Source organism: Nuphar pumila, unplaced genomic scaffold (assembly GCF_984573655.1).
Source record: "Nuphar pumila unplaced genomic scaffold, dmNupPumi1.hap1.1 HAP1_SCAFFOLD_251, whole genome shotgun sequence".
Lineage (NCBI taxonomy): Eukaryota > Viridiplantae > Streptophyta > Magnoliopsida > Nymphaeales > Nymphaeaceae > Nuphar > Nuphar pumila.
The window spans coordinates 2735-73342 of NW_028323243.1; the positions used below are offsets into that span (position 1 = coordinate 2735).

Consider the following 70608-nt stretch of genomic DNA (forward strand, 5'->3'; position numbering starts at 1 on the left):
GTGGAAAGTGCATGTTGAGAAGAGCCAACGCAGATGAGTGATAGGCTGTGAGTGCAGCGAATCGGCGGACAGAGAGCGGGATTTCGGACCGGCTGCTGGCTACGGGGCTGCAGGATTGGCAAACCTGGGGAACACATGCTACATGAACTCCGTGCTGCAGTGCCTGGGTTGCCTCCCGGTCGTCGTCGAGATCGCCCTGAGAGGCAGGGAGCAGCTGCTTCTGTGCAAGCGCAGGAACGTGGCGCCTGCTTACTTCAAGCTGGTCTCAGAGATGGCCAGCATGCGCCAGGGCGACAAGTACAGGCCAACGAGGTTCCGAGATACGGTGCGCCAACGCCCCCGCAACATCGTCACTGGCCTTTGCAGGACAATGTCTGCCTGTCACAACGCACAGCAGTGTGGTCGCATCGATCGTCCTCGCTTGTTTCTTGCAATCCACGGGTCCATGAGCTGATGCCTTATGAGGTTGCTTCCACACGCCATCATCTTGCACGTGTATGGCTTCCGTACAAGGTAGGACGGTGTACCCTGTTGTCGCAAGGGCATCTCCCCGGTTGGAAGGTGACAGGGACGCTGTTGCTTCAGATATCGGAACGGGATAAGCGATGGTCGAAAGGAGAGCAGCAAGATGCGCATGAGTTCCTCGTGCACCTCCTGCAACAGCTCCAGGCAGAGTGTGACCGGAATGTCACACAGCCTGAGTACCGGGAACTCAGCAGCAAGGGGACTGTCGCTCAGCAAGCAGCGGAAGCCATGGAAAACCACAGTGCATGGAGCAACTCCTGGGTCGATGATACCTTTGGAGGCTTCCTCCAGAGCACCACCGCATGTGAGAAGTGCGGATCCGAGAGCCATCGCTTCGACCCATTCGTCGACCTCAGCTTGGAGATGCCCTCGCGGTCCAGCTGCTCCTTGAAGGTGCGCTCACCAACGCATCCATTGTCACCTTGCAGTGACACAGCTCCTGGCTCCGTTTTGTGTATATGATGCTGCTGCATGTGAGCCCCATACGGTGACAGCAGCCCGCCCCCTCGCGTTGTGAGGGCGACCTTTGCATGGGCTTGGCATGAAACAGTGTCTGCGGGATGTGACGTGTGTCCAGATCATGTCTGCCGAGCCCTGAGCGGGAAAACATCTTTGATGGAGCGAAGTTTCCTTGCGTTGCGTGTATTGGATGGCATGCATTTGACGAGGTTCATGATGTGCAGGACTGCCTCAGAGCGTTCAATGCCGAGGAGGCGCTGGATGGCGTCAGGAAATGCGAGCCCTGCAACAAGTGCCTTCCTGCTGCCAAGCGGTTGAAGGTGTATCGGCCGCCCGAGAACCTGATCCTCGAAATCAAGAGGTTCAGGCAGGACAGCTCGGCGGAAGCGTACACAAGAGGAGGCTCCCCACCCAGGCATGCAAGTGACCATCAAGCAAGGCAGCTGTTGGCGAAGGTCGACATCCCTCGTACGCTGGACCTGAGGGAGTTCTGCAACAAGGAGGGCTTACGCACAGCTCACGATGGAGTTTACGAGCTAGTTGCCGTGAGTGAGCATTCTGGCTGCCTGAAATGGGGGCATTACACGGCCCGTGGGAAAGCTGTATCCAATCAGCAGTGGTACCAATTCAATGATTCGTCGGTGAGTCATGACAGTTGTCCTGCTGGGGCCTGATCCTCTGCTTATTATTACAAGCGACAGGGCCGGCAAATCCAGGAAAGGCAACCAAAAGACGAACAAAAGAAAAGAAAAAGGAAGACAAAGCACACAGCGACACAAAGAATCAACGAAGCAAGTCAGACCTCAACCGGGCCCTCTGCCGGCTCATCACATCCTGGCTGGAAGTTGTGTCCAAGACGCACAGCAATGCGCGAGAGAGAGTTGTAGTACATGCGCGCATTGCCCTTGCAAAGGGCGCAGCTGAGCTCCCGACGCACGGTCCGGACAAAGCTTTAGACACCCGACCCGCCGCCGCTACCAAATTGCCAAGCTCTGATAGGAACCGCGACGCCGCGACACCCATGCGGCCGCACGACTCCACAGCAAGCGGCACAAAGCCGAACGCGGAGCCCTCGCCAACCGCTTCGAAGTCCGCCCGCTTCCGCGCCTCAGCCTTTGCAGCCGCAGACCCTCCAGCCTCCGCAGCGTCTCGCATGTACGACGCAGCCGCGGGGTGCGTGACGACGCAGTCCAGGATGCGGACGCCACCGTCAGGCCAAACCACCGAGGATGTCACCCCGACGTTGACTGGCAGCCCCCTTGCGGCCCCGGGGCTGCAAGGCGCTGTAGAGCGGCTCCGCACTCGACGCGCTACCAGCGCGGCGGATGGCATGGCGCCAGGCAGAAGCCCAGGAATCATGGCGCACAATTGCCATCATCCTCTGCTTACATTCTGTTTTACAGAATGCTGCGCTGAGGCAGACTTTTTTCCAGCAGTACTTAGGGAACTGAATAGCTTGGCTCTTCCTTATGAGACAGTCCCAGAAGGTTGGTGTATAACAGGTCCAGAAGCGTGCATTGCTCTTGCGTTCGAATGCCTGTAATCGACACAATATCTGTGTTTGCCGTGAAAAGAAAGCTGAGGTGCTGGAGTCTATCCAGTCCATTTCAATGAAGTCTTGTAACTTGTGATCTTGCTCCTTCCTTCGTTTGGGAGTCAACCTGTGCTGTATGACATTGACTGGCTTTGCTCATAGCTGCAATGCAAGATAAAACTTAATCCCTTTGTGTGAGTGTGTGCAAGAATGCTGCCACTGCAGATGCCTTGCTGGTAATGCATTGCAAGAGGATATAAAAAGCGTCAGCCACGCAGTGGTTGCTAGGGAACAATGGTGCATAACAAGCGAATGGTGTCACAACTGAAGGCGCCGGAAATGGAATGAATACGTCAGCCCAAAGTAGGTGGCACTGACAGGCACCAGACCGGAGCAAGGCTGCAGCACCATGGTCATCTTGGTCACACATGCACCCTGCGGGCCGATAAAGCATGCACGAGATACGCATCGCAGGTACTTATGCGTGTGGAAGCTTGCAGGCATCAGCATCGCGGTATGCAGCATGTGTGGGTGCACATTCTGTGTAGAGAAGCCAGAGCATTTTGTGCATGCAAAAGTGTCCATGACGGCCTGGCACTCCACATTTGCCAATGCTGCGCACAACATATTGCGCTCATCAGTTAGTGGAAGTACTAAAAAGACAAACGCCAGTGATTTTGATGACAAGGGGCCACAAGTTAAAGCGCATGCTGCTCATCTGCGGGGCAACTCATATCAACACAACACAGGATGCGCAAGAACACAGAAAGAACAATTGTAGGAAATATATACGTATGGCGGCATGGCCTTGATCCGGTTCCTCAGTGGAGAAATGCTAAGCACACCGCCGGTTGGTTGAAATAATGCATGGAAAGGCCGTAGAAGGTTGGACTCGCACAGGCGACACAGGACAGCAATGAAACAGAGGACATCCAACAATCAATGACAAGCAAAACGGTCACAAATTCGGGCGCGGAGGGCCTTCATGTTTGAATCCTCAAGGCGCTGCAGCCGCAAACAGTGGGCTGCGCCGGCTGCGTTTAGTGCATAAAACGCAATTCCAGCAAGTGAACATGCAAGCAAATGCATGCCAAGGGCTGCTGGGGGCGGCTGTGCAGCCGCGCTATGCCACTGCACGGTCCTTGATGCCTCTCACAACTTGAGACGGAGCGGAGCGAAATGAACTAGAGATCCCGCTGCTGTGCCCTGCCGACCAGTTGCCACTGCATGCCTGCTCACAGGCTTTCGACACGCCTTGGGAGGTGTTGAGATACGTGTTGAAGGTGTCAGGTGCGTCTCCACGAGATGCCACAAGCAAGCTCCTCAGCCTCAGCCTCTGCGGGAAGGTCAGTGGAGGTCTGTTTGGCCTGCTGCGGCTCAACGCTCTGCTGCTGCAGCTCCTGGCGCACTTGCTCTGATTGCTCAGCAAGCGTCTTGATCGTGAATTCGCGCCCGGCAAGCTCTTGCTAGATCCTGTCTACCTGATGCATCTCCGCCAAGTTGCACACGCGCAACGGGTCCAACGTGACCCATGATAATAACCCAGAATGTGCAGTGGCTCTGGCAAGCTGGAAAAAGTGTGCAACGGCCAGATTCACCGCTTGCACTTGCGGCTTCATGGTAAGTGAGATGCTAGCAATGTTATCCTGGGGTACCAGCTGGTGCTTCATAACACGTTTTAACTCGTCTGAATCATGTCGACACAATCTCAAATCCCAGATGCTTTCACCCGCAGTCCAACATCAACCAACCTCAACACAGCCCCCTGACCAGAAAGCACGTTGATACCCCTTCACACCCCCGCCACGACAAAAATAAGGTTCTGGCATGCAGACCTGATTCCAACCCCCCCGTACCCGACCCGAACAACTGAAAAGTGGCAGCGATGCTTTTGGGGAAATGCGGCGCATGTTGCAAGGGTTGCAAAAGAGCGGCCGTGGAGATCTCTGGGAGCAGGCACAGCTTTGCACATCCCCGAGACCAACCGGTCAACAGCCCGACCACCACCTGAGGTAAAACAAACCAATGGATTAGTTCGGGGGAAGCTGACACCTACGGGCTGCTATGCGTGCTTGTCCTTGTTGATCGTGCACCTGAGCATGAACAAATTGAAGGAGAAGGAGAAGTCCCAGAATGCACTTCCTCCTCAGCCGCACTGAACGCCCCCGAGGTTTCCAGCCCACAGTCCATGAGTATGCAGACAATTAAGGCAAAAACTCACATCATAACAAACATCTGTGATGATAAATGACACGGGTGGAGTATTCAGTTGATACTTAAAGTAAACACTAGCGAAATCGTACTTATGTACTGATGGCATCATTCGCCACAACAGTACTGCGAAATCAGATCAGATCCAACCGCTCTGCAACAACGAACACACACACATAATCCTAACTCCTGAGGCTACATCTCAACACTCCCCGGAGAACGCAAATCAGAACAAGAAATGAGAGCGTTCTCTCGCACACATGGAGCCTACTGCTCCCCGACAGACAGCATTCCCAAACCTACTTGGCAGACAACGTGAGCGGGGTGAGGCAGCGCCTTGGTCATGCAATCAGATACGTTGTCCACTGATCTACAATACTCAAAACACAGCTCCCCACTGGCCACGCGATCGCGGGCGAAGTGGTGTATGATGTCGATGTGTTTGACGCGCGCGCCCTCCTTCCTGTCCTTCAGGAGAACAAGCGCCGCAGCGTTGTCACAGAATATGGTAAATGGGCCTGTCACCGGGAAGTCCTGCGAAAGCAAGCCCAGATCGGGCTCAATCTTGCGGATCGCCAGTCCTTCTCGCAATACGCTGCCTGCAGCCTGGTATTCAGCCTCTTGGGTGGAGGCCGCTGTCGTGACCTGCTTCTTGGAGTTCCACGAGACGGCGCCGCCGTACATCGTAGCAACGTACCCACTGATGCTGCGCCTTGTGTCGATACACGATGCATAATTGGCATCACACCAGGTCTGAAGGGGCACCGTGGCGCGTCCGTAGGTGATACCTAGGTGAGCCGTGTGGCCGACGTAGCGCACGAGGTCGAGCACGGTTTCCCAGTGCGTCGCCGACGGAGCTTGCACATAGGCAGACAGCGCGCCCACTGCCAGGGCTATGTCTGGCCTCGTGCATTGCGCCAAATGCAGTAGGCTCCCTACTACGGATGCGTATTCTGCGGCGTCCGCCATCAGCTCCCCGTCACGCGCTTTCCGCAGCTGTTTGAAGACAGCCGGAGCCATGGGAAGAGTACGATGCTGGCCTGCGACGCGACAAGCCTCAGCCAGGGCGCGTGCTTTATCTTCTTGGTCGATGGTGATCGTCCGGTTGACACGGTCGCGCGTGATGCGGATGCCGAGGAAGTCCTCGACCTCCACCTCCCGGATCTCGAACAACTCCCCGATGCGCTTCACCAGCGCGTCCGCCTCTGCAACCGTGCGCGCAGCCACAGGGCCGTCGTCCACGTAAAAGAGCGCGAGCACCGAGCCGTCTGGCCCAGACAAGATCCACAGCGATGGGTCACTGTCCGACTGAACGAGGCCCTCCGCGCGCAGAGTCGCCTCGAGCTTCTTGTTCCACGCCCTGCCCGATTGCTTGAGGCCGTACAGCGCCTTGCGCAGCCGGCACACCCCTGGTCCCGTGCCCGCGCCTGGGGGGCGTCGCATGTATACCTCTTCTTCCAACTCAGCGTTGAGGTACGCCGTTCGTATGTCGGACTGACGGAGTTCAAGGTCCTCATGCGCAGCAACTGCCAGGACCATGCGCAGCGTCCGATACGTGCACACTGGCGCGTACGTTTCCTCGTAATCGAGCCCATAGCGCTGCCGGTGTCCGCCGGCCACCAGCCTCGCCTTATACCGCCCACAACGCTTGCGCTGCAGCTCAAATCTGCAGGTGAGCGCTTGTTTTCCCGGGGGAAGCTGCTCAATGGTCCAGACGTCAAATTTCTCAAGCGAATCAAGCTCTTCCTTGACAGCCTTACGCCAGCTGTCGCCATCCGGGCGTGCGTACGCTTCCTCGAGCGTGAGTGGGTCTGGGCCCCACGGCGACGCATCCACTCTCGCCCGCGACGCAGCCATCGCCATGCGCTCCATGTCCCTGCGCACTGCTCCCCGCTCGGTTTCCCCACTGTTCAGCAGGGGACGCCACAGCGCACTTGCGAGAATGTGTTCTTCCTCGGGAATCGGTGGCAGTTGCAGCGGGTCGTAGGCAGACACATGTGGGGGGTGGGAGCCTCCGCTCCCGTCCAGGCGAGCAGTGTTCACCCCCGGACGAAAGAAGTTCGGCGCAATGCGCTCACGTCTGGGCCGGTTCTCGGGGGCTGATTGTAGCGGGACTGCGGGTTCGCGTGGAGCGGCCGGGTCCACCACAGCTCCAGGAGCAGCGCCGGGCTGCGCTACTACCACCTGCACGTGGTCCGGGGGCGCAGGAACCTGCGGCGCAGCTTGCAGCAGCGCCTGAGGCTGCACTTCCGCGAGCTGCAATGCGGCTTCGTCGGCAGGAGGGTCTTGTTGTGCCGGGTCGTCCGACTCCCCTTGCAGGTCGATCTCACCCGCGTCACTTCCGTCGTGCATGGGAGCTTGATGCACCTCGTCACCCGGACCCTCATCGTCACCTCCCTCGACAGTTGGCAGCGCCGCCTCGCCGTCATCGCCGCCGCCTCCCTCTGCTGCCAGCAGCGGCACGGCGGCTGGCGGCAGCGCGGGGATGTCGACGTTGGGCTCAGCCTCGTCAAAGGCTGCCGTGCGCGAGACGACAAGCCTCCCATCGTCGAGCAATATGCGGTACACGCCTGATCCCGTGGGGGGCACCAGCCCCACGAAGCGCCCTCGCACCGCTCGATCTGCGAGTTTGTGCCGCGCCCCTGTATTCGGCACGTGCACCCACGCGATGCATCCAAAGACTTTGAATCTGGTGCAATCCGGACGTGTTCCCAGCAGATGCTCATGCGGAGATACGCGGCCCCCGCGCTTGAGGGTGCAGTTGGCCAGTTCGCACGCGTGCATCATTGCATCGCCCCAACGACACTCGCTCATGTCGGCGTCAATCAGCATAGGACGCACTTTCTCCATGAGGGTTCTATTTTTGCGCTCGGCCACACCATTGGACTCTGGTGAGTAGGGGGCAGTCGGCTCGGGCTGAATCCCCTTCCCCTCATAAAATTCCGATAGCTCTGAGTTCATGTACTCTCCGCCACGGTCGTGTCTCACGCGCTTGACCACCTCCCCAGTCTGGGTTTCAAGCCAACGCACAGCGGCCTTCACCGCGGGGGGCACTTGGCTCTTTTCGCGGAGCAGCTTCACGATGGTGTAGCCAGTGAACTCGTCCGTCACCGTCGCCGTGTAGACTGCGCCGCCGTGGCCAGCAGCAGGCGTGGGCAGCGGCCCCATGACGTCCATGTGGAGCCTGTGGAGGGGGGACATTGCTGGCGAATCGCGAGGCGGGTGCGTCGACCGGCACATCTTCCCCGCCACGCAGGGCTTACACGTTCCAGCCTTCCGCGCCTGCATGAACTCAGCAGGAGTGACACCGCACCCAGGTAAGAGTTTCTTTCGGGCCATGTCCGCAAGCGCATCGTAACCAACATGTCCCAGACGCCTGTGCCACAGCTGCGCCAGTGACTCAAAGTCTACACGTGCCGCCCCTGCGTGTGCTCCGCCTACGTGTGGCGAGTTCTCACCGCTGCCGATCCAAAACAGGTCTGCCCGGCACGCGCCTCGCATCACCACGCGCCCCCTGTCGACAACCAGGGCCTCGTCCTCTCGGCCGCTGGTGCGTGACGCCACAAAATGCACGTTGATTCCGGCTCTCATGAGCGCACGAACAGAAAGGAGGTTCCCAACTAGATCCGGTACATGCAGGACGTTGTGCAACATGAACCTGCCAGTTATCCCCTGCAGGGCGACACTGCCCTCCCCCACTGCGTACCCGAAAGCTCCTATTTTCCCAAAATTTATTTTGATAGGCCGAGGCAGCTTACGGTATTGGACGAAATGCGCGGCACCGCCACCTGGGGACATGGTAGGATGACAGCCAGAGTCTAGCAGCCACGGATCATATGGATGGCACGAACCTGCAGCGTGCGCGTGCCCGATGGGAGGGTGGGGGCAGTCCCGAACTCGATGCTCGGTCGACCCACAGCGATAGCATTCTGGTGGAGGCTTCTTGCTCTTGCCAGGGTTCTCGTGAGACGTGCCTGCTGCGAATGCACCTCCCTCAACAGCCATTTCTGGCATGCGCCTGCCGATGTCATCTAGCAATTCTTCAAGCGCGTCGAGAGTCATGTCCATGGGTCCGGTGAGCAGACCTTGCACTGTGGACGTCCATGACGCAGGCAGCGCGTCTATAATCACGAGCCGTAACTTCCGCTCGCTCAGCCCCTCATCCATGCTCTCCAGGAAATGATTCAAGCTGTATGCACGTGAGAAAAGGTCTGCAATTGACTCGCCGGCCTGGAGCCTTAGGTTTCGGAGCTCACGATCCTTGCTCGCTAGCTGCACCCTGGAGACTGCCGCAAACCTCTCTTTCAGGCCCTCCCACAGCGCTTGTCCGTCCGTGTACGACGCACATCGCATCAATAGTTTTTCCGACAGAAGCTTCATCAATTCTGCCTTGGCCTGTTTGCCTTTGATGTGCGACGTCGCATCCTGGCCACGCTCTGGCGGCTGTAGCGCTTCCCACAACTGCTTCTCTTGCATGTGACCTGTCACCATTTCCTCCCACATCTGATAATCTTTCAGATCTCGCAATTTCGGGATACCCTTGTATTCCGACATGGTTCACACGGGTTGATCTGCGTCGCCTCAACGCCACTCAGTGCCCCGCAGCTCTCGTGCTGGGCCCATAACCTGATGATAAATGACACGGGTGGAGTATTCAGTTGATACTTAAAGTAAACACTAGCAAAATCGTACTTATGTACTGATGGCATCATTCGCCACAACAGTACTGCGAAATCAGATCAGATCCAACCGCTCTGCAACAACGAACACACACACATAATCCTAACTCCTGAGGCTACATCTCAACAATCTGCACCCCCTCCTGAGCGTGGAAGGCCCCAGGGCTTCTGAGGCGGGGGTCTGGGGCTTCGATTTGAATGCTCCTGTCCCCCAGCCCGCTCGAAGTGATGCAGGTCCAACCTCAGGTCCGGCAGCTGCCCCTGAGCGCCGGCCTTTTCTGCTCGAGTGCCTCGTCCAGCTTTGCAACCTGCACTTTGAGCTCCGCCTCATGGCTCTAGAGACCTGCTGAAGTACAGTGGCTTTCTTCCGAGCTTCCAGAAGCTGCATTTGGTCGTCTTTCCCCTGCTGCTTGTATGTTGCCAGGTCGTTGTCCTTCGCCTGCTGCTCGTACTTTGCGAGCTCTTTGATCAACTTGGTCTCCTCGCACTGGCTCCGTGGGCAGTTCATGTCACCCGGGGAGGCAACACCAAAGTCTTGTGGGCCTGCTGGACATTGTCATTGCTCCTGCGGGTGTTTGACAACAACAAATCATTGCACGATCTCTCTCAAGCTGAACACCCCATCAGCTCTTCGGACTTTGGCTCCGCTTGCCTTGCTTGCCATTGCAAACATTACATTGCCAGCGCCTTTCTGTGGGCGTGTGGAATATGTTTGTACCGTCATGGAGCTGTGGTTTTGCACCCCCCTCTATGCAACCTTCTTGAACATGCCTCCCACTGCATTGCATCGTCGATTCATTTGCGAAGGAGGGGTGAGTGCTGGCGTCCGTTCGATGTCCAGCCACAGATATGACATGCATGTGCTAGCCCGAAGAAGGCGGCGTTGACAACGGACCAGCCGCTGACTTTATGAGCCGGGCTTTTTTCGCTCAGCAGGAACGGCACAAGGCCCATTCAGTCCCATCCCTGAGGGTGTGTGTTGTATTAGTGTAGAACCATTTCTGCACCCCCTCTCCACTCAGTTTCCATACCCTTGTAAGCATCTCAGTTTTACACACAAGCCCTCGATGCCAAACTGCATCTGGAGTCCCCAATGTCCATGACTGCGACCTCTCTGCCGGGAGAAAACAATAGTTATCAAGTCTTCCAGGTCTCGCAAACATTCGGAGACGCTATCTGTTTCCTTACCATCGTACTCGCCAGACAATAGAAATCGAGAGACAAGGATTCACATTCGCATACCTGGGCAGGCTCGGCTATAGTATTCCATTGTACTCATCGGTCATCTCGAGGCTCTGAACGAGCGAGCTCAGCTGCTCATTCCACTGCGAAATGCGCTGCGTCGTATCCATGCGTTACTCATGCGTTCGGAAGCCGTTCGTGCACATGTGTGTTCCAGGCTCAACGATACTGACTGCCAACCTGCGCATACTGGTATTCATTACGCACGGCTCGCTAGCTTTCAAGCTTTTGAGATCAAGATTGACTTGTGGAGTCGACGTCAAGCTTCCGGTTGCACAAGCACTGAACATGTGGAGCCAGCCCTAGGGGAACAGCTCCTTGCTGCGGGTACCCAACGCTGCAGCAGCGGCTATCAAACGTGCTGTATGCTAAAACGGCAAGTGCCAAGTGAACATTCACCGTCGCGGTGGTGCCGAAAATGGGCGCTTCCAAAGTGGCGGCAATTCAAGCTGAATGTACGACTTGCCACCAATGTGGATAACATGTGCCAGGTGTTGGACTCGACGACAAATGGTGATGTTGGTACCGATGTTGATCATGGTTATATTGATGTTGCTTGAGACCCCGCACAACATTTTTCACAATTGACCCCTTCATCAGGGCGAGCTAGCATGTGAAGGTGAGCCGCTGTCCAGCACAGTGGGCTGGGGCGCTGACTGACGACAAGCACACCGAAAGCTTGTGGAATGGTCTTGAAGCCTCTGCATCTCACTCACGTGGCGGAAACCAGGGCTGCGGCGCAGCCTCGGCCACAGGTTCTCACAGGGACACCTCACCAATCAAGCGCCTTCCAAGCCTGTCCCAAGATAGGATGGCACTGCCAAGAAAGTGCCAGAGGCAAACCCTAGCACTATATTGCCGACCCTTGACCCAGAAAGCAGTATAACAAGTCGCAAGTTACAATTCAAAGGCAAACAAGTCTCGTAAATATAACGTACGCGGCTTCAGAAAAAGTGCTCAATATCCATCCACTTTGTCCATACGCTCTGCAGCTTTGTTGGCTGACTCAACTGCCTTGAAGAACAAGAATCCTGCGGTTGGTAGTCCCGTAAGAGCAAAAAATGCTAGAATTGGGGTGTAAAGTGGGCTGTCTGGACCTATCTCGCCAAAGATGGGGTTCTGGTTCGCATACTCAAAAATTGATCCGATCTGCAAGCAACGGAGAGGAGATTAGATTTCTGAATGACATGACTGCGCCGATCTGTATGGATGCAAGGCCCTTTGTAATGCCTTTTTGTTGCAAATAGAAAGCATTATATACCAAAGCAGAAGCAAAACATGGGGGGTCAAGTATGGGGGACAGACTACCATGGGGGGTTTCCATAACCCTGTGTCAATAAACGATTCAGGGGCGCCTTCATTTTATGCACAATGAACGTCACTATGTCCGCAGCATGGATCACCGAGTCGCAACGAAAGCAAAAAAATGGCAGTCAGACAAATGCGCCACAAGCTGACACGACTTGCATGACCAATCCACCCTTCCAGCAGCAAAGGTTCATGCGAGTCATGGTCGAGCTGGAAACTTACGGCGCTGAGCCAAACGTCTCGGACCAAGTCGCCAGGTGAAGGGATGTAAAGCATGCACTGTGCCTTATGGGTACAACATTTTTCGCTGCCTGCAAAGACATCGTACAGCCAACACATGTGTTGTGACCTCGAGATGATCCAATTGCATGACTCCGTAATCATTCTGTGCACCCCAACTATCAGAAAACTCATTTTTTTTTTGTAAATCGTGGCAAGCATGCCATGCGTCCTCTAGGGCGGTGGTGGACCGGTGGTGTGGCCCAAACATCGTTCAGGACAAGTACAGTAATGTGGACCTGGTGTGATCACCCTGCAACGGGGAGGAGGAGAAGATGAAACGCACCGCTGCGATGGCAACAAGGGTACTGAGCACGAGAAGGACTCCAAAGGGCAGGCCACTGTCAGGGTCTGCATCTTGAAGCTTCTTCTCCGCTTCCCGCTTCACCCAGACTGGCACTTCCTCGCTCACCTCCGTGACCTGCAAGCCTGCCTGTAGTGCTCTGCCTTGCAGAATCGAAGAGCACTTGCAACATCGGTGTGGTGATGGAGCTGGTGCAATGCACATCACAGCCAGTACATAGTCAGGATCAAGAGCAAGCCGTGGTCAAGGACTGCCCCTCTGTTCCTGGCCAATCTCACCGTGCGTCCAGCGTACGAAGCAGGGTGCACAGACTCCACGTCTTTTAGACTCGTTCAGTATAATTTTGTTCAGTATACGGCACAGGCACGTGCCAAGCTATGACGTAGCCTAGTGGACGAAGATGCAGTGCAATGACCCTGGGAACCTGGTAAGCTGGATGCATGTGCCTCTACCTGCCATCCCCCGGCGACAGATAAGCGTCAGAGCTTCTACATGCATCGACAACATTCTGCCACTCCTTGGGGATAGACCGCTGTTGCGAGCCTGTACATGCCCCCCCCCCTCCCCCCCACGAACCATGTAGCTTGCAGCATCGATTTGGGCCTACTCCGACATGCACTTGGAAGAAGCGAACTGCTAAGACAATACATAATAGATAACACAGCCTTGGTCTGCTATACGCTGCGTGAATTGAACATGCCGTTTGTGCAAGAGCACCCATTGCCCGCGATCAGTGTTTCCACAAGCCTGTTTCGGCATGATTGTTGTTTTGGAGAGGCACGTCAAGGCAGCATACATATACGAGCGGCTTCCAAGGTGCCAAAGGCTCCGATGACAACCACATATCGCAAGCAAGCAAACGCACCCGCTCAGGCGCTTTTTCTCCTTCTGCGCGACATGCATGCTGAACGCCACAGAACGGACGAGACACAACTCCTCTAATAAATGACACCCTGAAGGAGCTGTGAGGTTGAAGCGTTCGCATGATGCCCATGAGGTGTGGCGCGAAATCAAGAGGTCCACCAAGGACAATTCGTGACTTCAGCAGCTGACTGCTCACCGGAACAAACCGATCTTGCTACAGTCTTGAGCGAATGGGTCCAATCAATGTACCGGTAGGACGTCGCAATGTCGCGTGCCGCTAAATCACGACAGGATGCAGTCCTAATTTGGCGCTAAAGGTAAATACAGAACTGACTCGCACTCTTGGCTTATTCTGAGACCAACCGTGCGTCAACAATGTCGAGGACGAAGCAATGCCAATTGGCGATGCATCTATAGCGTGGGGGTGAGGGGATGGATGAAGCAAGGTCTCGAATTGAGATGCTTGGCGGGAACTTTCACATCCCGGGGATCGTCGCATGAATCGTGTTCCAGGCCGCAGTGCTAAGCTGCAGGCCCGCCTTATCCCAGCACTGGCGCGCCCAGGTGCCAGTCTCCTGATTCCGATTTGTTGTGTGTCAAGGTACAATTGGCGCTCATGGTCATGCAACGCCTTCACAGCAGCGCCCAGACAAGCGTGTCTGGAGCGCATGCTCCACGTTTCATCGTGCCCCGTCAGGGGTTCAAAAGCAGTTTATATGTTTATCTCAACCCTCGCTGCACATCGCAGACACATGGCGTTTGCGAGGTCGATTCAGCGTTTGTGTCTCGGCATGTTCAGTGCTGCTGTCAGCACGCGCATGAGACAGGTTATGTTGATCCGCCATCTTGGTTTTCATATATGTTTGCCCATATAGTCATGTTTGGCTTGACATGCTTGTCATGGTTGGAGCACTGCAAACTGGGTGCAGAGGAAGCGAAATCCAGTCAGCAGGCCCCCAGGTGCGATATTATTTCGCTCTGTTCACTCCTCATGTCGACCGTCCGCCTGAATTGATTTTGCAACGATTCGTATTGCTCGGTATCCTGTCGTTGCCGTTGCGTTGACGAGTTTGGGTAGTAGGAGTTGTACTTTGCGATTGTGAGCGCAGTATATTGTCATTGAACCACCGTCAAGCTTGGCTACTGTTCAATTAGTTCACTGCGTTAGAGGCATGGAAATTTACCCATGCACTGCGTTCGTAGGCTTTCGCCATAGGGGTTTTGTAGTTTGATTCGTAGATCGAAGGTGTGTGCCAAGTCGGGGCAGGAATCGTTGCTTCCGTTATGCAGTGGTGCAGTGCTCAAGCAGCATAATTCCTTTTCATCATGTATAATCTTGGATGTTTATTGAACGCTCCACACTTTGTAAGGGCCCTATAATAGAGTTTGCTGCGCCATGTCATGCGGTAGGGTTTTTTGTCGCCCCCGCAAGCTTTGCCATGGACGTCCACAGGGCTGGTGTCCCGCTTAACAGGGATTCACTGAAATAGTTTAAACGTTTACCGTCGTTTTCGATTTGATTGTGCGCTCTGTCATGGAATGCGGCGTGCCTGTCATGCAGGGTTTGAGCACCTTGCAGCAATCAGCGCCATTATTGGATGTTGCGCATGCTCGTGTCACCTATCATGTCGCCCATTACTTCACGTTAGGAACTTTGTGGTTCCAAACTTCTATTGGAACCACAAAGTTCTCAGCTCTGCAACTTCGTACTGCAGAGCAACAATTGTGCAGTCCCACATCTCATGCACTGGCCGCTACCTGAACCATGCGCCGAAGAGGATTGAATGTTATTTGTTTTCAGGTGGCAGTCTCAGAACCAACAACTGGGCATGGCGGCAATGATGCCCGCATTTTGGGCAGACATATCGTCCAACGTGATTTTCATGTCTGGCTTCTGGGGATGGTTTGTTGCACAGTTTGCAAAAGTTTTCACCAATTACTACAAAAAAGGCACCTGGGACTTCTCGATGATGATTGCTTCTGGGGGCATGCCATCTTCACACTCTGCGCTTTGCATGGTGCGCCACTTTGTACGTAGTACACATGTTCCTCAAGGCAAGTTGAAGTATAGAACAATCTCCGCAGTGGTAGCGATGTAGCGTTGCAACTTGCATGATATCATAATGAAAGTCGACACTGCCTACCAGCTTGCTCGAAGTCACATGTCATCTCTGCCAGTCGTGTAAGCGTCCGCCCCAGGCTTGTGGCAATATGCAGGGGATGCATGCACGAATCTTGCTGCTATTATGTGATACTACGGCATGTCTTTCCTTGTGAGGGTTGCAAAAAGTAGAAGCCATGGCACAGGTTGTTGTGACACTCCCTTCCTAAACGCGCATTAGCAGCATCGGCTCACACGATCAGCCATCAGCATATTACGAGGAGATGAATGCGGCATAGAGGGTGCATTTCGGTGCGAGTGATTGATGGTCGAGGAGCTCCTACTGAACTCCAAGCGTTTTCAGGGGATCATGTTGCACGCTTGTCGAACTGTCTGCTTCACTGGAATATCACTGGAATCGGCATGCAAAGATTTCATGCAAGTGGCTTTGCAGCCATGCAGCGCTCAGACCAGAGATGATGGCTGTGGCAAAACAAGCTTTTCTTGACTTTCGTTGCCTTGCCGTGCTGCACGTCAGGTGATGGAATTGTATCATGCACTGCTGTGTTTTCAAGCCTGTACAAAAACGTACGTCTGGTACCAGACATCCGTATTTGTAGCGTCCAATTGAAAGGTGCCGATCCAACATATGGGCAGCCATCTACGCTGTTGCACAGCCCTGTGTGGGTTGCATATCATGTGATTGATTCCCAAGTAGTGCTTGGAGTTGCCAAGTTGCATGTGGATGTGGTAGTGTTGGGAAACGATACATAATATCATGCTGCAGTAACATTGTCATGACCCTGCCACGGACGATGTTGACGGCACTGTGCCATGCAGAGCGTAACAACGGCAATGGGAATGACGCACGGTTTTGGCAGCTCCCTCTTTGCGATGGCGTTGTGTTTCAGTCTCATCGTCATGTACGACGCAGCAGGAGTGAGGCGTCATGCAGGCACCCAGGCTGAAGTGCTCAACCTCGTCGTCAGTGAGCTGCTCAAGGGCCACGTCGTCAGCCAACGAAAGCTCAAAGAGGTGTTGGGACACACGCCCTTGCAGGTGTGCATGGGAGCTCTTGTCGGTGTGATTGCTGGCGTGATTTACCCACTCAAGTGCTCTGCATTTGGTTCCATGGCTGCCGCGTGACTGGTCAGAACACAGAGCACTTGAGAGAGGGTGAAGGTTCACCAGCAGCGACCCAGCCGAGAGTGTTCATCGACACCTGCAGCGGCGTGTGTCTCAAGACCTCTTGAGCTTTCGTTGGCTGCCGATGTGTGCAAAGACGTCTTCTGTACATGCACTTTGGTGACTGCCCTGCGTGTATCCCGCTGGTATGAAAGCGCATGTCATTCCATGTGGTACCATGATACACAAGCTTATATTTTGCAAGCCTGCACAGGGGGTGATGCATTCAGGTCCTCAATCTCACGAGGTGCCGTCAACATGCCTTGCACATGATGTTCCGTGCATCGAAACATTCCAGTTTTTGCTCGATCCTTTCTCAATGACGCGTCATTGTATGATGCTGATAATTTATTCGGCGGTTCATAGATTCTCATGGGAAGCTTGTCACCACAACCTCGCAGGTTGGTCCCGATTGGACTAGCCTCATGTGCCACGGACCCGAACATGCACAGGCACCGACTCCGGTGTATTACAACGGTAAACGGGGCCCCGGTCCCATACCTCCTGCCCACGTGCACTCGAACTATTTGATGTTTGCTGAAAATATGTCTCCCAAGCTCACTTGAGGGGTGCTGTGGGCATATGAGAAGGGTTGAGCACACGCAGTGAGAGTTGTCACATAAGCAATACGAGAGCTGCGGTGATCAATATTCCTAAGGATCCAATCGTCAAGGTCGTTGCTATCCGCCATCTTGGTGGACTCTACGCGAAGGACGTTCTGTTGATTGTCGCCGCTTTGCAATGCTGACATGACAGCGCGTTGCATGTCTACTTGTGTGAGCGAAGGGAACTGCCGACGATGCGCATTGATTTCCGTCAAGGCCACAGGCCCACCTGCAACAAAAGTAATGGAGATCATACGCAACCCATGAGTCGCAGGTCTCAACTCGGATAAGCTTGGTGAACAAGCAGTGCATCAAGTAGTATATCTCAGCTGATCCTGATCAGCGATGTATTCAATTCTATGCTCAGCTATCTTATCGATGCCATCGATGGCACTGTACACCAGGATATGCAGAGCAGGGCTGCTCTTCGCTCATACATTGAGCCACTCCCGGCATATTAGGGCCAGCAAACGTTTCTTGGAGAACCAAAACTTCACCCACGTCATCATGGAGGACCCTCCTCATGAATGAGCACTGCACAGCAACAGATCAGGCTCTCCCATGGATTGGCACTTGCGCGAAAAAATCACACCACTCCATGCAGCATGGTTGCGTATCGAGGGCAGTGCAAAGAGACAATCAGGCAAGGGCCTCTGATCATTCACGCTGTCAGCTCAGCTGACAAGCTCAATGACGAGACGAAGACCAGCAACAGGAAGACTAGTGGCATGAGAGAGTGGCTTGAAACGGACACACCAGAGCTTGCGCCAGGAAGCTGGACGTGAAGTGTTCCAGACTGATGATTGTATTGTAAAACGGAATCCACCTTGTTGCTGCTGTGCTCACGAACCCCGTTGCACGTGTAGCTTGCGAGGTTGCATGCAGGCCAGAGGGAAACATTGCTCAGCTGGCAGACGTCATAAGCGCCCTCCGTCTCGTGCATTCTCATCAGCAACGGTTCTGTCAGCATGGTAATGAACAGTTCCACGGCAGTGCCAGGCGAGTACTCTAAGGTTGCGGTTACTGAGCCGTAGGAGGCTACTAGGGGTGCGTAAACAACGTCGAAACCTTGCAGGACTGCTTGGATGACCTGCGTTGGCAAGCGATAGAATAACTAGCCTAACCAGATTGCACACAACTCGCCCCCTCCCAGCTCCCTACTTGAAAGTGGGAAGTCTGTCAAAGGAACTGACAGGCCGATGTTGGTCAGCTGTGGCTAATCTCCTTTCTTGCAGGGTGCACGATGATGACGAAGAAGATATGTCAGCCCAGGCTATGGTAGGTCAGGCTGGTCCAGGTACGCTAGCCTCAGGTGATCGTTATGATAGCATTGATTCATCCCAAGTAGTTCTTGGAGTTGCCAATGTCCGTAGTGTTGGAAAAGGATACATCAACATCATCAAGTGGGATTTGCTGTATGTGCACCTGCACAATCCAGTTTTCTGGCATGGACGGCATCCTCGAGTGTGCTAGTTCTTCATTGCACATCTTCTTCATTGGACATACTTGACGGAAGACAAGGAGCATGGCGCTCATGGATGTTTCCGTGTTGCAACAACCTGGGGTCAGTCCACAGGTGTTATGAGGAGCTCACCGGAATAAAGACGCCATGGGAAAACAACTCGTTAGGGAATTTTCTGCAAAGCTGCTCAGGACTTGCATTGGAGCCGATGGCCAAGACTGCGGTGTACTGTGCTGCCTCGTGCGCATCTGGATCCAGCCCTACCGAGGAGAGAACTTCTGTAGTCCTGTATCCACCATGAATTGAGCGTCACCATGAATTGGGCTCCCAAGGAACCAAGTTTGTCATACTCCAGCCGTGCGTGTATGTACTTGTAAGCAACATCTACATCGTGTGAGCATTTAGGCGCGAGATCAGCTCTTGCTGTCAAATTGTCAACGCCGCGCTGGCTGGCGTAATCGTTCCGTTTTACATCGTGTGCGAATCGTGCACTCTCTACAATGCTTGATCACGGCGCTCTCCTTCAGTGGTCTTCCTATGCATGGCTTGCAAGCGATCATTTGTGGTTTTGCGTAGTCAGTATCGCAATTTCTCGACAATGGGGCTGGTGTCTCTCCCTCTCGGGGCAGCTCAACGCATACATGCATCGCCAGAACCTCAGACCATGCAGCATTGTCGCTTTTGGTCAGACGGGACGCATAGTTCAGAGGTTAGGATGTCAAGCGTGCGCGTACGGAGGGCGCGTGCGTGCGAGCACAGTGTGTTCAGCACACCTTACAAGACGGCCATCAGGAGTGGTGATCTGAAGATAATTCACATTCTCCGTGCCGCCCCAAGTTGAATTCTCGAACGTGTATGCATCTCCATTGATGAACAGGAACGACGTGGACGGACGTGGATAAGGATAGCCTTTAGCGCGTGTGATTCGTTCGCGGTTGTCGGACATGGCGCTTGCAGTCCTCGCCCTGCAGGACCTGTACACATTAGGCACTCGACATTACTGATCATGAGTGAATAGGCATTCGGATCGACCTGTATAAACTCTAGGTCGCATAGGCAATGCCACAGTACTGAGAAATCAGGGTTCGAGGCGAGAAATGTTGGGAAGCCAAAAAAGCAACTCACCTCGCACGAAGCTGTGTTTGAGATCCTCGCGCGATGAGGAACTGGAGTGGACGAGTATTCCCATTTACCGATAACGTTGTCAGAATCGGCATCATGCAGATCCCAATGGGTTTGTGAGATACCTGGACGCATCAAGGAACGAGCCCGTGAACATGCTTGTTCCGAAATAACGTTTCTGTTGTTGTTGTTGTTGTTGTTGTTGTTGTTGTTGTTGTCGCGCATAGCACTTGAACTGATTTTCGTTCGCGTCTTGTTGTACATTGCATTCATTTGTAGGCCGGACGAATACAGCCAAGCTATGGTCCATGGCATCGCAGCACCTCCAGATAGGCAGGGTCCAGCAGGGACGCCTGACGAGAAACACCTGTTCGGGAGTACGCAAAACACCCTCGGTAATCGAGCAAACGAGGCGTTATGTTGCGATGGCATTCCTCTAGGATTGGAGCTGAAACGTTCGGATAGGATCTTGTCCGCAGAGTGCTGGGTGCAAGTGTCATCCTGCCTTCCGACATTCGAACTGTCCGCCATATACGACATCCGGGTGGCAGTGGCTCAGGTATTTTCTCGGCACCTCGCGCGCGACCTCCTAAACTGGACGTGCACCGAATCGCCGACCCCGACGCTATGCCCTCACCATTGCACGATAGCGCCGTCCACTGGAGGAGGGATGTGCAAGCATGGATCATTCAATAACGAACTCAGCATCAGCCTGTGCAGAGGCAATGCTGTTACCTCACGACTCTGTCTTGTTCGTGTCAGTGGCAGTTCGTTTGTGGCGAGCCTAACTGTCCCAAGCACTGACGTTCCTTCATGTCCAGCTGCCAGTGCCAAGAGCGGTGTCGCATTTCACCCTGGAGTCTTGCGTCTCGCCTATCCATGTGGATGCGCGAGGTGTCGTAGAACGATGCATCATAATCATCGTTCAAGACATCACATACATTAGAGCAAGAACTAGTCGGTAAAGGCCAAACAAGTAAATTCGCAAATGCATCATATCATCCTCATGATAACGTAGGAATTTGCATGTTACATAATCACTGTTGCTATACGAACGCAACTACAGTTAATCACCAAGGCTCTCGAATAAATCGCGTCAGCATTTCTGGAGCAACCTGCAGCCCCAAGACGCTACTACGCTGCAACCCCGCTTCCAGCACAGTTTCGTCGTGAAAAGTGATGCCACGGTCAAACTCTGCAGGGGAGTCCTCCTGGGTCTGATGTTGTGCCAGAGGGTGTTGCAACGGCGGTTCTGGAAGCCAGGTGCCGTGGCCAAACGTGGACTCAGGCAAAGGTGCATCGAAGCTTGGAACTGCCATGCCAGGTGGAACGAGTCGGGAGGGAATACTTCCAGGCAGGGACTGCGGCAGAGCGCGCAGCGATGCTGAGGCCATACTTCCTATGTGCAGAGAGCCCTGTGCGCAAAATGGGCTGTCGTGCCCCGTCCATGCCATGGCAGCCGCCAGCTGTGCCCCAAGCGCGCTCGAGGGCAGCATGCTAGGTTGGTATGGTTGAGTGAGGGGGCGGTCAAAGTACGCAGTGGGCTGTAGCTCTGCAGGCGCTTCGTTCCAGGGTGCAAGGCGTTCCTGTGCAGCGGGTGTCGGTTTGTACTGCTGGCACATCGAGGGCGGCGCATATCGGGCCTGCGTTGGCGTCAGCGGATGGAGAGAGCGGAGGGATCGGGACGGGGTGGAGGCCACCTCGGTGAAAGTGATGGCAGAGGGACGCCAGCCTGTGGCCCCCAGCGGTTCGGCAGGCTGTACAGCCGGCAATCTGTTGGCAGCATCAGCCGCAGCTGAGCGACACGAAGCAGATTGTTCTGGATGCAGCGTCACAGACCGTGGGACGTAGCGAGCGGCAGGACTGTTAACAGATGCCGAAGGGTGCAAGGCGGTCGGAGCATGCTGCGCTGGTGTTGCAGCATAGCTGGTGCTTGCTGTACGGTTCGCCCTCGCCCCTGCCGTTGCTCCTTCAGCTTGGGGCACGTCAAGTGCTTGAGAATGGGTTGGATCCTGTCGCCGCAGAGGAGGCGTCCACTCTGCAGGCGAAGGCGCTTGAGAGTGAGTACCAGGCAAGGGCGCGAGAGGGGAGGGCGAGTCTGCTGGAGTTGGATCGTGAGCCTGCGCTTCCACATGAGCATGGGGTTGTTCCGCACGGTCGTCTTCATCCATCTCACTGCTGTCCGGTGTGCTGCGGTGCTCTGAGCTTGTGTGATCGCTGGGAGAAGTGTGTGTTACTGCGATGCGTGCGGCCTTACGTGGAGGCATCGGACTGAGCTCCCCGTAAGCTCGCATCGGTGACAGGAAGCGGTCTGTCCACTGTGGCGCTCCTGTGCTGCTGTGAACTGCGGCCTGAGCCCTCCACGGGCGCTTCAGGCCCTTTTCCCTGGGAGTCTGCGTAGCCATATCAAATGCGGGCGTGCTTCTTGGAGTGGCCCCGCTTGCTGGAGGGCGACCGCGCATTTGGAAATCAGCTCTTTGGGCGCCTGAAGTCTGCTGTCTCCCACCTGCATATGTCAATGAAGCACGTTAAGCCCCACAACTCGGATGAATCTTGTTGTCGCCGTTATCCCTGGGCTTTGAGTCACCTTGCTCTACTGCTTGCGTTTGGTAAGCATAGGAGAAAACTCTTCCAAAGCAATCTGGGAATGCTGCAACTTTCGCTGAGCGGGCTCAGAACATCTTGCAGGCTGCTTGTGAAGTGGCGATGCTGGTGCCTGCATCGTGAGCACCCCAACCCTGGCAGCGCACTACCCATACAACAAGGAGACCACCAAAGGCATGCCTGCAGGAGCGATCGCAGAATATCCGACAAGCCCGAGTTTGATAAATCTGTAAAAGAAGCTGCAGCAAAGGTGTGGACATGTGATTGCGGGGGCGTACCCCAGGGCAGAGAGGTCTGACCGCTCGCATCCGCCATGTTCTGATTTGCTATGGCAGCTGCATTCTCAGAAGAGAAAAGCTGCCGCCTGGCCCCAGGGCCCCGTACCCCGCTCGCTTCCGGCCCCAATGGCCCTGCGACAACCGTGGGGGCAGCCACAAAGGAGCCAGACGCTCCTTCACCCCAGGAAGTTGAAGGCGCTACCCGGACGTGAACGTTGAGCGATGCACCCGCAACGCCAGCGGCTCCATCAGCGTCAACGTTTTGGTGTTCCTCATCACGCGCAGGGGCCTCATGCACGGGCGACCGCCCTACAAATGCAGCGCCGACTGTGTCCCGGGGAGGACTCACCCCCCCAACAGGGATCGCTGCGCTCCAGCTGCCGGTGCCAGTTTGTGACGCAGTGTCAACGGCAGCAAGATCGCGTCGGGGCTGCGTCATGACGTGTGACGCGGTTATATGCACCGTCATGCCGGGCGCGAGCACAACGTGCACGCTGGAATCTGATTCATGCTCACGAGGCACTTCATCACGATCCAGCGGCCGGCGCGCACCAAGCGTGTCGCGAGCTGCTTCTTCATCGGTCGCAGAGCTCTGCACCGCAACGTCGCGGTCGGGGGTGGCCTGGACAGAGGCGTCCCTGTGTGTGGGGGCCTGCTGCTGCGGCGTGCGAATGTACGCAGGATTCATCCAGGAGCGCCCGTGCAGCATACTGCCAGTCGCCTCCTCATTATGTCTTGCAGGCACAGGCTGCGTAGTTTCCAGGGTTCTGCGGGACGTGGATGCAAGATAGGCTCCGCTGCCGAAAGCAGCCAGTTGCGTTGGCGTGGGCTGTTGCAAATGTATCCCCTGATCGGGAGGGTCTTGGATTGCAACAGGGACCAAGCGGACAAGCTGCACAGGCGAAGAGAGCGGGCTGATAACAGGCACAGTCGGGGTGAATGTTTCAACAACAAGCGTCTCAGGACGGGCGCCAGGGGGTGCTGGAGCCAACGGTGGACGAGAACCGGACGGCTGGGATGTTGACAAAGGTACTTGTGGCACTGGCCCTGAGGGTTTGCCGATTAGCGCGCCCGGAGCAGGCTGTGCACTCTCTGAAGGCTTCTTGCTTGGTGCGATTGGGTCGGGCTGCACGGGTGCAAGCGCGGGCCGCTCGGCACTTTGCAATGGCATGCCGTGTGCATCGTCCGCTGGGCGCAAGCACTGCACATTCTGCCCACGCCGCTCCCTTCCCAAGGGAGGCCTAGCAAGAGGCGACCTTGCCAGCAGTGTCTGCCGGGACTTCAAGTCAGGTCGAGTGCCCGAAGTGCTGGGCATGGCGCTCGAGGGTGGCCCTTGTACAGCAGTGCCCTGGGGAGCTGTGGGACCCTCAGCCAGCACAGCAGCCGCCTCAGACGCGATTTGCTGCTGTTGGAGGCTTTTTGGTGCGTCTTGCGACACAAGACGCACGGAACTGAGAGGGTCTGCGGGTGTCGGTTTGCGTGGTTGCTCATGTGCTCCCTCCGGGGACTGATGGGGAGGTAGTGACAGCCTGCTCCCAGAGGGAAGAGTTGAAGGAGAAATTGGCAACGCGACTGCAGAGGGTTGCGCCTGATGCGGTGGCACGGGGTGCTCTGGCGCAACCCGAGTCCCTGGTGGTAACACTGGTGGGCTGGCTGGAGGGTGTGGCCATCGTTCGGCAGGCCTGTCCAGTTGTGCCAATCGAGGTTCGGAATACTCAAGGGTGAGCTCTGAGCCTACATTAGGACCATTTTTGGTCAGCTTTTGCTGCACGATGAAAGACGCCGCATGGGATTCGCCATGCATGCACTTGCATGCACACTGTAGCCCGGTCACCCGGCGGGTGGACAGTGCAAGAATCTTGCCAAGACCAATGTGAAGGCAACACTCACGATTGGACTGACCCAATGCAGTGACGACGGGTATGAAGTGATCGTTTGCATTGGTACCATGCAATCTGTGCGGGTTGTGGGATGTGGTGCTCACTGGCTGCCATCTTATTGTCTAGAATTGACAGATGGGTAGCAAGCTTGCCCAGTGAGCCTGTTTCACCTTTGGGAAGCCAATAAACACATACAACGTCTCAAAGTATGCATAATCATCAGGTTGCAGGCCTGCCGCAGTGTTCTCCAGAAAAGGTCATCACCTGAGCTGTCGAGGAGAACTCGCAAGTACTGCTGCTCCGTCTCAGCCGCATAGCTTGGCCGTCCCTGCGTAGACACATAATTTTCACCAGGTTTCGATGCATATGTATTGCTACAAGCACCAAACTTATTGTCTATTGAAAGGCAACTCAAACGGCGTGGGCGAACAGCTCACCTGCAACGCCTCTCGGATTCTGATGTCCCACCACTCATCATCGCGTGCACGCAATTGCTCCTCTTTCCATGACACGTATGCCCGCTGTTCAGGTGTAAGTGCATTGAAGCTGGGGAATACTGGGGGAAATGGGGGACCAGCTGGGCCGATTTCCGTCGTTTCCAAGACAGCGCTAGCGCCAGCTGCAGACGCCGCTAGTGCCTCGTCGAGTGGGGGGAAATTATCTCTCTCTTCGGCGTCAAATGGATTGTAGGGCAGTGGCCATGATTGAGCTAGTCTCCATGCGTCGACCTTGTCAGGGTCCTCAACAGCGGATGATGCACTCTGCCCCATTCAATTGTTGTCGGCGCCCCATCGAAGAAATCTCATAGATGCGATGTAAAAATAGTTAACGAGCATTGTGGATGACATTGACTTGACAGCCTTCGGGGTCGTAATCTGGGACGTTGCTCAAACGCAAGCGTGTTTGCTAGAAGGATCAATCCCATCGCTCATATGAGGCATATGTAATTGAATCATATGCAGGAGCTCCACTTTCACGTGCTAGCGTAATTCTGAAGCAATGTTATGGCGAGAAATAATTTTGGGTGAACTCGTCATATGGTCCGCTGTGCACAGCTTGTGGCTGTCTGCAGAACCTTGGCCTAACGCACACCCATCTGCAAAGCTTGGGAGTGAAGCATCGGCAGCATATACAGCCTTGGAGACTGAAAGCTGGCTAGCTACTTCATTGTCCCATGCCATGTGTCGAAGTTAGGTGTTAGGCATGCATGATGCGGGTGTGTACGTCCAGCACAACCCTATACGAGGCCGGCATTTTACGTGAAGCTTTTCGCTCGGTGCTAGGAGATGGCAGTGCCACCGACATCGAAAATGCTGATATCGTATGGGATCAGGCAAGAAACTTGCCCTGGAAACAGGTGTTGCGGGGAAGTGTGTGTGGAAACGCCCTGCCCTGCTATTCTGGCCTTACACGGAAGGCCGACCTCGCCCGCCTTGTTGAAGAACATTCGGCGAGTCACCCTAGATCAGTGCTCAGAGACTCAGTACCTCGCACGGTGGTGCTCCAAGAAACGGATGGCTGCATGGACGAAGTCCTAGACGATGCGAGGGCATTGATGTTCGACCCACCACAGCACGAGATGTTTGTACTCAAACACAGCGATCTGAACAGAGGACAAGGAATGCGAATCTTTGGACCAACAATTGAAGACTACAAGGACATGTCCGATATTGTCTCCAGCAGTGAAGGGCCGTGGGTAAGAGCAATTGCTGAAACGTATAGTAAGATAGACCGCCTTGTTTTTTAGGGGACTAATCAGCCCTTCTTTTATAAAAGCAAGCCATGTCACATAAATGCAGGCTTTTGAGAGCAGTTTCACGGTGCTACTTGACCCGTAACTGCTCCACAGGCGGCGGCCATCTTTCCTACAGCACAGGGATAAGCCATCAAGACTGGTCACCCTAGGCATCCTTATCGATAGGAACGTGCTAAAAGGATCCACTTCATTCCATACGCCATTTGAAAACACACGCTGGTTCATCTCGTAGATTGCATTGATCCAACTATTCAGCTGAGCCATACCGCCGAGCAGGTGCTGCAAGAGTATGTCAAGGACCTGCTCCTCTTGAAGGGCCACAAGTGCCATCTCAGGGTACACGTCATGGTGGCAGGCTGCTACGAAGTCTGGATCGCAGAAAAGCACGTCCTCGTGCTCCCGGCTGTGGATTCATACGGAGAAAGAAGTGAGTCAGCTGCAGAAGCAAGAAGCTTGTTGGTGCATGCAACCAACCACGTGCTACAAAAGAGATGCGGCAGCGTCAACGCAGAGCAATCCAGTAGTTTTACACTAGCTGAGGCATGTGAGGAGTGGGCGAAGGATGCATGCGCACAGCAACGGCAGTCGGAGATGGGGACCCGCCAATCTACCAGCACGCCACACAATCTTGAACTCTTGCTGTTGGACCGGATCAAGCACGTCTGCGTAGACCTCTTCTCCGCGGCAGTATCCACTCCTGGCCAGCCTTTAGCGCTCTACCCGCTGCAAAACTGCTGCCAGCTGTTCGGTTTGGACTTTTTGGTGGATTGCAGCCTCAAGGAACGCCCAAAGTACTGCATGCATAATGATGGACGATTGCACGTGCGACAGCGGGCTTTGCGGTGTCAGAACGAAGAGGATGACCTCTTCCTGTTTTGCATCGTCCCACGTTTGGCGCAGGCAGCTCAGAATGGTCCTCATAGCATGCCAGTCGGAGATATCTAGACATACACGATTCTTTTCCAGCTTGAACAGCCCTTGTGGACTGCTCTAGTGCTCCGAGCCAGACAAACCCCTCTACTTGATTGCATGGTACATGATATGTATGTTCATAATGGTCCAATTTATGGAGATGTTTGTGACAGCGCTGGTTACTTGTGTTCCCGTGCAGCTCGGTCCCTTGGTATGAGGACGGGTTTTCCTAGTGTGGCCCATGGGGCGCGGGCAGATACTCAATGGTTGAGGCTTAGTGGGGGCTGCAGGTGCATCTGCTGGAGGCAAACTCTGACCCTTCACTCAGCATCTTTGGCACGCGTTTGAAAGCGCAGTGTGCAGAGCTGTTGAAAGACGCCACTGCACTGGCATGCACGATGAGCCGCGACTTCTTTCACAGCCAGCTGCCAGCATCCGACGACATCACGATGTCCCACCCACCCGCACAAACCGACGCAGTCGCAGAGCCATCTTCAAAGGGACAGAGGATTTGGGTAGAGAAAGAAGAAGCTCCTGGCCACCATGTAATTGGTAGTGGTGCCAGATTGCTGGATGGAAGAGAAGCACCCATCGTGCATCATGCAGCAGGTGCGTGAGGGATGCATTGACCTCACCAGGCCGCATGCCACGTTCACAAGGCCCCGACCACTGCGCGGTCTCAGCTCTCGCAGTACACTTTTGTTGGTTTGGTTGAAGTACGGCGTGTGAGCTCGCCTACATGTGCCTGTGAGCTTGTCTTCCGAATGCCTTGGCTTTATCGATTCCGGGCTCCGACGAGTCGACCGCGCTTGTGAGCTTGCGCGCACATAACTTACCTGCCAACGACAATGTTCTGTTGTGTGCCCATGGTTTTGTGCCCATGGAGGATGATGAGAAATCAATTTTTCAATGGCATTACAGTTAAGGTAGCAGTTGACAGTGACAATCAACGGTGATGCGCATTGCCATGTAAATCCATGGGCAGAAAGGCAGGTCTAGTCAACACAACAACAACATGCCAGCATCGATGACCTGCCGGCACACGTCATCAGAGCAACATGAACGCATGCAGATTGTCACCAGCAAGGGAGCTTCAGCCGGATTCTGAGCATGCACCTGGAGGGTTCCTTCGCCGTGAGAAGCCGCCGAATGCGAGCGGCTCTAGAAGCCCTGGCCGGATTGACCGCTGCTTCGTTCAGGCCATCCTCGTTCGATGCTCCGCCTGAGCACAGTAACCACCGTCCATGCATCGTCACCGACGCAAGCATCACACCCGAGCCCCCTTCGAAGGTTTTAGATGAAAGTCCCATGCTCGGCATTGGCAGCAACCTCACTCCGGGCATGTGTTCTGAATTTGGGGAGGCTCAGGCGGCAGTGTCTGGTACGGCCGATGACGGGACAGATCACAGGTCACAAAGAGGGAGGTGGTGCTCTCTGTCCGTCGATCTCAACGAGGCAGGCGCAACTGAGCTGCAGCACTGGGCGCAGGACCATGGCATCCTTGTGAGCAACAGCCTCAAAGACGCCTCTGCAACCCTCATGTTTGCATCTCGGAAGGTGGGGTCGTGTCGCTATCATGCATACATGGCTGGGTGCCGAAGCGATTGTTTGTACAATGTCGACCAGGCTCAGGTCTATCATGGCACCCATTTGCAGAGCTGGGTGCCTTTGAGATGAGGTCTCAGGCAACGAACATAGTTTCACAGCATACAGCAGTTGCCTATGCTTGTCTGCATCAGCGGCAGGTTCCTTGCAAGAAGCAGTAGCTTCTGAATTCTCCTTTTAGCTGTGAGGAGGTGCACAAGCAGCCCTCCAGATTCCATCTAAGCATGTAAGTCACATGGGCAATGCGTATGGCAAAGGCGAGGCCTCATCTGTGCAATACTCGGCAGGTGCAAATGTGCCTGGGGCAGGACATGCGTCACATGGTGTTTACATCGATGTGTATACATGCACATTTGACTTGATGATTCACCTGAAAGTTTATGAGAAGCAGGATCAATGTTTGTTGCATGTTTTGGAAGTAAGGACGTGCTCGTCGCTTCCCATTGCATGTGAGTGCGCCAACGCGCCGTCTGCACAGCTGTGAGAGCAGCAAGAAGCAGTGGGCACGACCTGCAGGCAATGGCCTGGGACCGAGTGCTGGAGGGCCGTGTTGTGAGCAGCCATCACCTAACGAGCACGTTGCTTCAAGGCACCATGCAGAGCACGGCAGCATTGTATCTGGCCCTGCTGCAGAATTACGGTCCAAAGAAGGCCGCATCGCTGATGGCGCCCTCCCTTGTGATCCCCGCTTGCCTTGGTCAGACAGGTGTGCCGACCTCCTCGTCAATCTCTGCACTCCTTCCTCACTCCGCCCAAGCAGTATTTTGCCTTGCAGGCCGGCGTGAGCACGTTGTGCAAGGGCACGTGGTACCAAAGCTTCCTATCCACGCATTCCGTTGCATGGCGCACATTGCTTGCATATTTTTGGTTCTGGGGCTGCACACTGCAGTGTGCTTGCATAGTGAAGCAAGCATGAAAGTTGACCTCTTGAGCAGCTCGCTCACATGCGATGCGGTGTGCAGAGATGAGTGATGGGAGCAAGTGCACTCACAGGGGCTCACTTTGACATCCTGTTCTGCCGCTTGCTCAATCAGTGTACAAAGAAGCATGTGATTGGATGATGCTAAACACCATGGTGTGTGAGTTCCCTTTCAGATTCATCCTCAAGAGCTACATGCCTCACTTAGTTTGTGTTTGCCTTTCAGGCAGCCCACGGCAAGTTGCAATTCTGGAGATGCTGGATCGAGGGATCCTGTGGCATGTGGCACAACTCAAGGTGGATTCAACACAACCCTTGCATTTGGACACATTCCATCGCACTCCCGCTCTGTCAGCCTCCCAGGTAGCCCCTCATGCTTCTCCACACCGACATGATGTTCATCGCATGACAGCCACATTAGTTGGGAAGACCTTGCAGGAGCTCTCCAATTTGTGCATAGCAGTCTTTCGCAAGACCCTATGTGCGGGTCCACATACCTGAGAAGGCATGAACTTTGGGAACAGAAGTGGGGGTCGAAACCCATTCTGGCCAAGCATTGGTGCTTAGTCCAGTCCCGATCGTGTCTACCTCGGGTGCGACGCCCGGCTGTGGAAGATGGCAGCCACTTCAATGCATCAAAGGTATCCAGTCTGACAGCGAGAAGCAAGTTCTTGAGGATGAGTCTTTGTGCGTGCGGAAATGCAGCTCATGGGCTAGACTAGACCAGTATTGCAGGCCACGATGAAGCTCTTGTCAACAGTCACCATGAGCGAGGCATGATGTCATTGTGTGCAGGTGGCGGGCGAGCTGCAAACGTCACACTCGCAAACATCGGGGCTCCAAAGTGTTCATCCAACGGTCGCCGTTTGCCGCAGAAGAGTCTCCTGCCTTCCTGAATGCCGTCGTGATGTCCCTCGGCACCGATGTGTTGCTTCTGTACCATTCGGCACTTCTAGTTGACCACACCAAACCGAAGGCAACGAGTGTCAGCCTCAGCCAGGAGAGTCGTTCTCAGATTGCTGAGGTTTGCCCCTTCCAACCATCCAATGTCGCAACAACCTGTCTCATGACTCTACGTTGGAGACCTTGCGATGCAAGGACCTCGTTTGTTTCGTGTCAAGTAGCATGGGTGAATGGCCCCGAATGTCGTGAAGACCACGAGTTGGAGTGTGCAGTCAAGATACGCTTGAGCTATGGGGATTCTTCGCTCAGTGTAATCAAAAATAGATATGAGAATCGCCGGGGTGACACATGCACTGACTGGTGAAGAACGTGTTGTTGTGCAGGGCATTCGACGTGTGTTGGCCGGCGCACGCACTGCGAAAGGATTCTGGCCAATGCCTTGGACGTTTGAGGCATATCTGGTCTTCTTTGCGTGCGTTGCTGCCACTGGCCTTGCAGAAGGCTTGGATGACCTACCTGAGCGCCGTACTGACCCGACGACCGACAGTCAAGGCTCAGCAAGTGATCGCCAGAGCACGGAGCCACACAACCTCCACGGCATGGACTGCCACAGCGATTCTGAACCACGGCGATGCGAGAAGCAGCCCGGCGACAGCGTGAGAGCGTGCGAAGGCGTACAGCAGACATGCAGTACCCTCATACAATCCGAGGATACGAGCACGGGCCGATTGCCTCGAGGTGCCTCTGAGAAGCATTGTGCTGCAGAACCAGCGATATGCAACTCCTGTTCCCCTCAGAGAGAGCATCAGTCAAGCACAGGGCAAGATGAAGTGGCCACGCCCATATCGTACCAGCTCCTCCACATCATGCCCTTGAGCAATGCGAAGCAGTGTGGACCCACCACCGTGCCCTCTTCTGCCCACACATTCTACAGTGCTGCACATGCTGCTGTTGCCGAGCTCATTGGGTCTGCATTCCTGACGGGCCCGCAAATTGCTTCAGTGCCGGTGGATGGCGTCGCTGGCTGCCTGGGTATTCATGCCTCGTCGTACGATGAAGTCGTTCACATGTGCGGCGACCGCGGCTGGCACGGTATCTGATCGGCAGGCATCGTGTAGAACCGCCTGTGGTGCGTCCGTGACATAGGTTTGTAGCCCTAGGAGGCAATTGCCCATCGATCATGTGGTCGCCAAAGGCCGGAGTTTTCAAGTGACTGCATGTTTGATAGTTCTTCACAATGAGGGTATCAGTTGACCTTGTCGGGCTCTCAGGTGTTATCTATCATTCTCAGCACATAGGGGTTCTTCCGTGGGGTTCATTATCGCTTTGTGGTGCTGCTACTCATGAAATCGAGAACAACATGAGAAACTGCCAGGGAACGCCACAGCACAGTGACTGGATTCAGAGCCAGTTACAATGTATCCATGCACACTGCAAATGCACAACATGAAATCAATCTTTTGGCACCCTCGTAGAGTTGATGTGATCTATGCTTCAGGGTGTATCCCAGACAATTGAATCACTCCGGTACCTAAATAATCACTCGATTGGACTTGGGAAGACGTCCATCAACTTCAGAGCACCAAGGGCGGCCCCAGTTTCATAAAGCTTGAGAAGCCCAAGGTGTAGACGTTCAACTATGCATGCGAGGCGCGTCCAGTACTTTTTGCCTGCTATGATTTCAAAGCCATTTCACAACCTGTAGTAGGAACTGATGGGCTGCGGGCTGTTCAAAGCGCTGCTCCACATAAGGGGCTATGGGACAGAAGGCAGATGCGCCAACGTCAGCTGTCTTCACTTCTTCTTGCCTTTTACCGGCTCAGGTGCAGGCAAAGCCACTTTGTTCTCCTTCTGAGATCCAATAATTCGTGCGCATGTCACAAAGGACATTCCACCCAGCAGGTTGTTGGCCGTGCGAATGAGAACCACGAAGACCTTGAACAGGGGTGGTGGCAAGAGACGCACAAGCACCTACAGCCACGTCCAGCGTCACGCGGGTCAACGCATCAGCATCGATGTACAAACACGGGCATCCCACAACACTTGACGCATGACAGAATCGTTCATCTGCATAGGTTCAGTACCCTGATGCTGGACGATAAGGTCAACCATCCCTGACGCTGTCAACAGTATGCGAGAACATACTAAACAAAGTTTGCACAGTGTCGTGGACATGATTGCACATCCCAACATGATGCCACCCTCATCCCAAGTTGCCACACACGCAGGCTTTCACATGTGTGTGCAGTCTGCACTTTTGACACGCACCATTTCCAGCCCATTGAGCGTCTGGTAGCGGATATTGGAGGACAGCCCCATGTGCGCTGTCCAGGCAACAGCATTCAAGAAGACATCCGGAACTTCGTTCTGCAGCTTGAACTTGGGATCAGCCATGGCGCGGACTTTGATGAGCCCGTTGGACATGGAGGTTCCAAACACACCCGCCGCAAATCCAATCAGGCCAAAGGTGAAGCTCTTGAAGATCAGGTTGATCATGCGACCCTTGAAGCTGAAGCCAGGCTGGAAAATGTGACCCCCTGCAATGCGCACAACCAAGTATTTGCTTGCTTGCTTTCAGCTTCAACCCTGACTTGCTTTGGATTCGTTCCTCCAGGAACGCAATTGCCGCAAATGGAAAACATCCCACAGGATTCTGCGGCATCGACAGAGCTCCACGTGCTGTCCTCCGATAAGTGTGGAGCTGTCGAGCCTCGAATGTGTGTTGTGGGGACATGCTGTACAAGGCATCCCTAGTTCCCACCGCTGATCTAGCTGATATGGCAGGCGGGCTCTGTGACCACGTCGGAGATGCCTAGTGTTGGGACCTTTGACTAGCGGAACACCCGAAATTTGACACCCGAAATCAGACGCTCGACCTTCCAACACCCGACTTAACTGAAATTATGCAGAAGCCGAAACCTGAGGACATAGTTGCGATTGGTCGTCGCAACGATGTATACATGTGCCACAACAGGTACATTGTCAGGGTGTCCAGGTATACTTGCCCAGGGTGATGGTATTGGTAGCACTGAACCCCAGGTAGTACTTGGATTTGGAATGTCCACGTGGATGCGGTAGTGTTGTAAAGTTAACAATTTCATCATGTGCCCTGGTCCTGCCTGGGCAAGTATTCGGGCAAGACAGCCAATACGAGACACCAAACTCCATCCAGGCTTTGAACAAGCAGAGTGAAGACGGACCTGGCGCGCCAAGGGCTGTGAGCGTTCGCTCGTCAAAGAGGCGCACAAAGAGGTTGTTTGATGCAGCTCCAGCTGCAGCCGCGGTGGTGGGAGCGAGCAGGTACATGAGGGTGAAGTTCATGATAGAGCCGACGACGAGCGTTGAAAAGACAAAGTCCAACTCGTTGAGGCCCCAATTGGGGCGCGTAGACATGTCGCCAATGACTGAAGCACTCACTCCAATAATCTGCATCTCGGTGCTGTGTGAGTTGCTGCTGTTGGCTCAGACTCTGCTTCCTATGACGCTCGGGACGGACTTCCTTGTGAGGGTTGCTCGAGACTGATTGCACATCTGTTGCACTTCCTGGCCGTTCGTTGGAACACATGTTCGCATGTACACATAAAAGTCGTGCACTCGAACCCCACACTTGTCGGTTTCCCCACGCTTATTTGAGCAACGTGGTCCCACACAGCATGCCTTGGCGCCCTACGATAGATGTGTTTAGGGGCGAGGACGAGGTGTGTGGCGCTCGGCAGCATGCAAAACTTGCCCACGATATGCTAGTGCGTTTTCCTTACATGTGTTTCATTTCTACGCGCAGAAGGAGGCAGGGTGATGTCACACAAACATACGAGGAACTTCCCGAGTCGTTGCTCTGCTGCGGCTGTTCCAGGAACATTGTCATGTGCTGTCACGGCCAGAGCAAGCGCACCTGCTCGACCAGAACTTTGTAGACAAATTGAGGATCAGCAGCCACGCGATCTTCCCATCCTTTCCATCCAAACCTCCTTTTTTTGCCACCCTCTTCTGCGCTGTCGTCTCCGCCATCACCACCACCGCCGCCACCGCCGCTACGAGGAGGTGGGGTACGAGGGGGCCCACCACCGGTATTCGTGTCCGGGACACCCGATTGGCCGCACTTGCGACGCCTGCACAGATGTGCACGACATCGTTCAAACCAACCTAGGAGCGTGCCGCTTGGCAAGTGTAGGGCCGCATCTGAAGGCTCGAAGCTTTGCAACGACAACCTTCCGGGATTTACACCCCTGACGGCATTTGCTGCGCATTCCTGTATGTGCGTTGCTGCTGGGCAGATGAGGTCGCTCTCAAGCTTGCTCGAGCCCTTTGGCCGTGACGAACACAAGTTATGCTTTCAACCAAGGTTCACCAGCTTTCGCGCTGCATGCTGCGCCGTTTCGTTGGGCGTCGTTGGCTGAACACAATGTTCTCTGCTCTTGACAAACGCCAGCTCGTAATGTAGCATGGTTGCACACTTCACATCCCAACGCGAATTTAAAGGAAAACTCTTTAGAGACATGGATGCTGAGCTTGGACATCTGTAATCACGACATGCCAGAACTAGCTTCCGGCAAGCAAACCCTCGCTGAGGTGTCACTGTTGCCGCCAGCAAGGAGCAATCCACGTGTACAAAAAGAACGTTTAGGCTGCTATGCGTCCTTTCAAACATAAGCACGCCAGATCGAGCGCGACGTGCGTTTAGTCATTACTCCCAGGGTCGCCCGCAGCAAGAGGTAGGGGACAATTAGCTGCGAACGACCATTTATTGATTCCCAGAACAACCAAGCAACGATACACTAATGATAAATAAACGTCACAGGCATGATCGTAAAAACCCGGAACATCGACAATGCAGTCGCTGCTACATGCTGGCATGAGAGTTGCGAACAGACCGCGACGATTGTAGGCTCGGTGTACCATACGCAGGCAATTATCCACCTTCAAATGGAAAGTTACCTACTCGGGAGCACATCAGCCAGACGACTAAGCACATTCCACGTCTGGCGCCCCGTTCCACTACCGGCTACAGGTGTCAGAGCAGCCGAGACAACCAATGGCTGGTAGCTACGTCTTTGTCCAACCACTCGGCCATTGCATGCCCTGTTTAGCTGCAGATGCGAAGTAGATGACCGAAGCACCTGCATGGCAACGTACTTGCAAGCCAGTCCTGGTACTTAAAAACGCAAAGACAGCGGAAACACTGCAATCAGCGTTAAGGGGATGATTGACAACTACATGAGGCACAGCAGGCTACAGGGGTTTCTTGGCGGGCTGCAGGCTGCTGTTACACGATGATTTGCTACGTTGTTAGTGCAAGATATTCTCAATTTGTGATAGTATCTGGGATCAACTCTCGATAACCGTCTAAATTTTTGGGATACAGCGCTCCGAAAATAGGGATGACACAGCTTCGAAATTGACATGGCAGTCGTTGTGACAACTCGTCTGCAGTACATTGCGCAAAACTTCTTTTATGCATTTACAAAACATTGTACATGATTTGCACCGATATGCTTCATGGATGCTGGACGCTACGCTATGATAAGCATGATGAGTCAATAGTGGCCACTGCACATTCTTGGGAACGGCACAGCCCATGATACTAGCTAAGACACAAGGACGTTGACAGATTGAACATTTCACGCCCTTTGTGCACGCTTCTTCCTGTATTTCCGGCGGAGGTCATGTGCCAAGTGTGACTGTATTGCAAGACATGGCTCTTCGCCTTTCTGTGCTGTCGAAAGTAGCTCCGCAGTCTAAAGGGTCTCGAGAAGCATGGACCAGTTTTTCAAGGCTAAAGCACCGAGCACACACCAGGTACGCTTGTGCTTAACGGGTCCCAGGATTCCTGGCAGGAAGAAAGGAAGCAAATGGGGCATAAGCATCCATGCGAAATCGCCGTCATCGTGCCATTCGTATAGTTCGATGACACATTGTTCAGCGTTCACAGAGATGTTGTAGTAGATGTTTCAAGTCTTGTCGGCCCGTTTTCGCCTGAGCTGCACAGTGCACGCCTGCAGTCGCCAGTCCGCAGCAGTTACAGCCAAGTCGCTTGCAAAGCACTTCGAGGCCCTGAAATGCATTAATAGACTCTCCTTAGAACCAATTGAAGAAAATCGTCCGTTTTCATGTCTACTGGCTCAAAATGCCGACGACACATCCACCCACATCTTAGCGAATGAAATGTCCGTTCCAAACCAAAAGCCTGTCACTCGCAGGTAAACGAAGCCACCGGTACAGATTATGTTTTACCGGCGCAGTTTCCACAGCGACAAGTGAATACGACGAGGATAAGGCCTACGGAGTTCTTCGCTCGCGTGCTAGCCTATGAGGTATGAACCCTCATGGCGTGCACCCAGCGTTTTGCTGTCGCAATGCACCTGTGCATACAAGGGTGAAACATGCTTAAGTTAAATGACATTCTGGTTGGGCTTGCTGTCATGCACACGAACCATGTGCAACCATGCATGCTGAATGCAAGCAATTTGAGCACCTCGATGCAACTGGAGAAACCTCTGCACACTGTTAGTCAATGCACCGCAAGGGCATCATTAAAAAGCTGTAATATGATTTGCACGTGTATTCTTCCGGGCTCCATGTCTGTCGTGTGTGCAGGTGTGCGTGCAGATTTGCCTGAGAGAGGTGCACCAGCAATCCAAAGTCCTGTTAGCGGACGGCACAAAGCTGCTGAGAGAAGCCTTGGGCTTGTGGGACATCCTAGTCAAGCCGCTGGCGCCCCACCATGAGTGCATTCATCTCACGTGGTACGCCTCATGACAGGAATCTGCTCTGCATCTACCAGTGCTGCAGTGTGAGAGCACACCTCTCAAAAGAGGGTTGCAATCAGCGCGACATTTTAGCACCCGCCCCACACGGCAGTTGTCTCCTTTCTTTGCTGCTTTGATAGCATTGCGTGCATGGCTACAAGCCTGCGTCCCATGCTCCATACCTCAAATGATGCCGCGAAAATGCCACATTAGTTTACCACGACGCATTACTATCTTGAAGCGGTCGCCGCAACAAGCTAGATGCTGCGGAACGCGCTTACGGGTGTTGGTTTGGGGTGCAGGGATGACGAGGCGGGCATTGACATTTCGAACAAGGACGAAAGGCAGCAGGAATTCATGCAAACCGTGTCCCATATGCGCATGCAAGTTGCTGGCATGGAAGGTCCGCCGATCGGCACACCTCAGCTGGGATCCACGCGGGTGCTGCCACACTATGGCAACACAGTATGCACGGTTCAGCTCTCCCTGCCTGGTTCGCAACCGGCCAGCGTTCAGCTCGCACCGGGTGGCACCGTCCCGTATGACGCTCCCTCCGCCGCCGGGGGCGCGCGGCAGCTCAATCAAATGCTGACCATCAAGGTCTTTGCCATGGGGGGACAGGAACCTATCGCTGAGGCGCATGTGCCATTGGAACATGCATGGAAGGTGCACACTCGGTCCGTCTGCATGAGTTGCATATGGTCTGCTCTCGAACCATCTGCGTGCTTAGGTATAGGGTTCGCTCGTGGTCCATCTGCATGGGCGGGCACAGGGTCTGCTCTCGATCCGTCTGCATGTTCGGGCAGAGGGGTTGCTCACGAACGATTTGCGTGGCTGGCACGACCGCAAGCCCACAAGGGTTGACTTCTGGCTCATCTGCATGAGCCTGCATGGAAAAGCTTAGAGCAAACGATGCCCTTTGTCTAGCAGCGTCAAGCTGGGACATGTCACACATGCACCCAATCCATGTCAAACACGCGCATTGGCATCGGTCCCATATTGCGCACTAGAACCTTGAACATTGCAATGTCTCGATCACAAGCACCACATTAGCAGCTCACCTTCCACGTGTGATGCGGCGACTGCTAGGTGACAAAATCATTCGCTCCAAGTTGTCCCTTTTATATTGCAAGAAGATATTGCTTCCGACGCCTTGACACCGCCCTTGGCATTCAGATGGTCGTGAACAACGACGAGAGGGGGGTGACTGGGAAGCCCCCAGCATTGGGGCTGGGCAAGTCACCAATGCGGGTGCTGTCGGATGATGGCTATCCAGACAGCAACCAGGGGATGGGGAGCCCGAAGGGCGCCAACAAGCCTACTGCGTTGAAGCGTTGCGCATTTTGCAACAACTCATGGGCCGCGTTCAAACGCACCTGCTTTGGCACAAAATGCAAGTACTGCAACGGGACTCAATACGCGATGGAGCGCCCGATCATGAAGTCGAGCCTCCAACCAGACCGGACCATGATGGATGGCAATGTCATGGACGGGGGGACAGACGGCAAGGGCGTCACTTGGTGGCTGGAAGCAATGCCGCCCAGCGGCCGTGGGCATGTGCAAGGATTGCTGCATGTTGACGCCTACTTGACGAGTGCGCACCCTCTGTGTTTGCCTCCTTCTCATCTTGTATTTGCACATTTTCCTGCTGTCTGTATGCTGCCTGTTAATTGCCGAGCAACTTGAGGCTCTGTCACGAGGAACATGGAGCAGATTTGCCTCCGATGACTCTTGTGTGCATAGGTCAATGAGTCTCTTCAGAAGAGATTCAGAAGGCATTGTGACAACTTTTTCAATTCACCAGGACAGACATTAATATCCTGATTATCGTACTGAATGCCACACACCATGGATAGGATCTACACCTGCTGCCACCTTCCACCAGATCACTCTTTTGTGGTGCACGTTGAGGTGCTAAAGGTATGGCATTACGTGTGCAGATTTCCGGTCGAAACTGTGGGGCCGCATCGTGATCCGCCTGTGGAAGGTGGAAGAGGAAGTGCCTGCGCTGGGCATGGATCCGACTCACATGCCGGTGGCTGGCCCCACCCTGCCAAGCAATCACTTGCAGCTTTCCCTGATGCAGCTCTACAAGGTGCGGTCACAGCGACTTGATGTCACGCCCTCTCAATTATCCAAATCGCTTTGGCGCTCTTGCATTTCATGTCCAATTGCGTTGCCGTGACTGCGTATCTGACCGTTGTCTGACCGTTACCTGACCGTTAGCAGATGGTCATGCAACTCTGTCCCCTTGATTCAGGGCTTGAAGCAGGGGATTGCAAAAGATCCGATCTACACATTTCCTGGAAAGCCTGGGAATTGGATCTTTTACAATCCCCTTTCCGGGCACCTGGACACGGAATATGACAGCGTCTGGCGAAACACTGACACCAAGCATCTGTGATGTACGGTAAAGTTTGCGCCTGTTTCATGTTGGAAAGCACTGGAGTCCACGCTGTTGTGTGCAATGTCAGCCTAGTATCTCGAGGTAGTGGATTCAACTGGGTTTGACATTGCGGAAAACAGTCTGCGTAGGCGTAACCTTCTACGATTCCAGCCTTGGACCCAGGAGCCCTAGCCCCAATCGCCTGGCATTGGATTGACTTTTGCTCTGCGATGCAGGTGACGCTGGAAGCAGCTCTGCGAAGCAGCCGCTGTGGCCCAAGGAAACTCCACCTGGACCAGCCCTGGCTGTGGCTCATGGGCGACTTCATCCGCCACCACATGCTGCAGGGCTCCTCCGTGCACCTGTGCTGGCTGCAATGGTACCTCCGCGACGACATCGTCTCCCGGACGCCCGTCGCTTTACGCCTCATCAACGAGAAGCTGGAGCTGCTGGGCCGCATCGAGCTGGACTCATTGGAACGAACCCAGCTCGATCATCTGCGTGCACGGGTGCGCTCCCATCAGCGATTCGCAATCGACCTTGAGGGCGATGTGATGTCAAAGCAGTGTGTCACAGAGTGGCGCTGAAACTGCAGTGCTCTCTGCAGCTCAGATCCATTCAATCGATGGCAGGCCATGTATCACTCTGGAGCTATCCTTGGGATTTGCGCCAAGTATTGCAGGCGTTCAGGCCTGTTTGGCTGTTGCACCGACGACCACACTCAGCTTCTCATCATGCAGACCACGCATGATGATGCAGACTAGCTAGCACAAAGATTTATAGGTCTGATCGTCGAGCTTGGTTTTATTAAGAGCCGAAACAACGTTGTGTGCTTCAAACCCACCACATTTGTCATGACATGAGCAACGCAAAGCCGCAGGAAGAAGTTGCAGGCATGTGCTGAGAATGAGCGCTGTGGTGCAGGCAAAGCTGCTGGTGGAGGCGGCGTTCAGGAGGTACTACAGGCTGGAGGAGGCGATGCCTCTGGGGCTGTGCGATCCGCATGAGCGCAGCAAGGAAAAGCCTCCCAGTGCGCTTGAGCCCGCCTTCAAGCTGGCATCCCAGCTCAAAGACCTCCACCACCCGCAGGAGCAGGACTGGCTGCGGCAGCTACTCAGTGACGCGGCGGAAGAGCGGTGGCACCACCTCCTGGCCCCCGCAGGCATGCGGCCCCATGGCAGCCCTGTCCGCGACACCAGTCGCGCGGATCCGGAGCCTGTTCAGCCCAGCTGCCCCAGCTTTCTTGATGTCATGCATCCCAACGGACACATGCAGCAGCAGGTGCGCCGATCAGCGCCGGGATGAGTGGTTTTTGGGTCCAGATGCCTGCAAATACACAAAGCTTGGGGACAGAAACGGGTGTCGAAGCTCACTCTGGCGAAACAACGGCGCCGATTTATTGCCATGGCTGTGTGATGTCACATTCGCAGGGGGAGGGACTGTCCCCACTTTGCTGCCCAAACATTGTATACTGCAGACATTTTGACATTCTAGCGCACAAGTGCAAGAACTGCAGACACCTCTGCGCACCCTGACTGCGAATCCTTGATGGCCACAGCATTGCACGATGGCTCGTGATACGATGTATGGAAAACGGCCTGTTGAAGTCATGTTGATGCCTTGTTCTGCTGCCGACCTGGCACGCAATACGGGAGAGGGTCATACTCAAAGTTTCCATTGAGAGAGCCACTGCCCAGAAGGACGAGTGTAGCACAAAACGTAGCCATGGCATTGGAGGTGTACAATGCGTTTGTTGATGCTTTGTTGTGATGCTAAATTGCAACCTGGCACGAAACATGGGATAGGGTAGTACTCAACATTTTCATTCAGAGAATTGCTGCCCGGAGGGTTGAGTGTAGCACAAAGCGTAGCCATAGCATTGGAGGTATACAATGCGTTTGCTACCAATGTGGACGTAGAGTGACGGTGCCTGTGACCTTTGCAGAGTACTCCTCGGCGGCATCGCTTGGGCTGCAAGGATGTAGCAGCCTTCATGGCGAGCAACCGGATGGGCAAGGATCAGCTGACCATCGCCATCGGCAATCTTTGCCGCCTCACGGAGAACGAGCTTCGAAGCGATCTTGACATCCATAATTCAGCAGTGCTTCCCGACTTTGCCACCCTCCCGGTACGTTCCTTCCAACTAAATATGGCAGCTTGGTCCAATCTCCAGTCCCTTATTCACAGGCTCATACAACTGTGCGACAAACTACTGGATGGCTGGAAATATTTATCAAGCAACCAAGACAGCACATTTGAAACAATATAGCCCATCGAACGTCAGCGGTCGGAAGAGGCAAGCCTATCAGCTCATTGAACATCATCGTCATCGTGGACACCATTCGTAATGTTTGAGAACGCACGCCACATGCAGGTCCTCACAGCCGGCGTGTACTGCAACAACCTCTCCAGCCTCATTGTGTACTTGCTCGAGACGATAAAGCCAGAGCCCACGCAGTCCGCAAAGAACGCTGTCGTTGAGATCGGCTGCCTCGAGATGTTCCTCGAGACGCAGATTTTCCGGCCCTTCAAGCAGGTGCAGCCCTTTTCCGCGCACGACCTGCTCGAGAGCACCGTCAGCCGCTGGCTGCAGGACAGCAAGGCCAAGCTGATGAACAAGCTTGCGCACGAACACCAAAAACAGCAGAGCATGGGCCCCCATGGCGGTGCATCAGACGTCGAGCCAGCACCCGGCTGTGCTGTGCAACGCACCATGCTCCGGCAAATCCGCTCCGAGCTCGGCGAGTATGAGATCATCGTGACTCACCTCCCACGCATGGTCACCGCTGTTGAGACGCGCATGTCAGAGGTGAGTTTTGAGCTATATGTGCATCTGGAGTGCTTGCCGCATGCTTGCTCGCATTGTAGTGCAACGCCCCCTTGGCTAACGCGGACAATTTGGATGATAGTTGTACCATGAGGCTGCACGATTGCTTTGCTGGAGGCGCGGACCACCGGAATCTCACACGATGTCACTGCCAACACATTATGTGCTGCAGAGTGTGACGATGCCAAGTTGTACGGTTATGAGGCGTGTAAGGCTATTTGTGATAGCCTATCAGATAGGTATAGGCGGCACGATAGCTCATCACGGTCTACACCCACATTGCGGGTGCCAGTTCCAATGTCCCTGTGGATGTGGTAGTGTTGTGAGAAGGTACCTCATCACAACATCACTTAGGTAGTGGAAGGAAATAGTCAACAAGCAACAAAGACAGCACATTCGAAGTGGTACAGCTCATCGAACGTCAGTGGTCGGAACAAGCAAGCCTGTCATAAACGCCCGGCCGCTCGCACGAGTTAAACTTGAAGAGAGCGCCAGTACCTCATCATCATCAGTGACAATTGGGTAACCGCAAGCCCTTGCTGCAGGTCATTCGCGAGATGATGCTGGCGACGTGCCGCTTGCAAGGCCTTCTGCGCAAGCGTGCAACCAACGGCGCAGTCCCCGTCATCGGCGCAATGTCGCCAGGCGTGGAAATCGCCATGGACATGCGGCAAAAGGGCTGGGCGTGGGACAAGCAAGCAGCGCACATCGTCTCAGGCTCGTGCATGTACAAGTGCGAGATCGTGATGCTCAACTCCCTACGCCGGCTGCTTTCTGACATCTCGCAACTCGACGGACAGCTACGGAAATGGAGTGGCTACGACTCCACTCCTCACCCGCAACCACACCCGACCCCACGGGTTGGCATGTTCACCCCCCGCGTCCCGAACGGCCCCGACGAGTCTCTCGCGAACTTGATCGCACCTCGCAACGTTAGCCCCCTCCCGCCGTATCGCAGCCCTGGCGCTCCCCCTGCGCAAGCGCCAATGGCTGCCGCCAAGCTCACGCCTGCACAGCAACAGCTGTACCAGACGCCCAGCGCGTACCGCCACCTCTCTGCCGCTGGCATTCCGGTGCCTCCCCCAGAGCACTTGGGCCTGGAGTCCGGTCATGGTGCCATCGGCAAGGGTCCGCGCCAACCTCCGCCGCTCTATCCGACCATCACGCCTCCATCTCTTGGCCGCCCCATGCGAGAATTCGGTCCCAGGGAGACCGCGCAAAGGTGTCCTGGCAACAACAAACCTCCATATGGGGCACACACCGCTCAGGTAAGATGCACACCAATATTCAGCATCATGCATAACCTGAGCACATTGCAAAGGGGATGTTTGCTGGTGTGCGTCTTGTCTGTTGTGCGCAGCGCGTCGTGCTTTGCTTCGGCCATGAAGGAGTCTTGGTGTGTTTACGTTCAATGGTGTGATCACAGGGTGTGTCGACATGCAGGTCATCAAAGAGGTGCGACACATCTACTCGTTCGCGGTGATCGAGACGGCGACGAGGCTGGGCAGGCTCGTATTTGAAAGAGTAGGCTCGATGCATGACATCATCATGCACACATCCGAGGGAGGGCTCTACGCGGGGTACCAGACGCGGCACCACCCCCAACAGAATGCCCAGGCGATGCCAATCACGGTGCTCCAGCAGACGCTGGATGGCTTCCTGCAAGGCATCCGCAGCGTGCTGGAGGACAAGGCGTTCATCGCACTCACCCGCGGCATATGGGACTTCGTCGGGAACGAAGCATACTGCTGCCTGAACACCCTTGCGGATGGCCGGGAGAACCCGGTGCGCGGCTCCCTGCCCACACGCTTGCTGACAACACAAAACAAACCGTGAAGCAACTTGTTCGGACACAAAAGTAAAGTACAAGCAAACCAAACTTAGAGATGTTCGTTATGTATTGGGACCTGAATGCACAGTGTTGATGGCATACCTGATGATATCGTGGCAGGTCTCAACCCAATGATTCCATGCTTTCATGCGTTTCCGTGAATGCTGTGGTTTTGCCCTGGCGCTTCTGGATGATGCGGCAAAAGAATGCCCTCTTTTCCACCCCGCATGAATGTCGGGAGCCACAGCTATCACGGCCAGAATAGCTGTGGCTGCTACACATCGGGGGCCATATCCCAACAGACTTAGCATGCGTCGCCAGGTAAGCAGACACTCGCCCTATTCACATATGCTGGCGTCTTGTAGCTCATGACAGGCTTCTGTCTTTGAAAAGAATAGCACTCATGGGGCATGCGTACTGTGCAGAGCGCTTGGCGCACCAGACAAGGTGCAGAGCAGCTGCTCATGGACATCGAGGAGTTCTTCAAGCACGGTCTCCAACAGAGGTGCCCCGACTCCAGCCTGGTGGACAAGGACCTTGTTCCGCCCAGCCGCTTTGCCTCGGCGCGAGACCTCGTGTCCAGCACAGCCTCCATGTCCTATCAACCCATATGAAACGCGCAGAAGTCACCCTCATCACGAGGCTTGCAGCCAACTATTTTGCAGAGCATCCACTTTTTTTGGGTGTTCTCACCCAATTTGTGTTGAGAGCGCAGCCCCTTACGTTTGGTTGCAGTAATAGTAACTGGCTACACTCCAGCCTAGCTGCACGCGTGCACCCCTGCTGAGAATACAGGGAGTTACCAACGCGGCATCTTCTATTCATGGCATGTTGTAGGTGCCATATAGCAATGACACGACTCTGCCTCCGTGCGTCGGGAGAGCACAGGATTCATCGATTATTTTGGGCACCTGAGATTAGTTTTCCAGGTATAGTGGATTGTGCTATCTGAAAACATGTGAATCATGTCATCTTCTAGGCGGATCATGCTTGTTCCCAGGTGTATTGTCCGATTTTCACGAACGAGCTGCCGAGATGCAGGCTAGAGGAACGCATGCAGAACTTTTGAAGCATGCCCATCCTTTCTGGTTTTTGCCCCTGAGATTACCCCTTCTGATGTACGTGCATGACGTGCCTGATAACACATGCTTGCCCTCAGGACATGCATTTCTTCGATTGGTCCTGCAGAGTGGATCGAACATGTGATCGAAATTGTTATGGTTGGGAATCTGCTTTATCTGGTGTCCCCGAGACTTCAGATCTGTGCGTGGAACTGCAGCCTTCAGGCATGTGACTCAGCATGGTCTGGGCTTGTAACATTTAGTCCATGTGAGATTTCAACATAGGACTCAAGCTTGGGTCCTCGCTATGCTGTGTTGTGATGTATGTGAGCCAAGCTGAGTGCTGTACCGCCTGCAATGCAGGCTGTATCATACAGTGTGTGTCCAGATATCGGGGACTGATCTATCTCGAGATATTTAGCCATATCTGTGTGTGAGCTATCTGGTCACTCTTGGGTCGTATGCGAAGCGAAGCAGGGTTAGCATGCCACGCGTCTTACAGTGATGCTCTGACTGCAACTTTCTGGTATATTTCTGTTTTGTTGTGTTCGACGAGGCCTGTCTGAACGATAGGGAGGTTTACCAACGTTGCGCGTCAGTGTTACCCCCGTGTCCAGCATCAGGCACATTTTTTCAAAGGCAGCAATCCCACATCGGAATGGAACGCAAATTTCATCATATGGTTGCTCAGATGATTGTCGACGTTGGGGATGGAAACGTGCTCCATCGATTGTGTAGTCGGAACACAGACCACCCCCTCACTGACGAGCCAGCTGGTGGAGAATAATTCGAACTTCCAGGGGTACCTGCAAGAAAAGAAGAGGCTATTCCACGTTATCAAGATGGATCAAGCGAAATTAGGCGTCGACCTGTCCTGCTGGCAAGCACGGCTTGCCAAACTGAGGATGGAACTTGAGTATGCTCACAAGCAACTCGCCCAAATCGCTGCACTTAAGGAGCAGGTTGACGACCGTCGCCTTGAGCAAGAAGGGGAGCTCGAGATGACCAAGGACGAAAGCGTTCGTGCTGAAAAGCTGCAGCTGATGAGGTGGGTCGAAAATCCGGACGAGTACGTTTGCGGTGTTCTTTCGCACTGCAATTGCATGCAATGCCTTGTCATATGTGTGGTACGTAGACGCGCATGTACGGCCCTTCGACATCCAACCAATTCAGCAGCCATCTCAGGGACACCCACAGCATGGGGTCTTCACGCTATTGTGCACGCGCAAATGCTAGAACTCTCACGAAACAAGTACCGACATTCTCGCGAGCCACCTACAGTATTATCGGCTTCACAAAGCGTGCTATATGTTAACTTTACACGGTATCACAAGCCAGGAAAAGTTTCTGCTATTTAGCAAACTGAGCAGCACTGGTCTTCGGACCTGAGCAGGAGCAGTCGCCAGAAAGCAAGTCATGGAATTGGCTGCAGCCACTTCTCGTCCCAGACGCCCATGCAGTCCGGCAATCAACGAAGTCCGGCAAAGCAATGCTGCTGGTTCAGTGGGGCATCATGAACGCACAAAGAACGCACAAAAGAATGTGCACTGGCAGGGATTGATGGACATTGATCCTCTTGCTTGTGAAGGTCGATGTCCATGACATTGATGCGGACGTGTGCTGTTATGCACAGCAAATGGGACATCATGTCATCTGCTCGTCCAACATGGACAACTGCACAGCAGAGCACACGCCTAAAACACGTGTGTGGTATGAGCAGGGAGGCGGAGATTGTGCAGCAATACGAGGCCTGCACTGCAGAGATGCTCATCACCAGGCAAGCCATGAACGAGGCAAAGGAGGCTGTCAGGAAGCTGGAGAGGGCAAAGTCCATCCAGGACAGCCGCATCCTTGCCGTGCAAGCGACCCTCGGGGTTGCATCAGCAATCTGCCTTGTGTGATGCCAAGGTACGCATCTTTTCAGTCAAAGCAAGAATGATGAGTGCTCAATTTTCAGCATGTTGATGCCACGGGGTGCCTGGAATCCCGTCGAGGTGCAGATGCTTTGCGTTCGCTGCACTTCAATTGCCTGCATCAATGAAGAAATAAATCCATCGATTGCATGGGAAAGGCTACAGGGCAGTGACGCCAGTATGTTCTGGCTCGGCTGTCCACGCCCTCCATAAGGAAAGTAAAGAGTGCTTCAGCTTTGGTGGTGAAAATCACAACAACACACCATTTCGGCGTGAGATCGGCTCTGGCTGTCTCGCCCATTGTCGAGCCTACTTTGTGTGGGCTCGCTTCTTCACTTCCTTTCACAGCAACACACCATGTGCCACCACGCTGTAATGACAGTCAATAATTTTCACTGGGAATTGGGTTCGACTTACTGCCAATTACACAAAGCACATAATAGCACTTCAAACCTCGAAAGGGGTTAGTGATTCGCACTCCAAACGGTCGCTTCTTGATACCACATAGGGCACTAGTATATGTTCTCCTAGAACTCTTCTTGGAGCTCTATTATATGCGACACGTCTCTGAGCATCCCACGATTCTGAGGGACCGACTCCGACCCCAGACCCCGTGCGAATCCATGCTGACTAACCAATTTCCGTGTACGTATGAGTCATTCTGGTGACCCCTCCGTAACGGCCTTCCGAGGGGTAACTAGTTCTAGCTAGATCCCTAACTTATTCTCCCAATACTTTAGAGCTGTAATGCATCATCTAGGAGCTCTCACCATCCTGTCATAACACATCACCCCCTATTGGGCAAGACTGCCTTGCATTCTTGTGCAATACAATCTGTCTATACTGGATGTGAAGTCTAGATCACTCTGGCCAGTTCTGTGGCGGAACGTCACGCCAATCGGTCTCCGAATGACAGTTCGCGGATTCCCCATAGCTATGATCCGAATCCAACTGTCGCACGTGATCCTCAGAGTCCTCGTCTGTAAGAATTAATGACGGAATACTAGCGTCGCTTCTCGGCTGCGGCAGGACTCGGAGGTCCCTAACACGGACATCGCTACTTGGGGACCCTGAAACTGGAGATCCCGGAACGACGTCTTGGTCGTCAGATGCAACATTATCCATGGACAACGCAGCGAATTGGTTCGTTGCCGTCACGAGGTCCTGTATGTTGCCGGTCGCATCAGCCCGTCGTTGAGGCCCGTTGGAAGACTCTGCAGGAGCGTTGTCGCTCTCGGCGTCCCACGCATCGCCCCGTGTGTGGATGAGGGAAATGCGAATAGCAGTGGCCAATTCTTGGGCTTCGTGCTGTGCAATCTCGTCCTGCATTTATAGGTTGAACATCGAACAGCTAGAGCTTCTTGTTCGTAGACACCTGTCAACCAATTCTTTTCTTGAGGAGAGAGGCTCTTGTATATCTGAGTTCGCACTTGCTTGGTGCAACTGCCAAGATATTTCTGCACTGTGTCAATGCTGTGTTCACAGTCAACGAATTCATGCCAGGAGGGTTCTGCATGGCCCTTCCACTGGATTCGGAATTCAACTTTATCCTGCTTTTTCTTCGATTTAGCTCGGACCATGTTATGGTCGGTAATCGCTTCTACTTCCCATTCCTCAGTCCCATCCATCCAAACTGGAATGATTTCTGCCCCTTCTCTCAGCTTATAGGGCTTCACTAGGGCCACTGAAACTCTTGGGTGGACATGAAGGCTAGCTGGGAGGTCTAGGAGTACTGTGGAACCATTCTCGCTGGCTTCCAGTACTTGAATTGGTCCAACAAACTTGGGACTGAACTTATGTCTTAAGCTGGGGTGTCTTAGCCTAATGTTTCGAGTGCTCAGCCACACGGGCTGCCCTCTTACATACTGGTGGCGCACCACTCCGTGCTTATCATAATTCTCCTTCATCTTGGACTTGGCCCAATGAACACTGCGTCATGCTCTGGCAAATTCATCATGAGCTCGGATGAGGGTCCTTGCACCTGGGGTTGACATGCCCACCCAACTGGCCACCTCCGCATTAGGTCCACTTATTCCCTCCCTATGAGATATGCGTTTCTTGACCGCCTCAAAAGGTGCTAGCGGTACTGTGACTCTATTCATTCTGAAGGGAGTGGATCCAGTGGTATCTCGGTACATATCATTTAAGGCAAACTCTATGAACGCCAACTTGTCGTTCCAGTTTGTGTGGTCTGCTCCCACATAATGCCTTAAAGCTGTCTCCACTACCTCATTGGTTCTTTCTACTAGCCCATTAGTCTGAGGGTGATAAGCGGTACTGAGGCTTAACCTGATGTCTGCCGCATCACATAAGGCCCGGAAGAACTCAGAGTTCCACTGTTGCCCCCTGTCACTAACTATCTTAGTGGGAAAACCATAATGAGGGAAGATTTCTCGGAAGAACATATTCACAAAGCCCTGGGTTGTGAGTGTAGTGTGCGTCGCAACCAATCTTACCATCTTACTCAAGTGGCAGCAGAACACTGCAATTGCGTTGTAACCCCCCTGCTTGGTAGGGGTTAGATCTGTGATTAGATCCACACCTATCGTCCTCCAGCATGCGCTGGGCGATTCAATTAGAGTGAGGGGAGGTTTCCTCCGTTGCCTATCTGGCTTATCACTCTGACAACTGTAACATGTTTGAACGTAATTCTTTATGTCGGTAGTTATGCCTGGCCACCAGAATTGACGTTGGACTAAATTAAGAGTTTTCTGGACCCCCAAATGTCCACACCATGGCACATCATGGTGCCAGTACAGGATGTCATGCCTTAACTCTGCACTACTAGGCACATATAAGAGGTTTCCCTTCCACAAAAGGCCCCCTTCAGGACTCTCTTGGAGCCCTAATTGTTCTCGTTGTTCTTCAGTAGAGACATTAGCATCGTGTAATGTACTTTTCCTGATTCTCTCAAACAACCGTTCTGCCAGAGTCTCGTAGGAACTTAGCGAGGGGTCAGCCTCTACATCCATAGGAGTAGGGTACGACTTGGGCTGACGAGGCTTCTCAAGCGTCCTACTCCCCGAGCTACTGGTAAAGTGAGTGGCGTTTGTTTTCTCACTTGCAATGCTCCCTCGACCCTGTGAGACCTTTCGTTTCTTCCGTTGGACTTCTGTGTCCATACCATGCGCTGTCAGGGGCCCTTCTGATGCATGGGGGTCTGTGGGGGGAACATGCGCTGATGCTTGCATTGTATCGTGCACAATTGCGAGTGGATCAGCAAACCTAACACGTTTCTGCGATAGCACACCGGCGTTCGTGGCATCTTCACGTGAGTTGCGGTCTCCGCCTGTGTCGGCTGTGTGCCCGGGGTCGCCTCCACCCCCTGTCGGCTTGCCGGCACTTGATCCCCGGCTGCTGCTACGTCTGGTGTAACCTCCGAGAAGGACAGTGTAAAGTCGGTAGCCATTTCCTGGAGCAGCTCGGCGTGCGCTGTGCGCATCGCCAGGATCTTCTGCGACAATTGCTGGATGTCCTGTTCGAATTGCTGGATTCGAACCTCCTGATCTGCTACCCACATCTGGGTCCGTCGCTTGGCGGACCGGGTCGCCACTAATTGCTGACAAGCTTCGGACTGAGCACGCCGCAACGCTTGCATGCGCTGCATCAAGTTCGTTGTTTGCACCTTGCGCGCGAGCCACTGGGTCGCGCGCTCCACCGGTTTGGGTGACAGCTGGGCCACCGTCGGTTGGTGCACAACGGGCGGCACGCCCCAGCGAGGTTCTGTACGACATAGCATCGTCAGGCCAATGCTCGCAAGGAAGCTCTAGGTTCTCTGCGGCTGGTGGGGTCAGCATCCGGCTGAGGGCATCCGCCACCACGTTCCTATCGCCCTTGACGTATAGGATTTCATACTCAAAGCTCGCGAGGAATTCCATCCAACGCGCTTGTCGACGGTTGAGTCGTGCTTGCGACGCCAACCAGGTTAGCGGCTCGTGATCGGTATGCAACTTGACATCACCGCCCTCTAGATAACAGCGCCACTGCGAGAAACAATACACCATGGCCAGCAACTCCTGTTCGGTTGTGGTGTAATTGATTTCAGCTGCAGTTAACTTGCGCGCAACGTACGCAATCGGATGCGGCACGCCGTCACGGAACTGAATGAGCACACCCCCTACTGCCTTTATAGATGCGTCACTGTACACATGAAAAGGCAGGGAGAAATCAGGATGGAACATCATCGTCGCCTGACCTAGTAAGCGCTTCAATGTTATCCAAGTAGATGTGCATTCGTCCGTCCAGCTAGGGGGAGCCTTCTGCGTGTGAGCATGCAACACGCAGGCTATCTCTGAGTATTTAGGAATGAATCTGTTGAAATAATTCATAAATCCCAGGAATCTGCGGCATTCTGTAGCTATATCGTCCCGTACTCGGGTAGCTCTGCGCTGATCATGCTCGGACTCAGCGGCGGCTAAGTTGGCCACTAACGTTAGCGGTGGTTCCCACTGTTCTAACGTCTTCACCTTAGCTGGGTCAGGCAGCACTCCTTCGCCAGATACTAGGTGACCCAAATACTTGAGCTGGGATTGTGCCCATATGCATTTAGGCAACTGACAGAACAAATTGTGTTCGTGCAAAGATGTCAGTACCGCGTCCAAATGCAGTGCATGCTCGTGCAGCGTGCGGGACTTGATGATGATATCATATAGATAGACTAGGCAATGCCCCTTCGCAATATGATCACGTAGAATCGTGTTCATAGCCTGTTGGAATATAGCTGGGGCATTACTTAGGCCCATTGGCATCACACACCATTGGTACAAGTCATATGGCGTGGGAAAAGCTGTCAGAGGTCTGCTAGTATCTTCCATCTTGAGCTGATAAAACCCCGATGCCAAATCCAATGCACTAAACACTGTGGAACCATGGAGACTGTCCAGTAGCTCACCTTGGTGCGGAAGGGGTCCTCTATCTCTTGCGGTGCGCTGGTTGAGATGCCTGAAAATCAACGCAAAATCTCAGTTTACCGTTAGGTTTAGGAACAAACAAGTCAGAGGAGCACCAAGAGGATGAGCTGGGCTCAATCCATCCCTTATCTAGGAACTCTTGAACTTTCTCAATGAGTTCAGCTCTCTCGAGAGGAGTAAGTCTGTACTGTCTGATGTACACTGGCTTAGCTCCTTCTGTCAACTCAATCTTGCACTCAAATCCCTTGGCATGAGTGTGTGGAGGGATCTTACCACATAGGGTCCCATTTGGTCCACTATGTTTGTCTATAACCTTCTGGATAACTGCAGCTAGCTTGCTAGAGCCGGCTGACTGGCTGGGGGGATTTACTTCACCCTGTGCTGTCTCTGGATTCTCATCAATGATGTTATCTTTGCTGACGAGTTGAACACGATAGGCAACTTGCGCCCCTTTTGCAATTTCACGCCTGAGTGCCTTGAATTGCTTCCAAGATCCTGGTCCTACTTGGGAAGGTGGTGACCGTTGGCCACCCATAGTCATGACTGTGAAAGGGTCAGTACGTGGGAGCGTTAGTCTTCTGCTAACCACAACACGCTTACTATCTTTGCCATTGTCCATAGTAATGACCACTTTCTTATCATGGTATTCTATACCCATCGCATGTGCATACATAAGATCATCGCCTATGATGCAATCATAGCCTTGGAGGGCATCATCAACAACCTGCATGTTGTAGATGGGATGGAAACTACCCATCTTGACTGGTACTTCTGCATCACCCAAACATGTAGCTTCACCCCCAATACCTCCAACTCGGGTCGTATCTGAACCTGACCTCCAAGAGATGCCTATCCGGTTAAGTAACTTCTTGCTGATGACCGTCACATTGGCACCGGAATCAAACAGAGTTCTTACCAAGGCACCCCCTACTCGAATGTCAAAGCTGGCTTTATGGGTATGGGTGTCTTCACATTGGATGTGCATGTGTGGCGGAGCTTTTCTTTGAAAACTCAAAACCACTTGACTCCGGAATTCTGGACTCTCATGCTGTTTGGCATGTCTAGTGAGGGTCTTGGCCTCATGTAACCAGGGTGTGAAAGCCCGGTCCTTACGGAGCCGCAAGGGCATCATGACTTGCAACTCATGCCCATTCTTACTCACTTCAGCAATAAGCCTGATGGCTTGTAAGCATGCGTCATAGTCCATTGCCGGCAATCCCGCTAGTCGACGTAGATACGGAGGATGCAAGTCTGGGCGTTTAACTCCGAACTGTTCAACGGCTTGGCGGAAGGATTGGCCACCCGATCCGGTATCACGGGCTTGGCTGCTTGAGGCCCCGCGACCCGTTTGTCGACCTCCTCGTCCTCGACTACCGGTTCTACCACGCACTGCGCGATCGGACCCGTCGGTTCCCTGGGAGCCGGACGAGCGTGATCTACGTGTTCCTCGACCCGCTGGGGCCCGAGTGCCTGCATTTCTAGGTCCTTGATTCATTGCAAGAACTGCACCACGATTCGTAGAGCGGCTAGCACTCGTGGTAGCGTGCAACTGCGTGTAAATGTCGTGTGCCGCAACAAGCTGATTGCAAATGACATTGACAAAGTCCGCAGATAGCTGCGCAGTGGTCTCGGCGGTATGTAAATTCTGGTTCACATAGAGGAGGAACAACGCTGTAGATTGAAAATCCGTAAAACTTCTCCATGCTTGAGCAACTGGTGCGGAGAGTTTGCCTTTAACATGAATTGAGCTCACAATTTCATGTATCTTTCTGATGCGTTGTAGCCGCGACACCGGCTCTATTTCCGCTGAGGGAACATCATAAATTTGCTGATAGAGCTTACGTAGGTGCGTGCTAAATGCTACACAGTCTGCTAGGTCTGTGTAGGTGACCTCTAGGGCCTGCAACTCCTCCCAAGCCGCTAGTCTGGTGGTTGTTGTGCTTAGGACTTGCTCTCGAACATGCGTCAGAAATTCCGACGTGCCCCACGTCACATTATTGGCCGTGAACCGTTCACACTTGGACTTCCACCCAAAAACTCGCGGATCATCGTTACTTACGCCGCCCGTTATGCTTTCTATAACGATACTATGGGGAGTCGGAAACAGCGTGACAAACTTCTCCATGGTAGTGAACCAGTCCACCCAAACTTGCTGGGGACTTTTCCGAGGGGGCATGCGGTAATTACTATTCTTGTTACGCATCTGGGCTTCGAGAAATCTCATGCCGTCCGAGGCTGACACACTAGGTCCTTGCACAGGAGTTGGCGAATTAGTACCTGGGTGTCGCACGGTCTTCCCCGAGGTAAAATCAGTAGCCGCTGCTCGCACTGCTGTCCATTGCTGCGAAGTCCATCCGAGAACGTCCACAGAATTGACTGGAAAAGATGGTCCGAATTGGTCTGCCCAGCCTGTCATCTGGCTGAAGAGGCGGGCGGTTTGCGACAGCGAATCCGCCACTGCTAGCTCCATGGAGACGAGTACCATGAGTCGTAATAATAACCTAGCCCAATCCTTCTCCTGGGAAGGTATTTGGGTGCTATATTTCGAGTTGTATTCCTGCGACTTCTTCGCAGTAGGATCGAGGTTGAGGAGGGCGAGACTGGCTGCCAATCGATCCGTCCCAGACATCGTTAATGCCCAGTTAACATAAAGCACCTTCCCTACTGGGGGAAGAAGCCCATACAGCGCCCCCAAGAAGGGACTGCTGATAAGTCTCGTAGCGGCATCTAGGCCGATGACTTGTGCGGGCACTAGGCCGCTCAAATCTTGCCCGTTGTAGTCTAGCTTGTTGTCTGGGAATTTGTCGATGGCTTCCATGAAACCGTTGGCAATCGTAGGCCAATCCGACAATTCCACCGCAAATTCTTGCACTTCTTGCACTCGGCAAGCCTCGGTGAACTGCTGGCAAAATATGGTGCCTACTTGGGCTATGAATCCTTCCATGGAGTCTTGCGTAGGGTAATATTCTGTCTCCATGAGTTTACGCATGCCTAGAGCGAACACCTTTCCATGTCGTGCCACTTTTAACACTAGGAGAGTGTGCGCACCGAGCAAAGTAGTAATGGTGTTGGCGATCCCTTGCTCGTTGGCTGGAGTCTGCTGGTAGTGGTGGTCCTTATTCAGGTAAGGCTCATCTTGGAAGTACAGTCCTGCTTCTAGGCAGTCATGTAACCCCGTATCTCCGTCGAACATATCCTTCATACGCTCTTTTAATGCACTAATTTGGACATGCACGCGATTACCTCCATACGCTCGCTTCATGACCTCGTCTCCTAGGACGACCCCGGCCATGCTAAGCGTCGTTTCAAATTCCGCAAGAACTATTATCCCTGCAGAAGAGCCAAAATGTAATGACAGTCAATAATTTTCACTGGGAATTGGCTTCGACTTACTGCCAATTACACAAAGAACATAATAGCACTTCAGACCTCGAAAGGGGTTAGTGATTCGCACTCCAAACGGTCGCTTCTTGATACCACATAGGGCACTAGTATATGTTCTCCTAGAACTCTTCTTGGAGCTCTATTATATGCGACACGTCTCTGAGCATCCCACGATTCTGAGGGACCGACTCCGACCCTAGACCCCGTGCGAATCCATGCTGACTAACCAATTTCCGTGTACGTATGAGTCATTCTGGTGACCCCTCCGTAGCGGCCTTCCGAGGGGTAACTAGTTCTAGCTAGATCCCTAACTTATTCTCCCAATACTTTAGAGCTGTAATGTTGTTACAAGCGACAGGGCTGGCAAACCAGGAAAGACCACCAAAACGCGAATGAAAAACAAAGGAAGACAAAGCACACAGCGACACAAACGAAACAACTAAGTAAGACGGGCATCATCCGGGCCCTCCATCGGCTCATCACAGCCCGGCCGGAAGTTGTGCCCGACACGAACGGCAATGCGCGAGAGAGAGTTGTAATACATGCGCGCATTGCCCTTGCACAGGGCGCAACTGAGCTCCCGACACACAGTCCGTACGAAAGCGGCCTTGGACACCCGACCTGCCGCCTCCACCAGGTCGCCAAGCTCCGACAAGAACCGCGACGCCGCGACACCCATGCGGCCGTATGACTCAACAGCAAGCGGCACAAAGTCGAACGCAGAGCCTTCGCCAACCTCCGCGAACTCCGCCCGCTTCCTCGCCTCAGCCTTCGCAGCCGCAGACCCTCCAGCCTCCGCTGCGTCTCGCACGTACGATGCAGCCGCCGGGTGCGTGACGACGCAGTCCAGGATGCGGACGCCACCGTCAGGCCAGACCACGAGGATGTCGCCCCGACGTTGAGTGGCAGCCCCTCGCGCCCCCGGGGCCCCAAGGCTGCTGTAAAGCGGCTCCGCGCTCGATGCGCAACCAGCGCGGCGGATGGCATGGCGCCAGGCAGAAGCCCAGATATCATGGCGCACAATTGCCTTGCCAGCGTTGTGTTTGCAGGAGAGAGCGTGGTCCGGCGTCGTCGAGTCGCCAGCGGAGCAGGTGCATGGAGGGATGTCGATCAGCGACGGCACCCCCAAGCCGAGCCGATGCCGGGCTGCCATGTGAAACTCCGCGTTAGTAAGACGCAGGGCCGACCACACGGGCAGCGCAGTAAGCCAGCCCGACGACGTGCCAGTGGAGGCACTGCGAAGGCGCGCCGCATCCCGCTGGCCCTCCACGGTGTTAGTGTCACAAGCCTCGAGCATGTCCGCGCCCGCACGATCGCCCAAAACCCTTGACACGGCCTTCTGGACGCCGGGTAGGGCTTCAAGCACGAACTCCGCCGGCAGGTCCCGGGCGCTCTCCTCCCACTCGCACTCGCCAGCGGCGTCGTCGTAGACGCGTTGCCACGCCGACAGCAACGCCGGCCGCAACTCGCCCGAGAAGGGCTGACACACGTCAGGACCATTCTGCATAGCCGCTTGCGCCTTGGAAGCTCCTGCCACCAGCGCGGCGGCCGCGACGAGGGGTGTCGCATCGCGCAGGCCAAAGCCCCCATGCCGAAGAGGGAGCCGGAGCTGTTGCACAGCACGCGCAGACGCCGCACCGACCTCAGGCACCTGGAGGAGCGTCTTGGCGGCTGCCATGATGGCATCCTCTACGCGCACAACACTGGGTTGGAGGCGGTCCCACGCGACCGTGCGCAAGAGGTGCGCCATGCGCATGGACAGAGAGGACCGGAGCAGGGCAAATTGCGCCTGATGGCTGACGGGCAGCGCCATGAGCTTGCCCACTTGCTCGATGATGACGTCCGCGCGGGCAGACAAGGCGGCAGCAATGTATGCGTCCGTGCCAACGGGCGTGCCACACACAGTGACGCCGTTGGGGCAGTGCTGAATGCCCAGGTCAGCGGCCAAACCCGCAACCGCCATGGAAGGCCCTGCAGTGAGCGCGCACTTGCGGGGCTGGACGCGAAGGCCAACGCCGGGCATGCCGCGATCCCCGGTGAGCGTGTGAAACGCCGCACGTAGGGCGTCGACTTTGCCGACCAGGTTGACGTCATCCGCAATCGCCAGCACGGCAACCGCGGGCCCAGCAGCCTGAGTGCGTTCCAGGATTTGCTGCACCACCAGGGCGAAGAGCAGCATGGCAAGGGTGTCGCCCTGGCGCACCCCCATGCGCGACTGGATCGGGGCCGTGCCGGCTGGGGCGTCGACGATGTGCAAGTCAGTGGGCGCACCGTACGACCATTGCACATACGTCAGCAGCGCAGGCACATACTTCTGTACCGCCGTGAACAACGCAGACCGGTCGACCTCGTTGAAAGCATTGGCCATGTCGACGGTCAGAAGCGCGGCGTCAGGGTCAGCAGCCAGCGCCGAGCGGACCGCATGCACTAGCGCTTCCACCCCGCCCGAGACGCCCACCGCGAGCTGCAGCGGTGCGAGCGAGCGCCCAAGTTCCTCACAGGCTGTCATCGCGCAAAGACCAGTGAGACGGTAAAGGACCTCGCCGATCGCGATGGGACGCGCACCACCATCCGGCTTTTGTATGCCCACGAGGGAGGAGTCCAGAAGCGATGAGTGACGTGGAAGCCTGCCCGTGAGCATGAGGTTGACGAAAGTCAGAGTGGCGTTGAAGGCCTCGGACGAGGCTTTGGTGGCCGCCAAGACGTGCTCATATGTCATGCCAGTGGGCCCGCCCGCCGAGCCGAGTTTGGCGTCGAGGCGTTTAAGCGCGCGCTCGAGGAGCTCGGCGTCTATACGCAGGGGCGGTGTGGCGTCCTCCAAGGGGACCGGCGGTTCAGCGAACGGGTGTTTCTCATGGAGCGCAGCAATGACAGCGGGAGAGCGCGTATCTGCCAAGGGCGCTGATGTCAGCACGCGCGCGCTACGGGTCACACTACCGAGGCCGAGCATGCGTTCCACCCGCAGCGCCATGAGCTGCTCGGCCGACAGGGTGCGGCGGCGAAGGCGCGGGACGGCAGCTTCACGCTCATCGGTGGCGTCATCGTCATCCTCGTCCTCCAGCGCCTGGCCCGCTTCTATGCGGACCATGCGGGCCAGGGCGCGCCTGTTACGCCCATGAGAGCCGCGGTTGTCAGCGAGCGCCCGCCTGGGAAGGTCCGCCAGGGCGTCCAGGGCGGCGCATACTTCGGCGGAGGCCTGGGGGTCGTCGGTGCGCGTGACCGCATCAACCACGTCCAAGAGCGCGCGTGCGTAGACGCGACCCCATTGCGCGCGAATGATTGACGGCACAGAGTCTGCGGTATGTCGATGCGGCGGGCAGGCTGACGCGCTGGCTGCCTCTGAACGGCAGCGCGTGCGGTGCCCGAGTGCGAGCGTGCAGCGCACGTTCTCGATCCTTGGCCGCGACCCCTCGCTGAGGACGTCCCGCGTGCGCGGCCCCGATGTGGGCACGACGCGCTGGCAGGGGGAGCGGGGCCGCCTTGTGCGGGTTGTGCTGCGGCTGATGCACGCATGGGGGGTGGAGGCACAGCCGGCGGGCGTGGAGCCGGTGGTGCTGGCGCCGGCGGTGCCGGCGTGGGTAGCGTTGGCTGACACCGCGGCGGCGTAGGGCCCACAGCAAGCGTGTCGCCTGAAGGGCGTATGTAAGCACGCGCGGAGACGTCTTGGGCACGCCTGAACATGCGCGGGTCAACCGGAACGAGGGGAGAAGAGGTCGCAGCAGGGGGTGCAGAGACCGCTCCGCGCTGTTGGACTGTGCGCCCACCGGATCCGGGCCGGGCATTCAGGGGGGACGCGCGCGTCGCGGACGCAGCCTGGCAGGTCGGCCAGCGTGACGGGTTCATATTCGGCAGGACAGAAGTGGGCTCCGCCACAGAGGCACGCGAGGGCAGCGCGTGGTGGCGGGCCGGGGTCTCGTCACGCCACGTGAAGGACGCGCCTTCTCCGCGCGCGAGTATGTTGATTTCGGCGTGGCCCTGCCTCGGAGTTGCTGTGAGGAGAGCGCGCTGCGCGCCGGGGATTGTCGCGTGGCTTTGTGGCGGGGATAAGCGCGTCGAACGCCTGGGCGCAGAGTGCGCGCAACCGCCCGGCGATTGGAGGACCGAGGGGAGGGAAGAGGCAGCTTGCGCAGGTGCGCGACCGCCGGCGGTCGTCATTGCTCGCATGGCAGTGGCTACCGCCATGCACCGCTCGCCTTCGCGGGAGCAGACGGCAGCTCCCGCCCTTGCCAAACCGCGAACAGCGTGAACATCGGCAAGTCGCAACGGGGCCACGTTCATGCGGGTTGCGAGCCCAGTAGAGGCGGGCGGAGAGGATGGCGACCCGGCATTCACCCGTTTCGTCGGCGGCTCAGGGAGGCTGGGCGTGCCTTGCGGGCCATGTTTGCGTGAGAGCGCAACCGCGGACGGTCGTGGGCGGGGCGGCGGCGGGGGCGGGGGCTCGCCCTGCGGCTGGGGGCCCAGCGAGGGTCGCGGTGAGGCCGGCGGCGAGGGCCGTGGCGGGGGCTGCAACGGGGACCGAGGCCGGGATCCCAGCAACGAGGGCTGCGGTGAGGCCGGCGACGGGGACGGCGGCGCGTATTCCTGCAGGGACCTCTCTGCCACGGCGGGGGTGGCGGGGGCCGGCGATGCCGGACCGGGTGATGGCGACGGGCAGTGCATGAGCACACCTCCGTTAAGCTGCCACCCGCTGGACGGATGGTGGGTTCGGACGTGCTCCACCAACTGCGATTGCACCGCGAAGCCAGCGGAGCACTGCTGCTCCGGACACACGAAAAGAGGGGGAGCCTCGGCAGGGGCGTGCCCACCCGGCTCAAGCGGCAGGGCGTCACTCATGCCTGCAGCACAGGGAGCGGTGGCACAAGGGGACAGCAGCACAAAGGCCGCCCCACAACAAGCGGAAACAGAGCAACAAGGGCCAAAAACAAAAGGCCAAAGAAACGGCCGGCAGGGCAGGGAGCACAGCAACAAGAGCACCCAAACAAACAAAAAGGCGCACCCGAGCAGGGCACAACAAGCGACGCGACTGCAGCAAAGCCACACGAACGCACAAAAGAAAGCAGACAGCAGAAAGCAAGGGCGAGACCGCACCGGAGCAGGCGCGGCCGGCAGACAGGAAGCACAGCAACGCGAGCACCCTAACGAACAGGAAGCCCCAACCGAGCAGAGCACAGCAAAACGACGCGACTGCAGCAAGGGCTGCACGAACGCACCAAACAAAGCAGGAGGACAAAAACAAGAGCGAGACCGCAGCGGAACAGGCGCGGCTGGCAGGCCAGGAGCACAGCAACGCAAGCACCCTAACGAGCAGGAAGGCCCAATTAGAGCTGTAATGCATCATCTAGGAGCTCTCACCATCCTGTCATAACACACGCATGCAGGTTGAATCTTTCTGCGTCCAAAACCTGCAGACCACGTCGTTTGTAGAGGCAGAGGTCCTGGCAGATGGGACAGACGTCGACATCAACTGTGTCGTCCACAACTGCCAACGTGTGTCTCGACCTCTTCATTGTTCACGGATCGTTCCGGTTGTGTAGAACCAGTTCTGCTTTTGTTGAGGATAACCACTGCATGATATGCACGGTTGGCGGAGAGCCAGAGACCTTAACGCTAAGGTGCCGGGTTCTCTGTCAACCTCAACAGACCCTGCCATATCCAATACAGCACCTGCACGGCAACAAGCTGATCAGCAGGAAATTTCAAGAATTGCTCGAATTGCACGGCAGAGCGATTCAGCATGGTGAAAAGCTGATCAGAAATTGCAGGAATAAACTTCACCAATCGCATGACAATCGCCCTTCAGATGTGTGTCCTGTTGTGCTGCATCGGCACTGCAATGCATCACCATGCACTATGCAAGTCTGAGCATGTTGAGATTTAGTGACAACTTACAGATTATTGACAGTACAGAGAATATAAGCCAAGGACTCTGGTGGAGGATGCCAGAGTATTCCATCTCCAGTGGGGAAGGTAGAAGGATCTAAGGTCACTGGAGACACTACTTAGGACAGATCTAGATAGACGTGAGACTGCTAGTCTCACGTGGACATATAGTTATCTAGCTAGGTACCCACAGAATGAAGGAGTACTTATTCCTTGTACTCCTACACTCCCCGTTCGTGAGTGGGTATAGCTCCCAAGCCAGCCTGAACAAACTCCCCGGATTGGGAACTCAGGTAGAGGCTTATGCAAGGACTATTTCGTGACCTCGTACTTTAACAAATGTTTCGGAGGGACAGATGCATAGCCAGGAATCCTTGAAGGGATCAAGTGAGACAATGTGAAACGGGATGCTCCTCTTCAGGGGGTTATCTTATTGATGCACATAATCAGCAAGGGTAAAGCACACATACGCAAGGACTACTAGCACAAATGTGGTGGGCTAGTCACCAAGAGAGCAGGAGGCAATGGGGCTTAGGGCAGATTCAAGCGCTGCAAACCCATGCCAGCAACACATGCTGTCAGCCGATCGTGAGCCAGTGGCTTAGTAAGTTGATCTGCCCAATTATGGTCAGTATCCACATAGCTGTACAAGAGTTGGCCTCGCTCACTTCTCTCCTGGACAAAGTGATGCAGGACATCAATGTGTTTGCTTCTCGCTGAGACCATAGGATTCTTGATGAGGCAGAGAGCAGCTTGATTGTCCCCCTTCAGCCGGATGGGGCCCTTGAGCTCGTAGTCGAGAATCGGGAGGAGTTTCCTCAAGAAGAGGGCCTCTCTCCCTCCTGCACCTGCAGCCATGTATTCTGCCTCTGTGGTGCTCAAGGCCACAGTCGGTTGTAGTCGGGATTGCCAGGATATGGCAGCTCCATGCAGGAGGAAGACGTAGCCAGTCGTTGATCTCCTGCTGGTGACATCCCCTGCATAGTCCGAGTCGGTGTACCCCACCAGCTCCCCTGAGGCATGCCGGGAGTAGAATAGTCCCATGTCCTTAGTCCCTGCCAGGTACTTGAAAACCCTTACAGCTGCATTCCAGTGGCAAGGCAGGGGGGCTCGCAGATGGCGAGCTAGAGAGTTCACAGCATGTGCGATATCTGGACGGGTGCCATTGGCCAGGTGCATAAGAGAGCCCACCATTGCAGGGTACAGCTCTACCTGCTGGTGGGGAAGGGTGGTGGACTCATCTGCTATAGCAGTCGAGACCTTGCAGATAGCCGGAGTGCTGCTGGGATGACAAGTGCTGAATCCATACTTTCGCAGCATCTTTTCCACATAGGGTTTCTGATGGATGGCCAAAGTTCCCCGTGCCCTGTCTCTCACGATGTTGAGGCCTAGGAAATCCTTAGGCTCACCCAGGGCCTTGATGTCGAAGATCCCACCGAGCATGTCAATGACTTCCTGCACATGCTTGCGGGTCTTCCCCGCGATGAGGCAGTCGTCTACGTAGATGAGGGCCAACACCTTGCCTTCCTTGTCAAGTTTGACGAAGAGGGCGGGGTCAGAATCAGAAGGCGTGAAGCCCCTGGTCATGAGCTCGTCCTTCAAGCGCTGGTACCATGTGCGAGGAGCCTGCTTTAGGCCGTACAGAGTTTTGTGGAGACGACACACCTGTCCAGTTGGGCAGGGGAAACCTGGGACCGGTTTCATGTACAGCGCCTGCCCAGTGGGGAGCTCCCCATACAGGAAGGCGGTCTTCACATCAATTTGCTGAATCTCCAAATCGTGATAGTTGGCCAACGAGAGGAAAGCCCTCACGGTGGTGTGGCTTGCCACTGGAGCGAACAGCTCATCGTAGTCGATTCCTGGTCGCTGCGAGAAACCCTGCGCCACGAGCCTCGCCTTGAGGCGGACCTGTGTATCCCCTGGTCCCGGTCGCTTCACGTCATACACCCACTTGCTGCCCACCGTATGAGCACCTGGGGGAGCTCTGGTGTAGGAGAAGCACTTGTGATCCCACAGCGATTTATTCTCCTCTTGCATGGCTGCCCACCAGCCCTCCCTATAGGGATTATCTGGACTTAGGGCAGCCTCCATAGACTGAGGTATCAGGTTTTCCGGCTTCACACCTTCAGGGAGCTCGGAGAGGTCAACCATGTTGCGACCATGGGACATGACGGTAGGAAAAGTCGAGAAATCGATCCCCCCGGTGCGGGCTGGCCGTGACCGGGAGGTGTATGCAAACACTGTGGGTTGCGAGGGGGAAAACGTCACAGAGCGCTTAACTGACGTGACAGTCTCGAGCTGTGACTGATCATGCGACAGTTCGGATCGTGCAGCGTAGGACGAGGGATTGTAGAGTTGCGGGGGCCTGCGCACACGTGGGTGTGCCGCACGGCTGTCAGGGTGCGACTGAGGCAAGGAGTCGACAGGGGCAGGCAGAAGCACCTCGGGAGCATCCATCTCGTCACCTTCCTCGTCAGCGACCCCATGCACCGCATCCGCTCGTCGAGGACAGGGCCAGGGGCGTCCGGAGTCGCGAGGGGGCCAACGGCCTCTTCCCCCCCCTCGAGCTGCTCCAGATGCCCCGTGATGGCACTATCCGCCATGATAGCGCCCCCCGCCGGCACGCATGCCGGGCCAAGTGAGGGGAAGGGTGACTCCACGAACTGCGGCGGGCCTTGGGTGGTATCGGCAGAAGCCGTCGGAGGCGCGGACGAGAGTAGGAGGGAGCCGTCAGGCTGAGGATCCGCGGCCTCCGAGGGGGACGGGAGTAAATCAATCGAAGCCTGCCCCTCTTCCACACCCAGGCCGCGCACGCCAGCCGGGGCCGAGGGGACAGGGGGGGCACTATCCTGAATGTGAAAATCACACGTCGTTAGTACACGTCCCTCGACCAGCGCACAGATGTTCCTGGAATTCAGCACCCCAGCCACGCCGAGGTACTTGCCAGCCATGCTTTTGGGGGACAGCTTCGTGCGCTTGCTATCTGGCACGTGCACACGGACGTCGCACCCCCATGGGTGAAACTGAGAAACAGAAGGGGCAATGCCTGTGAATGCATGGTACGGCACACGTTTGGTGGGAGAGTAGAGCACACAGTTGCGAATATGGTTGGCATGCAATATCGCATACCTCCACAGGGAGGTAGGCAGGCCAGACTCACTCAGCATGGTTCGAGCTCTCTCGATCAGGGTGCGATTTAGACGTTCAGCCATGCCGTTTTGTTCAGGGGTATACCCTGCAGTCTCCTCGTGCCAGATGCCTAGCTTCCCAAATTCTGCCACTAGGGCCCCATTAACATATTCCCGACCCTGATCCGTGCGAATGCGCTTGATGGGCTGCCCGCCCTGAGTGGCCAGCTCTCGGAGCATGCTAGGCAAGGCAGCATGCACCTGGTCCTTAGAATGCAGCAAGCGTACTAGCGAGAAGCCCGAGAACTCTTCCAGGACAGTCAGAACATAACGTTCCTTGGAGATAGTGGGGGAGTTAAGCAGGACCATGAGATCTGAGTGCACCCTGAAGTTGACGTGGGGTGTCTTCTCGCTCAGTATAGGATGGACAGACCGGTGCATCTTTCCGTCAAGACAGGGGGTACATGACTCAGTATCATGGGCGAAAGAAATTCCACGGGAGTAACTGGGCAATCACCCGGCATGCCCTTTTGCTGCATGTCCGCGAGAGTACCCAGGCCCGTGTGCCCTAACTTACGTTGCCAACGCATGGCCACAGACTCACGGACTGCCACTGATGCCGCTTGCAGACGAGGCACATCCAGGAGATACATGTTATCGCGTACAGTGGCCGTGGCAACAAGCTCCCCTCCCCGTGCAACCTCGAAGACTGACGAATGTTCGTCAATTCCAAGGGAATGGCCAGTGGCTGTGAGCGCATGGACCGACAGCAGATTTGAAACAAGCGAGGGCACATACAAGACATCACGCAGGTGCAGCATTCCATGAGTGGTTTTAAGCTGCACTTGCCCTTTTCCAAGAGCACGCTCACACGTCCCATTCCCGAAATTAACAGGTGTCGCTTCCGAAAATCTGACATAATTTGTCAGGCTGTGCCTCTCGCGAGTCATGCTGTCAGTTGCCCCGCTATCCAAGACCCATTCACTGCTGCTCAAGACACGGGAGGATGAGTACATGCCTTGTCGGGCTCTGGGGTAGCCAGGGGCAAACGTTCAGGCTGGGGGTGTTGCTCCATTAGCTTGACGGCGCAGAACGAAGCGATATGCCCCACGTGCCCGCAGAAATGGCATGTGCGGCCTTCTGGAGTGGATGTGGAGGCTTCTGGGTTGCGATCCCTCTGGTAGCGGACAGGGGAGGTGCTCCTGTCGCGGCGGTTCCCACGACGCCCCGCTCTCTCAGCCGCCAGCGCCCTCGCAGGGCGTGCAGGGGCAGCCTGGTCACTCTCCAGAGCATAGAGAGCTAGTCGCAGGGTGTCAGCAGTATAGGTGTGCGCATTGAGGCGCAGGTGAGGGCGGCCCGCATCGAAGCGTGCACACAGACCCCTGATGAGCTGGTTCACCAGAGTGGCCACAGGCACTCCAGCCTCAATCGAAATGAGCTGCTCATTCAGCTCAAGGGCGCGATCAACATAAGCGTCAGCACTTTCGTCGTCGCGCTGTCGAAGTGCAAAAAGTTGCTCCTGTATTTGCACCTGCTGCGGGCGCAGATAGTCCTGATGGCGCTGTTCCAGGAGAGTCCACATGGCAAAGGCAGAGGGCGCATTATCGATAACACGTGCTGCAGCATCATCAACATTCATAATGATGTAAGCTTGTGCAGTCTCGTCACCTTCCTGGTCTGCTGGAACGGGCTGTGCAGCAGGGGCATGCGTCAAGTAGCGGCGCAGGTTCTTGGTGGTAGCGAAGGCCAACATTTTCTTGCTCCATCTTGGCCAATTTCGCGAAGTAAGTAGAAATCCAGGCCCATGTCTGGCGGTAGCTCCTCCGCGGTCGTCCATATTAGGCACTCGGCAGTGAGCTCGGAAGTGTCGTATCCAAATGAAAGTACGGGATAACACGTTTGGCGCAGCGGAACGTGCTGGACCCATAACCTGTTGAGATTTAGTGACAACTTACGGATTATTGACAGTACAGAGAATATAAGCCAAGGACTCTGGTGGAGGATGCCAGAGTATTCCATCTCCAGTGGGGAAGGTAGAAGGATCTGGGGTCACTGGAGACACTACTTAGGACAGATCTAGATAGACGTGAGACTGCTAGTCTCACGTGGACATATAGTTATCTAGCTAGGTACCCACAGGATGAAGGAGTACTTATTCCTTGTACTCCAACAGAGCAAATGCCAAGCGCGTCCATGATAGGAGCGGGCGCCTGTTCACCGAAGCTAGCACGGGATACTTGGTGGACATACATGTTGGAACTGGTGTGATTGACAGCTCATTGCACTTTGGCACTTTGGGAGCCAAGTGCCAATGTCTCACAAATGATCTTGCACACCAATGTGGCAGGGTCCGATGCTGTGGTTCTGACAATATGTGTATCATTCAGGGCCCGCAGCTGGCAGGACTCCTGCCAGGAGGGAAAAGGCGCAAGGAGCCTTGGGCGTCATTTCTGGCAAGGTCATCAAGCCTGCCAGCAAACACAGGACGCAGAGTGGAGGGCCCCCAGGCAAGAGGCAGGCTTGCACAGGGAGCAGGGCCACCCCAGGGCGGCAAAGCTCCGGTGCAGTCCCGGGGGAAGCCCTCGGGGCGGCCCTCGGCGTGGTCTTCGGGGCCGGGGCTGCCCCGATTTTGGGGCGTCTTTGGCGTTTCCTGGGGAATTTGGGGAGGTTTTAGGTCAGAATTAGTTAATCATTGCTTGTATTGTAAGCTGCACATGCATGGACATGCACTTTCCGGCAAAGAGTAGACTAGCTTATTTGTACTTTGGGCAGCTGTTGTCTATGCTCACAGTGGTCACAGCCTCTGATGTACTCAGGCTGGGCTTCCTAATATTTGAATTGTTCAATGTAATCCCAACAAGAACACCAGCCCTGCGGACATGAGCTCTGCCTTTTGATGCTTCCCATAGGCAGCCTTGCAAGCGTTACAGTCCATCCACTGCATACATTCATGAACTCTACTCATGCAACAGTAATGCCAGGAGAGGGAAACTTGTGCTCTGCCCAACTGTTATTAAGATGGCTTCACACCAATTGAGCAGCCAGCTTATTGTGACAAATCTCAAGAACTTCGCATAGATTTGTTTTCACTGCTCTAGATACCCTGCTGATCCAACAAATCACTCGATATTTGGCACAGTCAATGAATGACATTCTAACACGGAATATTTCCCCCAAAAATATCCTTGGAACTCTTACACCCCAAACTTTGCGCAATCATCCTGACGCCATCGTTGTTGGTGACGTCGCAGTAGTCCGTGCACATTTAGTTGGATGTTCCTCATGCTCGTCCCCTTGTGGATCACCAGCAGGCTCACCACCAGACATAAGGTCCCCGGAAGATCGCCACCAGAATGACCATTATCACGCATGGGAGGGGGCACGGTGGGGGGGAGCTAAGCAGTGGCTTGGAAGAAACAGCTCGAGGCCTTGTGAGGTCAGCTATGAGGGCGAGCATGCAATCCGAGCATGCATGCTAGAAGGGCAAGCAGGCGCGTCACAGATGAGTCACAGGATCACTGATCGCAGACTATCTATAATCTAGCGTACCCCGGTACAAGCACATTCCTGTCCCTCGCGTGCGCTTGTGCACATCATCAAGTATCATCTTCGTGTCAATGGTCGCTAACCCCTCCTTTATGTCATCTCAGCTGTCCATGCCATACCTTCCTGCTGGCACACTTTCTCCAGGGCGCTGGGCACAGTCTTCCCCTAGCCGAGAGCGCTCGCAGATTGCCATGTTTCCGGCAGAGCGGCCAACCACTGATTTGGAAAGGTTGCAACGAACGCGAGGTATTCTTCAAGCCGCATATCGCTTCCGTCATACATCTTTGTCTGGTCCACCTGGCAAGTCAATAGACGTTGCTTTGATGTCATCGCAAAGGAGGTGATGCGAGCAGTGATGGGTTTGCGGTGTTCGAAGTCTGTTCCCTCCGATGTCTTGTTACCAGCCATAGGCTAATTGCCTCCCTGGCTTTTCATGTGTAACTCGAAACAATGTGCAATTATGAGAGTATGATTGCCGTTATGCGTGGCAAAGGACAAATAGAGGAGAAGGAGGACCAGTCGCATGAGGAAATGATGAATCACGAGTCACTGACTGCTTGCATGCGACTGAACATCAAGCTTGCCGTTTTGTAATCACAGCTCGCTTAAATACAGCGGCAGACTTGTCTTGGATCTGCATGCGTGCAAAGCACTGGCCAAAATGCGGGCTGCGTTGGGGGTACTGGAGGCCTCTCCTAGCTTGCCACCGAATCCCGATCAAGACCCGCACCATGATGATCCAGACATTCATCTACAGCTCAGTTCTGTTTGGCAGTGAGGTTTGGTCCACCTCGCAAGTCAACAGACGCTGCTTCGATGTCGTCGCAAAGGAGGCGATGCGAGCGGTGATGGGTTTGCAGTGCTGGGAGGTTGCCTCGGATGTCTTGTTCACAGACATGGGCTTATTGCCCCCATCACTTCTCATGGACGCCTCTAAACAATGCTATGATAAGCATTTGACCACTTTACAAAGTACTCGATGGTGTAAATTGGCAAAAGCATGTCGTTTCCCTGGGCATCGAGCAGTCGGACGCCCAAGGGTAGGGGCCAATTGGCAAGGAGAGGTGCAGGAATCTTCAGCGGACATTTGCCACGACCTGAATATCTCTGATATCTTCACTGCCCCTACAAAGCAGCTGGTCGCTAGGCGCATCTCCTCCAGATTTCAAGGAGGAGTGCAGGTGGCGAATATGCCAGTGCAGGAAGCAGAGGTGCTGCCTATTGATCAGGTTGATAGGCAACACCTCCTTGACAACATATGGAGTTGGCACCTACTTCGGGGGAAAGCCAGATATGTTGCAGCGCCGCACTCTGCAGTGCCTTGGAAGTGGGTGTGCATTGGCAGGCGACCACGTGGTCTTGCACCATATCTGTCAAGCTTGCCCTCTGTTTAGGCTCGTACTATCATGAGCGCCGGAAGCGGCAAGCTGTTTGCCCTTCGAAGCAGACTTCAAAACCAAACTTTCGAGTTTGTCGATCCCTCTCAGTATCACTGCAATGACTGCGATGAGCATTTGTGGGATGCTCACACAGGCTGTGTTCACTGCACCGTGGATTGTCCCAGCTTGTGGCCTATAATAGACCAATTTCTTGAAGTGGTTGGAGGTCTTGGACCACAAGGTAGGATATTGGCAACTAAATTGGAATCTCTGTTGGGAGTTGATCTCTTAACAACGATTTTGAGTATGGGTTGCGACGATCTCCCAAAGGAATTGACGGGCCGTTTTTGGTCAGTTGTGGCTGATCTCCTTTCTTGCAGGGTACAAGACGATGAAGAAGACATGTCAGGTCAGGATATGGTAAGTCAGGCTGGTCCAGGTACGCTTGCCTTAGATGAAAGTAATGGTAGCACTGATTCCCGAGTAGTTCTTGGAGTTGCCAATGTTCATGTGAATGCGGTAATGTTGTAAAAAGATACATCATCATCATCATACTTCGATTTGGTACTCATCCTTCTGGTTGACCGATCAGCAAAACAATTCTAGGTCACGATCGATGTAAGTGCTTGCTGATGTGTCCCGTCCTAACTCTCCATGTGTGCATGCTTCGGATAGCCCAAGCATGTGCCCCTTTAGGCCCGTCACTAGGTTATGCGCAGCCTCGACATGCCCAGTCAAAGTTCATTGGTTCAGACAATGATCGACAGCTTAGTGACTCACATACGAGTTACTGCCAGGTGTTGTTTCGGAGCTCTTCAAGTGCAACCAAGACAGTCCTGAGAAGAAGGTAGGGGATGAGTTGCAAGGAAAGCGGGTCTTC

At 54.8% G+C, this 70608-nt stretch overlaps 4 protein-coding genes across 4 annotated transcripts; 2 read left to right on the top strand and 2 right to left on the bottom strand.

The window, feature by feature from the left end:
* Positions 1–453: 453 nt before the first annotated feature.
* On the top strand, positions 454–1658 carry LOC149810608 (uncharacterized). Its single transcript, XM_089994164.1, has 2 exons — positions 454–918; positions 1209–1658. The coding sequence occupies exons 1-2, from the start codon at positions 454–456 to the stop codon at positions 1656–1658; spliced, it is 915 nt and encodes a 304-aa protein (XP_089850290.1).
* Positions 1659–11607: 9949 nt separating this feature from the next.
* LOC149810609 (uncharacterized) lies at positions 11608–12745 on the bottom strand. The gene is made up of 2 exons (XM_089994165.1): positions 12524–12745; positions 11608–11799 (listed from the first exon to the last, which is right to left on the bottom strand). The coding sequence occupies exons 1-2, from the start codon at positions 12743–12745 to the stop codon at positions 11608–11610; spliced, it is 414 nt and encodes a 137-aa protein (XP_089850291.1).
* Positions 12746–25852: 13107 nt separating this feature from the next.
* LOC149810610 (putative tubulin--tyrosine ligase C12B10.04) lies at positions 25853–27343 on the top strand. Its single transcript, XM_089994166.1, has 2 exons — positions 25853–26338; positions 26654–27343. The coding sequence occupies exons 1-2, from the start codon at positions 25853–25855 to the stop codon at positions 27341–27343; spliced, it is 1176 nt and encodes a 391-aa protein (XP_089850292.1).
* A 4933-nt stretch (positions 27344–32276) lies between these two features.
* On the bottom strand, positions 32277–34130 carry LOC149810611 (protein RETICULATA-RELATED 2, chloroplastic-like). The gene is made up of 4 exons (XM_089994167.1): positions 33938–34130; positions 33006–33274; positions 32546–32708; positions 32277–32407 (listed from the first exon to the last, which is right to left on the bottom strand). Exons 1-4 carry the CDS (start codon positions 34128–34130, stop codon positions 32277–32279), a joined length of 756 nt encoding a protein of 251 aa, XP_089850293.1.
* Positions 34131–70608: the final 36478 nt, after the last annotated feature.

Coding starts and splice junctions, on each gene's coding strand:
- LOC149810608 (XM_089994164.1), top strand. CDS start 454: ATGCCTTATGAGGTTGCTTCCACACGCCATCATCTTGCACGTGTATGG. Junction 919..1,208: donor GGTCCAGCTGCTCCTTGAAG/GTGCGCTCACCA, acceptor CATGATGTGCAG/GACTGCCTCAGAGCGTTCAA.
- LOC149810609 (XM_089994165.1), bottom strand. CDS start 12,745: ATGTGCATTGCACCAGCTCCATCACCACACCGATGTTGCAAGTGCTCT. Junction 11,800..12,523: donor CCCTTGTTGCCATCGCAGCG/GTGCGTTTCATC, acceptor CGTTGCTTGCAG/ATCGGATCAATTTTTGAGTA.
- LOC149810610 (XM_089994166.1), top strand. CDS start 25,853: ATGCGGGTGTGTACGTCCAGCACAACCCTATACGAGGCCGGCATTTTA. Junction 26,339..26,653: donor CCAGCAGTGAAGGGCCGTGG/GTAAGAGCAATT, acceptor CCAACTATTCAG/CTGAGCCATACCGCCGAGCA.
- LOC149810611 (XM_089994167.1), bottom strand. CDS start 34,130: ATGTCTACGCGCCCCAATTGGGGCCTCAACGAGTTGGACTTTGTCTTT. Junction 33,275..33,937: donor CACAGCCCTTGGCGCGCCAG/GTCCGTCTTCAC, acceptor TGCGCATTGCAG/GGGGTCACATTTTCCAGCCT. Junction 32,408..32,545: donor TGCACCTGAGCCGGTAAAAG/GCAAGAAGAAGT, acceptor AAATCATAGCAG/GCAAAAAGTACTGGACGCGC.